Below are 72,089 nucleotides of genomic sequence, written 5' to 3' on the forward strand. Positions count from 1 at the left end.
TTTACTAGATTAGATGAAAGACACTGTGTCATAGTAGTTAAAGGCACTGGAATAGAAATCAGACTATGAGTTTTATCCTGTCTTAGGCCCAAGTCAGTCCCTCTTTTTCAGCCCTCACGTAGGGAAGAACAGACAGAAGCTGGGGAAGGGGTGGTAGAGTTAAATGCATCATCAGTTTAGAGTGCTTTCATTGCCACAAGAGATCCAAATCCAGCCCCCCTTGAATTCCATTAGCTCTTATCTGGTGTCAATTTAGTGTTGAACTTTAGTTCAGGGGTCCCCAACCACCGGTCCGCGGACCGGTACCGGTCCGCGGAACAAGTCCTACCGGGCCGCTGGTTGCTGGGCGCCGCCATCTTTTTTTGATGAAAAAGTACTCCGGTGAGCTTTTCCGGTAGAAAGCTCACCGGAAGCACTTTTCATCAAAAAAATGGCGGCGCATCGCTCGTGAGCTTTTCCGGGTAGAAAGCCATTTCTACCTGGAAAAGCTCACCGGAAGCGCTGGCGCCGCCATCTTTTTTGATGAAAAAGTGCTTCCGGTGAGGTCACCGGAAGCACTTTTTCATCAAAAAAAGATGGCGGCGCCCAGCTGATGCCGGTACCGGGCCGCGGTGCCCAGCTGATGCCGGTACCGGGCCGCGGCGCCCAGCTGATGCCGGTACCGGGCCGCGGCATAAAAAAGGTTGGGGATCACTGCTTTAGTTGACCAACTTGTGCTGAATTCATGAATTCATGACTGAATAGGCTGCAACCTTACGAATAGTCCTGATTCTTTGGGCCTGGTACATAGGAAGAAGGTGAAAATGGAAAAGCACTTCCAAAAAAGGTTGCCAAGAATACTTCAGGGACTACTCCATGCAGTTCCCACGAGTCAAGAAAACTGGAAGACTAGCTAAATAGCTAGATAGGCAGGCAGGCAGACTCTTTTCTTTTTCATCTGTCTTGACATGATAAGCAATGTTCTAATATTTGAGAGGCTGCCATAAAGAAGAGGGGGTCAACCTATTTTCCAAAGCACCTGAAGTCAGGACAAGAAGCAATGGATGGAAAATGGACAAAGAGAGAAGCAACCAAGAACTAAGGACAAATTTCCTGACAGTAAGAACAATCAACCTGCGGAACAGCTTGCCTTCAGAAGTTGTGGGTACTCCAACACTGGAAGCTTTCAAGAAGGGACTGGCCAACCATCTGTCTAAAATGGTATAGGGTCTCCTGTTTGAGCAGAGGGTTGGACTAGAAAACCTTCAAGGTCCCTTCCAACTCTGTTATTCTGTAGCTTACCCTATTTCTTGCTCCTTACCTACGTAGTCAAATGAATAGATGTTGAGTTCATATGGATGAGTGTATTGATTCATCTACCAATAAAAGATTCTAACTCTAATCCAAAGTTAGGAAAGGGGATAGCAGAACATTTTTGCAGCTCTTTCATTGCACTTGGTTAGCTTGCCTTTGGAAAATAACCACCAAATAATAATGACCTTCATCTAATGTAAACGGTTTGTTAAGATCTTAATGATCACACTTGATGCTATTTTTTAGGAAAAAAAGAGAGGGGGGGGGGGAAACCTGAACCGAAATTACAATTCAGAGTGAATGGGGGAAGAATCTCTACTTTGTTCCTTAGTCTGAAAGTTGCTTTGACTTGCGCCAATTAGATGGATATATGCACCCAAAAAGGTCACAGCTTTTTTAGATAACTAAGTTTCATGGTATCTATAGCTATAATGCAATAGACTGAGTCACTCATTATAAACAGCAGCGTTGTTAGGGTGTCTTTGTTTTTCTCAACACTTTTGCTGTGCTTTAGAAGCTTAGAGGAGAAGGCTGACAGCTGAAAAGAGATTGAAGGTGAACAGATGACTCCAATTGTTTCTAGCCAGGAATAGGAGAACTGCAGTCTTAGGCCTAACTGATGCTCCTTGCAACCCCTAGCCTCGTTTATTTTTCTTATATGTATCCATTTCATGCATTCATAACTATGTTTATACTTATATTTGTTATCTTATAACAAATAAATAAATAAATAAATAAATACCTACCCTGTTTCTCCAACAATACAGCCTCCCCCAATAGGAAGTCCCAGCATGTTTTATACGCATGAAATGAAATTAAGCCCCTCCCCCCAAATTAAGGCCTATATTAAAACATGCGAAATGGGGGGGAATGGTGGCGGGGCTTGCCGTTAGGAAGTACTTTTGTTGCACACCCGGATATGGTGCTGCCTGCGTTGACCCCGATACGAAGTGCCCCACCAACGCCGAGGTCAACATCCAAGCCGTCACCGCCTGCCTGAAGATGCAAGGGGGGGGAATTAAATCATCCCCGAAAAGACGGCCTAGCCATTTTTTCGGGGCTCAAAAAAAAATAAGACCCAGCCTTATTATATGAGAAACACGGTACATACCTACATACCTACAGACATACAGACATACATATAAATATATGTGTCAGTGAAGACTCTCTGACTTCTCCCTAATTAATTTTGCTCTGACTGATGAACTTGCTTGTTTGAGCAACAAACATTTGGTCCAGATGCCATGATTCAATCTTTAGACACCTTTGGCCTGGATAATTGTGTCTTCATTGATATATTGCAATGTATTTTGGGAAGAAAGCCCTGAAGTAGCTGTGGCATGTGTTGGTACATTCCAATGACTTTCTGACTCTCTCCCTAACTCATTTTGCTCTGACTGATGAACTTGCTTGGATGAGCAACCAAATGTCTCAGACTATCAAAAATTGGTCCAGTTGTCATGATGCATCCTTTAAACTTCTAGCTACTCATAACCAAAGAGAGCAGTCCCACCACCCTGCATCTGTTGGAAACCAACTGAACTAAATTTAATGTAGAGAAAAGTAAAGTCTTATACTTAGGCAAGAAAAAAAATCAAAAGGAAATGTACAAATTAGGTGAAATCTGGCTTAATAGCAGTAACTGGGGAGGGTCTTGGAGTCCTAGTGGACAATCAATGAAATAGGAGCCACAGCGTACAGCAGCAGCCCAAAAAGCCAATGCAATCCTAAATTGCATTAACAGAGGGATTTAATCAACCTCAAATGAGGTATTAATACCACTCTATAAAGCCTTAGTAAGGTCACCCCTAGAATACTGCATCCAGTTTTGGTCACCTCACTATAAAAAAGATATTGAGACTCTAGAAAAAGTACAGAGAAGAGCAACCAAGATGATTAGGGGGACTAGAGGCTAAAACATAATTAAGAATTCCTGAAATAAGTAGTCATGGCTAGTCTAGTGAAGAGAAGGGCCGGGGAGACACGATAATAGTGTTCCAGTTTCTGAGAGGCAGTCACAGAGAAAAGGGGGACAACATATTTTCTAAAGCACCTGAAGGCCAGACAAGGAACAATGGATAGAAACTGATCAAGGAGAGATTCAACCTAGAAATAAGGAGAAATTTTCTGACAATGAGAACAATCATACTTGCCTTCAGAAGTTGTGAGTGTTTCATTACTGGAGGCTTTCAAGAAGAGACTGGACAGCCATTTGTCACAAAGAGTATAGGGTCTCCTGCTAAGCAGGGGGTTGGACTAGATGACCTACAAGGTCCCTTCTAATTCTGTTATTCTGTATTCTTTTAGCAGGGTGCTGAGTTGTATTTGTTGCCTATAGGTGTGCCAATGTAAAGCAATCGACAGAAGTTTTATGATGTGGAAAGAGCAATCAAGGGAAGCAATGTGAAGTTTTCCCAAGATAGTCAGTGTTTGCTCTCCATTGTTTTGGCTTGCTCTACATTAATACTAAGACCCAGATGTTAAGTATTCTTCTCTAGCTAAAAGCAATTAAATGCATTTCCCTCACCCAATGCCATTTTTCAAGAAAGGCTAACTCAAAGTGTCATTGAAATATTGCTTGGAGTGTCTACCTCCTCCTAGACTTTCATAACTAATATTGGAGGACAGAGCTTTGTTTATTAAAACCAAAGATAGATGCATAGAAAAACACATATTGGAGTAGCAATCACAAGGGGCTTTGTGTATGGTCTCATTTCTTAGTTTGGGAAACAACTTGATAACATAGTAAAAAAAAAAAAAAAAAAACAGAAATCTTTATCTATTGTAGCATAAGCAAGTCAATGAAAAATGAAACAAAATAGCATTGCTTTGAAAAAGTCTTTATTACAAAGAACACATTGCTGGTCCTGAAACATCGAACTCATTCCTGAAGGAAAAAAATATAATATTAAATCAATTAAATAATCTATATATAAAAAAGCAAAATATCACACACATATCATCACAAAATCTCCAGAACCGTAAAACCTACAAACTTGAAATTTGGCACGTATGTTCCTCTTGGCTTCTAGGTGCTCACTAAGAAAAGATTTTTTGAAATGACCATCACAGCATTAGTATTTTGTATATTATTAACATGCTCTGATGCTAAGGAGTTCAACTCCCCCTTCCCACCTGAAAAGAAATTTGTTCCAAATGCAAAACACAAGCAGAGGAGAGGAGTTTCAGTTTCACAGCACCAAGCAGCTTTAGTACAGAACAGTTGAGCTAAGACATGCCCATGCTCCTTGCTGTCTCCTTCTTGCTCACACAACAAATACTGCTTCAGTTTCCAAACAGCCCTCAACTCTCTCACGCACTGACAGGACGCTAGCCAGATGAATACTGATGGATGCTGGTAGGCAGAATTTTTTCCCCTTATTTTCCTCCCAAAAAACTAAGCCCACATAATTTTGTAGCGAAGCACAGGTATCGAACTCGTGTCACATAACCATATTTTTTAATCTGGTGTCCTCCAGATATATTGGACTACAGTATCCATCATTTCCAGCATGTGTGCCTCATTATGGCTGGGGAAATGGGCACAAGGGACTAACACATTTAGTAAGTGCCAGATTGTAAAAGGTCTAAATTACTTACATATATAAATTTGAAAACAGTTTAATTTATACACAGATTTGGGGAAAGAGAAAATCAAAGGAGTGGCATCAAAGATAAATGAAATGTAAAGGTCCAGACTGCCACAATATGTCTGAAATGAAAATGGGTGCAAATTAAGTAGAGTATCCATTCAGAGCAGGAACCAGTGTGGACCAGTGGTGGGATTCAAAAAATTTTACTATTGGTTCTGTGGGCGTGGCTTGATGGGCATAGCAGGGGAAGGATACTGTAAAATTTCCATTCCCTCCCTATCCCACTAACCTGCTTTCCAGCTCTGTTCTCCTGCACAGGGCAACAAAAGAAGACCCAGCCGATCAGCTGGGATTTAGGAGGCAGAGAAATTGGCAAATACTACCTCTGACTGGCCCCGCCCCCAGTGGGGGCGGGGCCAGTCAGAGGTAGTATTTGCCAATTCTCCAAACTACTCAAAATTTCCACTACTGGTTCTCCAGAACTGGTCAGAACCTGCTGAATACCACCTCTGTGTGCTGACCCTAACCCTAAAAACCAAGTAAATAATTTCTATAGTTTATCTAAAAAGGAATGGAGTCTAATAGCCTAATATTTTAAATGTTCATGAAACTTTTCTCAGCTGGTTCAAATAATAAAAACAGTTCAAAATGCACACTCTGTTTCTTTTAAGGGTCCAGTTCTAGGATTTCTATGGTCCATTCTAATTTCCTAATACTGATGGTTAAAACCCCCTCTGAATCAGATCTGGAATATATTCACATAATACAGGCAGTCCTCGACTTACGAACACAATTGACCCCCCAAATTTCTGTTGCTAAACGAGACAGTTGTTAAGGGACCTTTTGCCCCATTTCCCAACCTTTCTTGCCACAGGTGTTGAGTGAAACACTGCAGTTGTTAAGTTATTAACACGGTCGGAAAGTGAATCTGGCTTCCCCAATCACTTTACTTGTCAAAAGGTCGCAAAAGGGGGTCACGTGACCCCGGGACACTCCTACCGTCATAAATATGAACCAGTTGCCAAGTGTCCGAATTTTGATCATGTGACCATGGGGATGCCACAATGGCCGTAAGTGTGAAAAATGTTTGTACGTTATTTTTTTCAGTCCCGTTGTAACTTCCAACGGTTACTAAATGAACTGTTGTAAGGTCGAGGACTACCTGTATAGAAGTAGAAGATGTAAACTTTGTTTTTTTCTTCGTTCCATAGTTTCTCTCAGCTTTGGAAGCCATATTAGCGCCAGACGCTTCCACACTGCCTCATTCTTGAGTCTGGGAAAATGGGAGGGGGTGGGGATTTCTTGGAGCATATGCGGTTAGACATAATAGCATTCTTCTTATAAGTCAAGGTCATGTTATTTCTGCACCTGGTTGAAAGGACGTGGTGATTGGGGCATGTGATACAATGATGGGTGCAGGGGCTGGATTTGTAATTTTTCACTTATTGCAAGGAAACCCGGAACTTTCAGATTTGGGGTTTCCCAGATGTGCCAGTTTACTACTCTAATAAAAAGAACTTTGGAGAGGATGTCTCCCTCTGAGTTATTTGTTGGAGTGGAGGTTTTCTGAAATGCTGACATTTTCTCCATAGCTACGTTGTGTCTATGGAACAAACCCTATTGTGTTGCCTGACCATTTGGTGCATCTCTTTCCCTAAGGTTGCCACCCATTACCTCCAAAGCAAAATGGTGAAGCCAGTGGGGCTGTTTCTCACCAGAAACATCTGATAAATGAGGAGGTGTAACAGAAATGATTGATTATTTAGAATAGCAATAATGAATTCAGGACAAAAGGGTTTATTACAACTACTATTGGTCCTCACAAGAAATATGAACTCGCATCTACTTCGGATCAACAATGAAGCAGCTACTTAGAAACCAGGGGTGCTGAAGCATATCCCCACACATTTGGAGAGAGTTGTCCTTTAGATTCCATGCAGAGCAGAACCCTCAAGTAAATATGGAGATCTCTACCCACATCCTTCCCAAAAATAAGGATTGACTTCCCCAACTTGCAGAATTGTGACTTGCAGCTTTGAGAATTCCCAGGCAGTAGGAAAGTCTCATCTTTATAATGTTAAGACTTTTTTTTTTCTCTAGCCATAGAACAATAGCCTCATATTTATAGTGGCTTTAATTCTGGAGGTCTTTCTAGCATTACGAAATACCTATTACTATGTCAATGGCATGAGTAAAATGGGAAGAGTTTGTGCCTTCTTGACCTGCTACTAGGATTGAGCAGTGGGAAATAGGATCGGAGTATCTTCTAAGTAGCGTAAAGTCCTTCTTTATGAGAGAAGCCACAGCTTTCTTGCCCATCTTGCAGGTTTCAAACGGCAACTGCACAAAATTCAGCACAAAGAAAGGAAAGCAAGACAGAAGAATACCTGTGGTTGCAAGAAGGTATTCCCACAGCACTGTGCTTGCCAGAGAGAGAACCAGGTTAAGAATCTGACAGAAAAACAACTTAAGCTGCTGACAAAATAATGTGATTTCTGCTTGCCATTCCCCACCCCACCCTCTCTTCCTCACTGCTAATCTGGAATCTCAAAAGGCAACTGGATTGGGGGGGGGTTTCCCCTGAGGAAGAAGAACAAAACATTTAGCTTCTCATCCAAGAAGCTTCATCAATTGTGATGGAGCGTTGGGGTGGAGAGAATATACATGTACACTGTAAACCCAAGAATACACTAAGACAGAAGCTTGTCCACCCCAAGGATAAAGCACCCAGACACAAACTGAGCAATGTGATATATGCAGTACAATCAGAGGTGATATTCAGCAGGTTCTGACCAGTTCTGGAGAACCAGTAGCTGAAATTTTGAGTAGTTTGGAGAACCGGCAAATACCACCTCTGATTGGCCCCGCCCCCATCTCTTCTCTGCCTCCCGAGTCCCAGCTGATCGGCTGGGTCTTCTTTTGTTGCCCTGCACAGGAGAACGGAGCTGGAAAGCAGGTGAGTGGGGTGGGGAGGGAATGGAGATTTTGCAGTATCCTTCCCCTGCCACACCCACCAAGCCACGCCCACCAAGCCATGCCATGCCCACCAAGCCATGCCATGCCCACCAAGCCATGCCCACAGAATTGGTAGTATTTTTTTTTTTGAATCCCACCACTGAGTACAATGTGCAGATCTGTATATTGTAGTGGTGGTATTCGAAGATTTTTATCACCGGTTCGGTGGGCATGGCTTGCTGGGCTTGCTTTGCACGCATGCACACACTTCGCATGTGTGCATCTGCGCAAGCTTAGAGGCATTCCAACTCACCTCCTGCAAGCCTGCACTCTCCCTGTCACTTCAGCAGCTGCCGCGTGACAGGGCCATGCTGTGCCATGCAAAGCAGCCGTGCTTCAAAAGCAGGGAATATAGGAGAGTATGGGAGCCTGTGCAGGCGGGTGGGCCCAAGAGCAGAGAGGGGAAGAGAATCGGTTTAGTCTCCGCTGCTCATCGGCGCTACCCGCTCAGCAGAACCGGGCTGAACCGGTAGAATACTACCCCTGGTACATTGGTGAAATAAAACAACCTCTTCACAAGCTCAGGGCACAACATGGGAGATCAAGCCCATCAGTGGTCCATCTGCATTCGAAAGACAAAGGTCACTCCTTTGAAGACAGCTAAGTTCACATTTTGGGTAGAAAGGATCATTGGTTTGAAAGAGCAGTAAAAGAGACCCTGTATGTTAACATTAAGCAGCCTTCTGTCAAGACGGATAAGACATCTATCTCCAGTCTACAATGCAGTTCTTGCAGCAGTTCAAAGAAGATTCCACAAACAACTGTATTCTGATTTAGGTGACCTTGAAGTCAAAGGTAATCCCCCCCACAAGTGACCTCAAAAGATCCCGAGAGAGAGCTAATGATCAGATGACTGCCAAGAGGTATAATCCTTCCATTTCCCCACCCCCATACCATCCGTCAGAACCTATCCTTCCATCCCTCCCGCCATCACAACTGGTGAAGCTTCATGGATGAGAAGGGAAACATTTTCTTCTTCTTCCTCCTCAAGGAAAAAACAGCTACCACTGTCCAGTTGCCTTTTGAAAAAGCACCTTTGAGACAACTATGACCTGGATGAATCTCCACAGACATTTGCTAATCTGGAAATGAATGATGCAGGAGACAGTTCGCCTAGGATTGTTTCATCCAGCCGCTGAGAAGAATGGGACAACATTGAGGGTACAAAAACTCATCCGCGTCATTGTTGGCTGCTGCTTATCACTTTGGCTTGAAGAATGTTATGGCGAGGTTGGGAAAGGATCATAAAGAAACAATAGCAGACTAATGGAAACAACAGACAATAGAGAAAATCAGAAGCTGCAATTGTATGCAGATTAGTGCCTTAAAGAGAGGTTTAAAGGAGTATGATAGAAATTGAATGCCAACAGGAGGATGTGCTCCTTTCTCTTATTGTGATATGACTTCCCCCATCAAATTATCCTGTAATATTACAGAGCTAAATGCTTTCTTTACGATGGTAATAAATTATGGCTCTAAAATATGTTTGCAGTTAGCCTCCAACTTGGTCAATTCTTCCATGGTGCCAGAGATTTTTGGTGCTTATCATCCAACATATCTAGAAGGTGCCCAGATGGGTGCCCCTGTGGAATAACTATAATTTGGTTTTAGTTTAAAGTTTCTATGGAGGAGCAACTGTGGGTCAACTTTGGGGGATGATCACTTAAAATGATGAAAATGTAACTTGCCTTTGACACTCATCCACTGGCAACCCTAAACAGTGAAAAATGTGAACATATTCAATTTTTATGAAGCTGCTATTGTAAAGGTCTGCGGGTGCTCATGCTCAAAACTTTCAGTGTGGAGCATCTATAGCAAATGTGGGGAAGAATGGCTCCTTTATGACTTGTGGACTTCAACTCCCAGAATTTCTGGGGAGTTGAAATCCATGAGTCATAAAAGGACCATTATTTCTCCATCCCTCAGTTTTGACAAACCAGGAATTTAAATTCCCATCCCTCCCTTAAACAATTAAGGATGGCAGTTCTTTCTCCCATTGTAATGTCCGAGTGAGTCATTTGATTAATTCATAACCCTCATTTTCCCTTGTTGATTAGATCTGTGCAGCAGTATGGAATTGTGAGCCCTCCGGCTGCCCTCTGCAGCTGCCACACAGGAAAAGATGGGCGTGGTTTGCTAGTTGCCAATAGGGCTGGGTGCACCCTTCCATGGGCTCCAAAGCACCTTTTCCCTTTGAATCCAAGGTGCTGCGTTGCCCTATGATTTACAGCCTGTTGTTCCCTTTAAAAGTGAGGTTATGCAAGAGGAAAGATAAGGCAAAAGAAAAATCCATTTGCTGCCTTGTGCTGCATTGCTGCCAGCTGGTCTATTTTTCACATTTGAAGAAGGAGGTTGTGAGCTGCAAAAGCCTACACTATCATTAAGCCAGTTGGAAAGTACAGAATGCTATATTGTCCTGAAATACACTGCACAAAGTTGTTCTGATTTTTTTTTTTTTCTTTAAAAAAGAGCTTGATTTGACGAAATCTTTTCAAAATTGTTGAGCTTTGTTAAACTCGATGACATTTCCAACTAATAACTCTGTAAAGCTCAGCCTCCCACTCACCCGTAATATTTTGATGCACATCCACCCTCAAGCCGTATTCTTCCATCTCTGTCATTATCTACTCTCTTCCACATCTTCTGCTCCATGAGATGGTGATGCCCATCTCTTCTGTCTCTCCTTTATACAGCAAACTCCAGCCATGAACACCCATCATTCTGTCAGGGTTCCAACAATCCACCCCCATTCAAATTATGAGTCTCTAGCCACATCTCTCAGAGTTTTAAAAAAATCATTTATTAGGAGTGAACATGCCAGCATTACCTGGGTGCAGCCAACTCTGAGACACATCATTCACCTCACCCTTGACCCTGGTCTTCCCCCACCCCCTGGATGTATATTCTCCAATGGGATACATCCATAGCCAAGAGTCATCAATCATGCTTTCCAGTAATAATCTTGTGCATCAGAAGCTTCGGCTGCCTAGCAATTATCTATGAAAATATTTAAGGTATGCATTACTTCCCCCACTCCCTTTCTGCTGACAACTCTAAAAGACCAGAGAAATATTTTTGAGTTGACATATTCAGTTGTTAAGATATTGGACTTGAGCTGAGGAAACAGAAGTCCAAATAATCATTTGAATATGGAGCTTGCTTTGGGTCGGTCACTTTGTCTTTGGACAACTTATTTTATAAGGTTATTTCCATGGAGAAAAAAAATATAGGGAGAAGAAACCCCCATAGACACCCAGTTGGGAAATATTGACATAAACTTCATGGAAATAGGGTTGTTGTTTTTTTGTCTTTCTCCTGGGCCATCTGATTTGCATCCTAAGATAGGAAATCGGGGAAAACAGCAGTGGCTTGTCTGGATTAATAGCCATTAAAACCTGAGCAATAAAGGACATGCTGGAAAATCATCTGTGGAGGCAAGATAAAGGCTCTCTCAGAGCAGCCCCAGATAATGCATCCCTATCTCTATGCTTCCCATTTCCACACGGCACCAAAGGGTGCCAGCTCATGCATGATGTCGAGTTATTAAGAGATAGCTGCCTTCAACGTCAATCATGCCTTTTTTAGCTTGTTAGTAAGAACTTGATTAAGTCTGCAGTGGCTGTCAGTCTGTTTGCAGCGGGTACAGGGGAGGGAAGAACCAGTACAAGTGATAGGAAATGAACAAACTTTTCCCTTGCCATGTATTGTTTTCTCTCTTTTTTTGCCATTGTCTTTCAAGTTACTTTTTCCCAGTCGACTCTACATTGTCTGGCTGGAGAAAGTTGAGCACCAATTTCAATGTCACCGGGAACATGCCTCACTTTGGAGCATCCTCTATTTCTTTCCCTTTCTTTAGATTCTTTATTATGGTACATACATAGCTGATCATGATATCTGGATGTGGCAAATGTTTCCCCAAACTATCTCTGAGGAACATACACAAGAGTTTGTTTCATCCTTGGGAAAACCTTGCGAGTCAAGTTAAGGTAGTGATGGTTACGAGGCTACCAAATGATTGAGCAAGGATTAGAAAATTGATCTCTCTTCTTATTTCTGTTTTTTGTTGAGTCACTATGGTGACTTTTGTTGAGTCACCAAGAGGTGCAAGGTGGCGGAGTGGTTAGAATGCAGTACTGCAGGCTACCTCTGCTGACTGCTGGCTGCCTGCAACTTGGCAGATCGAATCTCATCAGGCTCAAGGTTGACTCAGCTTTCCATCCTTCTGAGGTGGGTAAAATGAGGACCCAGATTGTTGGGGGCAATATTCTGACTCTATAAAATGCTTAGAGAGGGCTGTAAAAGCACTGTGAAGTGGTATATAAGTCTAAGTGCTATTGCTATTATCTACTTGGGATGGTCACTCTCCATCTGGAAAGTACAGTAGCTTTGGAACTTCTTCAGATGTTTCTTAGAGTCCTGAGGATGCCTACAGTATCCTTTCTGTGCTCTTCTTGACCCACACATTCCACCTCTTGCAAAGCTTTTCTCAAGCCAGATTAACTTGCTTCTATTCTTGAGTAGAGAGAGAGAAAAATGTCGGCATGAAAAGTAGTGCCTCACAAACTACATTGCACATAACTCAAGATGCCGCACTTAATCCAACACACCTTCCTCCTCCTATTTTCCCACAACAACAATCCTATGAGTTGGGCTGAAGAGTAACTGGCCAGCTGCTTTCATGGCTAAGGAGAGATTGACATTCAAACTTTACCACTTTCTAGCCTGGCACCTGGTGCCTTTACCACTAGACCAAACTGGGTTTGTTTGTATTTGTTCCTGAGATTCATAAAGCTGCCCAACTCAAACAATTGTGGATGGTATACAGCAGCATAAAAAAACAGCCAATAAACAAAAAAACCCAAACTGTATATATTAAATATATACAAAATATAAATACAAAATATAAAATGGAGGATTGAGGGATTCTAAAGGTTGTGGACTTCAGGAACCTCTGCTCCTTCATCCGTCTTCCATCTTATGATGCAACTTGCTTATTTATTTGTGGATTGGCTTAGCTTGGATTTATATGGCACAAAAATTCCTATTTCAAGCAGCACGCAGCAATAAAAGCAGAATGATGATATACATAATAAAAAAAGACCAAAATATCACATCAACAAGACGTGCAGTCAGAGCACACACCAACTTATACTATGTCATGCAGGACAATCTAACATTCTGACCCCCGCACCTGAGGGAATTTTCTCTTTTCTGATAGCTTAGGGTCAAAAGTCCTTTCTATTTATGAACTGCCATTGGAATACCAATCTCTTGGTCTTCAGGAAGATTGAGAGGCTGATATTCCCCTGAGAGGCCGATTCTGTATTTTTAAAACCTTCTGCCTGAAAGGCTATTACCAAGCTGCTCCGGGGCTTCACTCTTTCTGCTCGTCACTGCTTTGGTGCTCAGCTGTCTATCTCGAAAAATGTTCAGCTGGCTTACTTGACCTTCAGCCCACCTCTTTGGCATGTCTTTATTTATTTATTTATTTATCACATTTCTATGCCTCCCATCTCACTTATGTGATTCTTCCTGCAGTTGATTAAATTCTCCACTGCAGATCCGACAGCTTCCTATTGGATGGCCACACCTGTACTGGTTTTGGATACACTTGACATTTTCATACCATCTAGCTAGAAGCTGTGGTCGTGCAGTAGTTAGAATGCAGTATTGCAGGATAATTCTGCCAACTAGCAGCAGTTCAATTCTCACCAGCTCAAGGTTGGCTCAGCCTCCCATCCTTCCAAGGTCAATCAAATGAGGACCCAGATTGTTTAGAGACAGCTGTAAAGTACTGTGAAGTGGTATATGAGTCTAAGTGCTCTTGCTAGTGCTAGCTTCCACCCCCTTTGTAACACTACCAATGAGAGCCTACTCTACATGTCTATTCACACAGCATGTAGTTACCTACCTGCCCTTCCCTAAACATGGCTTCCTGAGAACAAGCCTCATGCTCAGCCCTATTGCTGGCAGATGATAACATATATCACATTGGAAGAAGAATATCTAAAGGCAGCACTTCTAATCTTATTGGTGATAGTGCTGTTGATGTAGATATGGGGACAAACTAGGATTTGTTGCAGTTCTGGTGCCTATGTTGGCATTGTTATACTGTTCCTTGTGAAGATCTGCTTTGAGTTAGGAGGCTGCCTGTATTCTACATAGATCCAGTTCTGTAAAAAGTACCTGTAAAAAAAAAGTACCTGTAAAAAATACTGTAAAAAGTATGGACTGTAGTTCATTGTAGTTCATTCAACAGTTCATTCCTCCATTGTAGGTATAACAGAATCTTTCCATTTGGGAGCATACAATAGACTCACAGCAGGGATCATATGTAAAAATGATCTTCCATGGCTTTTTTTCTAGTTGCCTTAATATTCTTTGTATCAGTGTGTATGTATTTGAACCCAAAATTTTCTGGCTTCTTTTTACAAGTCCCCCAGGCATGATAAAATGACTTTTGTGTTGTTCTCATTTCCAACATAATTTTGAAGTACCCCTACCTTTTAAGAATGCTCTTGTGGATATAAGGGTGGTTCAACAATGGAGATCACAGAGCGGGAAGCCAAAACCCACTTGAACCATATGTACCTTTTAAGAATGCTACCGACTTCCTTCAATTTTGCATCCTTTCCTTGCCACTCACTAAATTTTGTATTTTTTAAGCATGCTGTCTTTAACAACCGTGTCAGCTGTGAGGAGAAAAAGAATGTACAGTGTGACCTGGTTTACCCTGTTGAAGATATAGGACATTTTTTCCACATGATGAGACCATGAGTAGTTGGGGAAAGAAAGAAGATTGGTTGATTGAAATAAGAAAATGCTTCTGCAATAAGTATGTGGGTGATCAGTACTGCAAGGATACACTTAATAGGATTTCTTTCAAAAATGTTCTTTTGAGAGTAGTGGAAATATAATTCCAGGTACTTTACAATAAATTTAGAATAGCTGGCAAATAAAGTAATGATTAATCCAATGTCTTGCTTCTGATTCCTATTATTAGGTTATTCCTAATTGCTAGAATTTGATTTGGGAAGTCTGGGCATTGCTTTCAAGAAGATAAATTGTTCAAGAAGACAAAGTGCTATGACTTTAGAGTTGGGTATATGTTATGATTCTAAAGGAATGATAGTTGTTTTTATTATCATTACTAATGCAGAATGTAGATTGATCAAGCAATTCATTTCTAGGAAAAATAAGTTTCTGGTTTTTTTTGGAGTTGTTAATCTGATTAATCTGATACTAATGTCTCACAAAGAGACAGAAAGACAGAGATGCTTTCTTGCTTTGGCATATAGGTAGAATGAAAGCATAAACTTGCTTTCCCTGGGGTACAAACACAGCAATTCTCAACACATGTAGGCTAATCAAAGTTGCTAAAAGATCAGAAACTTGAGACAATGCTGCAGAACTGGTCTGCTCCCAAATAAACAAGGCAAAATGGTCAAAATAAGCCAAGAGAAGAGAAAGAGAAGACATGCAGATGCCCTCCAGATGAATCATTTTAGGTGGGCTGTTGGATTCTACAGCAGTGTCTATATTCTGTTATAGAGAGCTGGACCATAATGAAAAATTGTAAAGTTTTCCTGTCCAGTCATGTCCAATTCTAGAGCATGACGCTCATCTCCCTTTCTTGGCCAAGGGAGCCAGAGTTGTCCAAAGAGATTTTATGTGGTCATGTGGCCAGCATGTCTATATGCCAAAGATGCATGGAATGTGTTTCCTTTCCACCAAATTGGTACCCATTTATCTATTTGCATTTGCATGCTTTTGAACTGCTAGGTGGGCAGGAGCTAGAACAAGGAACTGGAGCTCACCCCATCTCGTGGCACTCTCAAACTTGGGCTGCTGGCTTTCCAGCTGACAAGCTCAGCATCTTTAACTACTGCTGTTTTTACCTGGATGTGTATCAAACATGTGTTTTCTTCTCCCTCTATGAAGGGCTGCCATTTATCTAGAAGATAAAGTGATGCATGTCAAAAAAAAGGATCTCATACTCTGGACATTGGTGGCGTAGCTTTCTGCTGGTGATTAAAGGGGGAAGGAATTCCCCACACAGTCAGTATAACAATAAACAATTTGTTCAGATGAACATCACACAGACAACATGGTGGGTTGGTCATTTAACCTCAATATTAGCTTCTTACCTACAACAGGAACAAGAGGAGTGATTTTCATTGTAACTACAGCACAGGCAGGGAATGATAAATGCTTCCTCTAATTGTACTGCAATCTGTCTGGATTGAATATTTCTGGGGAGCCCACAAAAGCAAAAACACATTTAATACCATTTTCCTTTTCAACTGGGCAGCCAAGAGTTGGCTGCAGGAAGTCTTGAAGCACCAGAGATCGCTCTGCTGGAAATAGGCTGCAAATCATCAACCAAAGGCACAATTCTGCCCCCCACCCTCCCTCAACTTTTAGCAAGAATCGAAATAAATTACAATTAATCCAACTGGGAAATGCTGCCTCCACCCCAACTCACATGACATCATTAGGCCATTGCCCTGTGTGTAGTCATTCTTAGCCACTATTTAAAAAAAAAAGTGTGTTCCCTCCCCAGCTACAAAAAAGGTACTGCTGTACACGTGTACTCAAAACTAACATCTATAAATTCAGTGAGACTGACTTCCATTAGTGCAGATTAGCTTTTTCCTTTCAAAGAAATTAACAAGAGGAACAGTGACTGTCTTCCAATATAAAATGACAGAATTCTGTCTTATATAAAAAGACAGAATTTCATTTCTTGTAAATAAAGGTGATGAAACTGCGGAAGTTGCACAAGCAGGTGATCAGGTTATATTGGTTCTCCTTTTAAAGCTGTGCCATTTTCAACTCAACTCTAGTGTTAAATTGATTCTCTTCACTCTTGCTCTTCTTCTTCTTTTTTCATTGTAGGGAAGCCAGTTGTTCAAGGCACCACTGGCTTTTCTACGTACAAAGCTAGTTGCTCAGTGCCAAACATTTGAATTTTAAAAATAATGAAGCTTTTGTGATCCTCATGTCTTTGTCTTGGCAAATGATCTTTGTTTTGTATAGGAAAGTGAGAAATATGAGTAGAAAGAAATCAATCAAGGAACAGACTCATGCGCCCAAAATTCATTATTCAACTTCATTGACTAAAATGTCCAGATTTTGTAACAGAAGCCATTTCTTGACAGAGAGGCCATTCTCATCAGGGATATCATCTGATCGTGAGATGTTGACTTTCACCCATGCATGAGCACCTCCTGGCTAGACTGCTACAGAATGCTTTAACTGGAGCCACTCTTGAAGACTAATTCTGCTTCAGAATGCCACTGGAAGTGTCTACTGCAACAACATTGTTATACCACCTGCTGGGATATCTATGGAGATCCTCAGTCATCCAGGACATGGTTGTCCCAAAGGTGCTTTTTCAAAAGGCAACTGGACTTCCTTTGTTTTTTCTTGAAGAGATTTCGCTTTTCATCCAAGGAGCTTCTTTAGTTCTGACTGAATGATGGACAATGGAGTGATTTATATTCCTTGCAATCATCTGGTCATTAGCACTCTTTCTAAGAGTTGTTGAGGGCACTTGGAAGTTTATCTGTGCTCTCAGGTTAGTGCAAATAGTGCAAATTCTAGGAACTGCTGAGAGGACTGTGTTGTAAATAGGAGATAAATGATGACGTATCCCTCACCCTCTATTGAGAGTGGGCTGTTCAGTCTAAATTTAGGTGGCATCTTTGACCCCTCTTTCAAATCAGTGGTCCTCTCTGTTCAGAATATGGACTTTGCTATCTTTGGTATCATCTGCTGGGATCACTTAGGTTCCAGATCTAATTCAAGATGCTGGTAACTCCCCTTAAAGTCCAAAAAGGCCTACTCGGATAATACTGAACTACAATTTGAAGCATTCCTATCACTGCTGTGCTTGCTAGGTTTGCTGGGAGTGGTAGTTCAGCAATACCTAGAGTGCCATGGGTTGCTTGAACATGGCCTAGTTCAGTGATGGGATTCAAAAAAAATTGCTACCAGTTCTGTGGGCATGGCTTGGTGAGCATGGTGGGGCTTTGTGGGGCATGGCTGGGGAAAGATACTGCAAAATCTCATTCCTTCCCCACCCCATTAACCTGCTTTCCAGCTCCATTCTCCTGTGCAGGGCAACAAAAAAGAGACCCAGCTAATCAGCTGGGACTCAGCAGGCAAATAATAGGTGGGGCGGGGTCAGTAAGAGGTGGTATTTGCTGGTTCTCCGAACTACTCAAAATTTCTGCTACTGGTTCTCCAGAACAGGTCAGAACCTGCTGAATACCACCTCTGGCCTAGTTCTTATCAATCAAACTCAGCAAGACTACTGTTTCTTTAGATCAGCAACTGACAGCTTACTCCAATTCCACATGATCTTGCTACTTTCATCAGAATGACAATATCATTCTGCAACATCACACCAATGTTCAACTTCTAATGCAATGAAATCCACCCATCTTTGCTCACAGTTCTCAAAGGTCTTTTTACACACCATGCATGTTCTGTTCGGGGGGGAAAAACTTTCTGAGACTGTACTGTTGACTGGCTGGTGAGAACTGAGTTTCAGCTTCAAATTCAATTTTTCATTGCTGCAGGTCTCCCTTGTGGTTTTGCTTTGAACAGATACGTTTTCATACTTTCGTGTTATTGTACCCTTCTTTGAGCGCTTTATTGAAAAATGACTCATTGGCTGTGTAAATGAGCAAACAAATTAAATGCAGATCTCATCAGAGGCAAATCCATGTCAACTTGCATTGTTCTGGGGAGGATTAAGAAATTACACCCGTGCCAAAACTTGGAGGTGGGGGGAGGAGAGTGCAGCCAAAGAATTTTATGTAGTGCATTTAGAAAAAAAAAGAGGAAATTGTGCAGCAAATTCTACCTCCCAGAACAGAGAAAGACAATCTGCAGTTTTTATACCTCCCTCTGGCCATGAGCGATCCTGTCATTTTAAGGTGGACAATGGATGAAAATTATAGCGTGAGCCCTAAAAAATACATGGATCACAATCTACACACACCGCCAAACCATTCACTTGGTGAACCTCTACATGCGCTGCCACCAACATTAAATATCTGCCTGCCATGACTCTGCCAATGTAGGTAGAGCGCAACCCTTTCTGGATGTCCAGCTCAGCAACCATACTTTCCGAGCTGGTCCTTCCATTCAACAGAGAGAATGTTAGAGCAACGTGCACCACATACCTATCGTTGCCTTTGTGACATTATGCAAAATTCAGAAAAGGAATACAAAATAGTAAGCCAGAGAAATTAAACAGATGAGAAATGGAAAAGAAATACAATCAAATCTAGTCTGAGATCCAATCTGGGTTGGTCACCTGGACCAGAGGTTTAGTCGTCTGAGCTTTCAGACTCTTGCTGGAGCCCATCCTTAGGGAACTTTTCTCTACTGGAATGTGTGCTTTGTGCTATTCTATTTGTCATATTTATGTAATGCTGTGATATGTAAAATTATACCTGTGAAAATATAAAGCAATGGTAATGCCATTTTTAACCTCTGTGTTAACCTGAAATAATTTACTGGAATATTATGTAAGAATTCTCTATTGTTTTGTATGAAGGTTATATATTTGGCAGGTCATGCTGTCCAGTGACATGTTAATGATGGAGATTACTGGAAATGGAAACAGGTAAACAGGACGAGGAAACAGATGGTATGATACAATAATAGGGATATTTCATAGGGAGATACATCGCTGGATAGATTGTGAACCTGGAAAGGGGCAGAGACTGTATATTTGAAACTGTATATAAACCCCAGCCCTCCTGGGGAAAATGTCTTCTGTGGCCATGAGCGCAGAATTCCCTTTTCCAAAAGCTCCACAATAATGCTCTTATATATTGTTCAAGAGTCTCCAGTTGTCTGACTACCTAAATGGTTAATGTTTATCACAAATGCCTTCTTGATTGATGGGTTGATGGCTGGGATAGGCTGTTGTTTCCCTGTACTGCCAAGTCCCCAGCTCCTAAGTACCTGATCAACTGGTGATAAATCAGCATTCCCGTTGACTGACAAAGAGCCCATTTCCCAGGCTTCAATCATTTCCCTGGCCTTCATTTGTGAAATCTAGTTTACACTAATATCATTCATTATATTCCTGCATGTCTTTGTATTTTTTTGCAAATCATCCCTGTTTCCACCACATTCATGCATTGCCCCATAAACTCTTTTTAAAACTTTCATTTTTAAAAAACTTCTTGCCTCTTTCTTTCACAGAATCTCATCAAATCTAACTATATCAGTTTTTCCTTCCTTTTCAACCTGTTCACTCTCTCTTCATTAATTTATTTTGCAATTTGATTCTCAATTCATTTTTCTTATGTGACTAAACCACCTTAATATATTATTGTTGTGCTTGTCACTCACTTTTGTATTCAGCTCACAAAAAATCAGCATAAAATACACACTGGATCCAACTTCTTTTTGTTTTATTGTACATATTAAAGTATCTCACTCTAATTACATAAAAACTTATTTTTATACTTCTTTCTGACATGCCTCAAACTCACTTCCAAATAATCAAATAGGCATGAATGTGTTCTTATACGGACCATTTTTGCTTCTTGCAATAGTCATGCGCTCCTCACAATATTACTCATGCTACCTTCCTAATGTAATTTTTATGCCTTTTATCCCCTATTGCTGTAATTTTATAGGGATCCTATGGTTTCAAATAAGTGTTTCAAATAAAATCCACTTGTGGCACTCTGTAATATACTTCTTTTCCCTACTCTGTTCCAAGCAAATTGCATAGCCTTTTTCTTTCAACTTCTATTTATTCTGTTGGGAGATTATTCTAACTTCTAGCTTTCCATTCAGGACTCATACTTTCTCTTTCTTAAACTTTCATTCTAATTTCTTTTCACTTCTTTTCTTTTATTCTATATCCATTATTTTCAAAGCCCAATCTTCACAATACCAAAAAAATAGACCTCATATTCAGAAGCCCTCATTAGCTTTATAAACGTAAACATTTCCCCTACTAGTCATGTCCAGGTTTACAGGCTGGTGCTCATCTCTGTTTCCTAGCTGAGAGAGCCAGCATTGTCTGAAGAGACTTCCATGGTCATGTGGCCAACATGACTGTACGCCAAGGTGATGGAACCAGGGGTGGGATTCAAATTTTTTAACAACCGGTTCTGTGGGCATGGCTTAGGTGGTGGGCGTGGCTTGGTGGTCATGTTATTGGCTGGGTGTGGTCAACTCGAGGCACGCATCTCCTCGCCTGGCCTCTCATGACTGTGGGGATTCTTCAACAGTCGTAAGTGTGAAAAATGGTCATAAGTCACTTTTTTCAGTGCCATTGTAACTTTGAATGGTCACTCCACACAAGCAAAGTACCAGCAAAGGAAGAAAAAAAAACTCCAGAGATGTTCCTGAGACAGGAAGTCTAGTCCTGCCAAGAATGTAACAAAGGTCAACGGAGAGGCAGTTTCTGTAAGCAACACCAGAATGTTTCCTTCCTGCCTTCCTTACAGGATTAGGCCAGTAATTTCTTCTAACAACCGGTTCTCCGAACTGCTTAGAATGTTAACAACCGGTTCTAGCGAATAGGTGCAAACTGGTAGAATCCCACCCCTGGATGGAACGCTGTTACTTTCCCACTGAAGTGGTACCTATTTATCTAGATTCAGTTTGCATGATTTTGAACTGCTAGGTTGACAGAAGCTGGGGCAAGAATGGGAGTCAACCTGTCATGTGGTGTTTGGGTCTCGAACTGCCAACTTTCTGATTGATAAACCCATTGCCTTAGCCACTAGGCCACCTCGCCTCCCATTAATCTTATATCCATCAGTAATTTAGCTTATTCTTTAATAATAAAAAGCAAATCAGTTACAATTCTAGAAGTGTATTCAATCCTTTGCTATCTATTTGCTTAAATAGATATACTATATGTTTAGCTTACATACTCAAAAGAAAAAAAAAAACCTTTGCTAAACAGATACTCATATTCTCATTCATTCTTAGGTTTCCAGGTGACCCAATCAAATTTCTTTGATTCTGTCCTTTTTCCCCTGATCCATTCATGTCACATAATGAAATAATTTCCTGTTGTGGATTGTATTCATTTGGAATTGCTGCATATTTTCCCCCAGAATTCATTTCTGAGTGTCCCATTATCACCAATCCCTGGAGTGATACCTACAACTATCACCAATTTCTACTTTTCTACATATGCACAACGAGCTAGATGGCATGAAATATATGTTTTCTGACATGTATTTTAGCTTAGTTACTGGTAATTCACATTTCTACTTTCCTGCATATATTAATCAACTTCACCATATATTCATCCAGAAGATTGGATCACCTCCTTTCCCTTTCTCTTATTTTCACAGAGCAGCAACATGTCTATTTTATATCTTTAATTGATTTCATTTGCTCTTCTTAAAATCCAAGTCACAATCTCCCATGTGCCATCCTCATCATCACTAAATAGACCTTCTGCTACATAATGAGGGACCACCTCTTTCAGATTACATCTGCCCTCCCATAGTCTGACAGGAGATATAAGTTTGCAGGTCCCATCTGTTAAGAAGTTACATCTGGTGGGACCCAAGAGACAGGCCTTGGAGATCTCAAGGAAATGGTGAACTGGTGGGATGGCTCTGTTGCTTGTAACATCAAATATAACCCACCCCCCTAGTTTTATAATAATAAGGATTTTTTTAAATTATGAATGTTTTTAACTTTGGGGGGATTGGTATTATTATAGGCTGCCCAGAGTCATGTTTGTGACATTAATAAATAAAAATGCACTGACTAATAAATAAAATACATATATAAAATCATGATCTTGTCCAGTCAAGGCTTTCATAACATATTTTTCTGTATTTAAAGCATGATAAAAGTAAACTTTTTATACTAATATAAAATATATATTTTATATTCTGTATGAAAAACATGATAAAAGTATACTTCTTGTACTAATATAAAATATATTAGTTATAATATTTAACTAATTAATATTAATTATAAGGAGATATAGAGTTAGATTGTCCCTGTTAGTTATACTTGCATCCCCTTCTAATAATAAAGATCAAACTTGTTACTTTGGACCTATTTTGGCCTACATATACCAAGCGCAACCAAAGCCCAGTTTTATGATAAACACACCAAAAACATTCAATGCAAGTGAGGATCTCTATTAGAGACTACTGCATCATTGCCTTATTCGTTTTTTGAAAGAATTGTTCACAAACATTTTGGATTCATACAGAAATAATGACTACCATTTCTACCAATCTCTTTCTCTCCCCTGCCCCTTCATAATTGAGCATCCTTTCTCTGCTTGTATGAATTTGCCTTCAAGGCAATTTCCTCCTCAAGTACAAATAAGGAAGTAAAAACAAGGGTGCACATTTCATTCCAGTGCTAAGGAACAAAAATGCCACAGATGAAAGCAAGCCTATCTGGTAAAAATAATGCATTTTCCCCAAACGCCAATTCCACTCTCTGCTTCCATTTACTTCCAATCTTGATCTATTAGGCAACCTCGAAAAAGAAGATCCTGCTCGTTTTCTTGCCACTAAAATGGGTTCTTTACTCATCTTTATTTTCCCTCCTCCCCTTCAAAGAAACAGACAACACAATTCTTTGGGGAAGAAAACTGTTTACCCTGTTGGATTCTTCCCAAATTTCTGTGTCACTTTAAAAAGCAGACAGCCTGGCTTTATAGCGGAAAGATGAAAAAAGTGATACTTTCGCCTGTCAGGAGTTGGATAACATCTAATAGGATCACAGCAGGGTCAGCCCCACCACCGTAATTAGAAGCTTCATTGAGTAATAAATCAAAGCTGAAGCTTCCAGTCCACTGTGGACTTGCCTTCTACCGACAACTGAGGGTAAAACTCTACCCCAAGCACACTTTTCATTCCAATAGAAGAGAATTATTTGTAGCTCAGGGTTGAAATGAACTTGAATGTTTCCTTGCAGACATTTTTATTATTAGGTAACATCATCCGTGATGTCTGTGAAGATTCTTAGTCATCCAGGCCACAGTTGTCTCAAAGGTATTTTTTTCTTCAAAAGGCAACTGGACTGTTCTTTTCCCCCTTGAGGAAGAAGAAAAAAACATGTTGCTTCTCATCCAAGAAGCTTCATCAGTTCTGATGGCGAGGGGGATAGAAGGATAGGTACTGACAGTTGAGACTGGATGGTGGGGAGAAGGAAAGATAGGTTCTGATAGGATGGTGGTGGGGACTGTGTTGTGAATCAATAAAAGTTACTAGCATAAATGCAAATCAGGGTTTGGAAACCTGCACACCTGATTGGCCCTTATACAACAACGAAGTCACTGGTCAGATGTCTGGTCTCCATTATTCCCCAAACTAACAGACTGTATTTCTTTGCAGTTGGTCATCTAGTCACTAACACTTTCTGAGAGCTGTTGAGGCCACTTGGGGGTTTATCTGTGCTCAGGGCAAAGGTGGTATTCAGCAGGTTCTGACCAGTTCTGGAGAACCAGTAGCACAAAATTTTGAGTAGTTCAGAGAACTGGTAGTGGAAATTTTGAGTAGTTCAGAATACCACCTCTGACTGGCCCCGCCCCCATCTATTCTCTGCCTCCTGAGTCCCAGCTGATTGGCTGGGTCTTCTTTTGTTGCCCTGCACAGGAGAATAGAGCTGGAAAGCAGGTTAGTGGGGTGGGGAGGGAATGGGATTTTGCAGTAACCTTCCCCCAGGAGTGGGGTGGGAATGGAGATTTTGCAGTATCTGTCTCCTGCCTCACCCACCAAGCCAAGCTACGCTCACCAAGCCACACCACAGAACCGGTAGTAAAAAAATTTGAATCTCACCACTGGCTCAGGGTCACCTGAATCAGAGTGCACTTGGTTGTGGAGTCTTCTTGGAACTGCTATCTTCTTGGAACATCAACGTTAGTATCATCCCTGATACTGACACAGATGTTACCTATTTTGGGTAATGAAACATCTGCAAGAAAACAACCAAGCTAAGGGAGCACCAAGGACTCATCGTATTTTCATTATCTAAAAGTAACTCTATAGACCAGGCCTCTTTTAGGACATGGCCTCCTGCACAATACACTACTAAATATAAGAGCACAGGTCCTTATTATTCATGGTTTTCTCTTACTAACAAAAAAAAAAAAATGCCTGGCTTTGACAATAATGACACATTCCCAACTGAATTTAACATTTGGTCTCTTTTTCATCTGACTAACAGTCCTTCTGGGAAGGGACAAATTAAATATTCAGATGTTCTTTTCTGACTGAGTTAATGCAGCATACTTAATCTGGTTACTGAATTAACCTACTTTTGGGGCTTACACAATATGCTGAACTATCAGTTTGCTCAGCACAGTAAGCCCCAAGAAACAACCCTGGGTTGAAGTCACCATCCCAAGCATGTTATGCTTTTCTTCAAGCTGTCAAATCTTTGACGGACTTAATTAAGCACATTGTACAAATATAGGTTTTAAAAGTGGGGGGGGATCTGGGTTCAAGGATTATCTCAAGGCAGTTGCTGATTTTTAGTATCCAAGTGCTTTTTAAATCAGGCAGGGGTAGCACTGGAGCTCTCCAGAGCACTTCAAAACCAAAATTTATCCTATAGATCAGGTGTCTCCAACCTTGGCAACTTTAAGACTTGTGGACTTCAACTCCCAGAGTTCCTCAGCCAGCTTTGCTGGCTGAGGAACTCTGGGAGAAGTCCACAATCTTAAAGTTGCCAAGGTTGAAGACCCTGCTATAGATAGTAAAGTGTCCTTTCCCCATAATTATTCAGTTTGAATAATTATGAGTTGGTTTGGTGTGCACTGTATGAATCCTGAAAAATCTTGGAATTTGGTATGGACAATCAAAACGCCCACCTTGGTTTGCAGGTCCCATCTGTTAAGAAGTTACATCTGGTGGGACCCAAGAGACAGGCCTTGGAGATCTCAAGGAAATGGTGAACTGGTGGGATGGCTATGTTGCTTGTAACATCAAATATAATCCCGCCTAGTTTTATAATAATAAGGATTTTTTTTTAAAATTATGAATGTTTTTAACTTGGGGGGATTGGTATTATTATAGGCTGCCCAGAGTCATGTTTGTGACATTAATAAATAAAAATGCACTGACTAATAAATAAAATACATATATAAAATCATGATCTTGTCCAGTCAAAGCTTTCATAACATATTTTTCTGTATGAAAAGCATGATAAAAGTAAACTTTTTATACTAATATAAATATATATATATTACATTCTGTATGAAAAACATGATAAAAGTATACTTCTTGTACTAATATAAAATATATTAGTTATAATATATAACTAATTAATATTAATTATAAGGAGATATAGAGTTAGATTGTCCCTGTTAGTTATACTTGCATCCCCTTCTAATGATAAATATCAAACTTGTTACTTTGGACCTATTTTGGCCTACATATACCAAGCGCAACCAAAGCCCAGTTTTATGATAAACACACCAAAAACATTCAATGCAAGTGAGGATCTCTATTAGAGACTACTGCATCATTGCCTTTTTCGTTTTTCGAAAGAATTGTTCACAAACATTTTGGATTCATACAGAAATAATGACTACCATTCCTACCAATCTCTTTCTCTCCCCTGCCCCTTCATAATTGAGCATCCTTTCTCTGCTTGTATGAATTTGCCTTCAAGGCAATTTCCTCCTCAAGTACAAATAAGGAAGTAAAAACAAGGGTGCACATTTCATTCAGTGCTAAGGAACAAAAATGCCACAGATGAAAGCAAGCCTATCTGGTAAAAATAATGCATTTTCCCCAAACGCCAATTCCACTCTCTGCTTCCATTTACTTCCAATCTTGATCTATTAGGCAACCTCGAAAAAGAAGATCCTGCTCGTTTTCTTGCCACTAAAATGGGTTCTTTACTCATCTTTATTTTCCCTCCTCCCCTTCAAAGAAACAGACAACACAATTCTTTGGGAAGAAAACTGTTTACCCTGTTGGATTCTTCCCAAATTTCTGTGTCACTTTAAAAAGCAGACAGCCTGGCTTTATAGCGGAAAGATGAAAAAAGTGATACTTTCGCCTGTCAGGAGTTGGATAACATCTAATAGGATCACAGCAGGGTCAGCCCCACCACCGTAATTAGAAGCTTCATTGAGTAATAAATCAAAGCTGAAGCTTCCAGTCCACTGTGGACTTGCCTTCTACCGACAACTGAGGGTAAAACTCTACCCGAGCACACTTTTCATTCCAATAGAAGAGAATTATGTGTAGCTCAGGGTTGAAATGAACTGAATGTTTCCTTGCAGACATTTTTATTATTAGGTAACATTATCCGTGATATCTGTGAAGTTTCTTAGTCATCCAGGCCACAGTTGTCTCAAAGGTATTTTTTTTCTTCAAAGGCAACTGGACTGTTCTTTTCCCCCTTGAGGAAGAAGAAAAAACATGTTGCTTCTCATCCAAGAAGCTTCATCAGTTCTGATGGCGAGGAGGATAGAAGGATAGGTACTGACAGTTGAGACTGGATGGTGGGGAGAAGGAAAGATAGGTTCTGAGAGGATGGTGGTGGGGACTGTATTTCTTTGCAGTTGGTCATCTAGTCACTAACACTTTCTGAGAGCTGTTGAGGCCACTTGGGGGTTTATCTGTGCTCAGGGCAAAGGTGGTATTCAGCAGGTTCTGACCAGTTCTGGAGAACCAGTAGCACAAAATTTTGAGTAGTTCAGAGAACTGGTAGTGGAAATTTTGAGTAGTTCAGAATACCACCTCTGACTGGCCCCGCCCCATCTATTCTCTGCCTCCAGAGTCCCAGCTGATTGGCTGGGTCTTCTTTTGTTGCCCTGCACAGGAGAATAGAGCTGGAAAGCAGGTTAGTGGGGTGGGGAGGGAATGGGATTTTGCAGTAACCTTCCCCCAGGAGTGGGGTGGGAATGGAGATTTTGCAGTATCTGTCTCCTGCCTCACCCACCAAGCCAAGCTACGCTCACCAAGCCACACCACAGAACCGGTAGTAAAAAAAATTTGAATCTCACCACTGGCTCAGGGTCACCTGAATCAGAGTGCACTTGGTTGTGGAGTCTTCTTGGAACTGCTATCTTCTTGGAACATCAACGTTAGTATCATCCCTGATACTGACACAAGATGTTACCTATTTTGGGTAATGAAACATCTGCAAGAAAACAACCAAGCTTAGGGAGCACCAAGGACTCATCATATTTTCATTATCTAAAAGTAACTCTATAGACCAGGCCTCTTTTAGGACATGGCCTCCTGCACAATACACTACTAAATATAAGAGCACAGGTCCTTATTATTCATGGTTTTCTCTTACTAACAAAAAAAAAAAAAATGCCTGGCTTTGACAATAATGACACATTCCCAACTGAATTTAACATTTGGTCTCTTTTTCATCTGACTAACAGTCCTTCTGGGAAGGGACAAATTAAATATTCAGATGTTCTTTTCTGACTGAGTTAATGCAGCATACTTAATCTGGTTACTGAATTAACCTACTTTTGGGGCTTACACAATATGCTGAACTATCAGTTTGCTCAGCACAGTAAGCCCCAAGAAACAACCCTGGGTTGAAGTCACCATCCCAAGCATGTTATGCTTTTCTTCAAGCTGTCAAATCTTTGACGGACTTAATTAAGCACATTGTACAAATATAGGTTTTAAAAGTGGGGGATCTGGGTTCAAGGATTATCTCAAGGCAGTTGCTGATTTTTAGTATCCAAGTGCTTTTAAATCAGGCAGGGGTAGCACTGGAGCTCTCCAGAGCACTTCAAAACCAAAATTTATCCTATAGATCAGGTGTCTCCAACCTTGGCAGCTTTAAGACTTGTGGACTTCAACTCCCAGAGTTCCTCAGCCAGCTTTGCTGGCTGAGGAACTCTGGGGAGTTAGTCCACAAGTCTTAAAGATGCCAAGGTTGGAGACCCCTCTATAGATAGTAAAGTGTCCTTTCCCCATAATTATTCAGTTTGAATAATTATGAGTTGGTTTAGTGTGCACTGTATGAATCCTGAAAAATCTTGGAATTTGGTATGGACAATCAAAACGCCCACCTAAGCTGGCAAAACTACTAAACTACTAAACTACTAAACTACTAAACTAAACTACTAAACTACTAAACTACTAAACTACTAAACTACTAAACTACTAAACTACTGCCGGCCTTAAATGCAAACTACTCAATGCAAGAAGCCTCGTGAATAAAATACCTGAATTTCTCTTCCTCCTAAATATGGCTAACTTCGACATTATATTTGTCTGTGAAACATGGCTCAATGCATCTCTCCCGACTCCATTACCACAGTAAGAGACTATCATGTTTACAGATCAGATCGTGAAAATCGTCGAGGAGGTGGAGTTGCTATATTCTATAAAAATCCTTACATCTAAAAAATATCCAAGTTACCCAGGAGTTTGCCCTTCCTGAAACCATCATCTGTGAACTATCCTCAAATATCACAATTCGATTCTTACTATGTTACAGAGCACCTGATTATGACATCGAACATGTAAACAAGCTAAATACATTACTAACATGGGCTGCATCCTGCCCATACCCTTTTATCCTTCTTGGTGATTTCAATCTACCTCATATTAACTGGACCCTAAATGATTGTACAACTGAAATCATACACACAACCTTCTACAATGCTATTACAAATCTGGGACTGGAACAACTAGTAACCAACAACACTAGACTAAACAACTGCCTCGATCTCATCTTCTGCAACAGTTTGAACCTAATCTACGGAATACAATCTAAAGAACCCTTTTCCAGTAGTGACCACAATATGATCGACTTTTGTCTCAACATACATCCACACAAAAATCACCACAATGATGTAATCCCCTATTGTAACTTCAAAAAGGCAACTATGATCTTATAGACAACGATCTCTCATCCCTTGATTGGCAATCTCTATTCACTGGATGCAATACTGTTGAAGACCATTATAACATATTTTTACTTGAAGTCAAAAGAGTCATCAAACTATATGTACCAACAACAACTCCCAAAACAAAACAAAAAGCAGATTACCCATATCAATAAGGAAACTTCAATCCAAAAGAGATCACTCTGGCGGAAAAACAAATCTGGTCACGTTGCCAATTTCAAAAACCGATACAAAAATCTATGCCACCAGATAAAGACCGAATGCACCAATTATCACATTAAACAAGAGGAAAACCTTCTAAGCACCAATTCCACCCGCGCTTTTTACAATTTTGTAAACAACAAACTAAAAGACTCAAGGTCCATCCCTCCCTTGATAGGACCTGATGGTAAAGACTGCAATGACGACACCATTAAAGCCAACATCTTTAACACATTCTTGGCTCAGTATTTGCAAACAGCAATGGATCATGCCCAATATTTCCTAGCCGTACCACAGATAACAACAATGATCTAATACATATCGATTTCACAGAAGACAATGTTGAAAAAGCAATACGCAACCTAAAACCATCTCTATCTATTGGACCGGAGGAATATGTGCCTACTTCTTAAGAAAGCTATCCTCTGCCATAGCCAAACCTCTAAGCATAATCTTTGAAAAATCTTTCAGAACCAGCTCCTTGCCTAACCTATGGTCACAAGCCACAGTCATCCCCATCTTCAAAAAGGGAGACCCAAGCCTAGTTGAAAACTACAGGCCAATCTCCTTATGCTGCGTCACCTGTAAAGTCATGGAATCAATTATTAACCAATCCATCATCCTTCACTTAGAGACAAATAACCTACTCTCCAATAAACAATTTGGTTTCAGGAAAAAACTATCCTGTAATCTGCAACTCTTACACTGCAAAAACATATGGACGACACAACTCGACCAGGGCAAAACAATAGACGCAATCTACATAGACTTCTGTAAAGCCTTTGATTCAGTGGTACACGACAAACTACTCCTAAAAATAAAATCCTATGGTATCTCTGGACAACTGAATAACTGGATAGAAGCATTCCTGTCAAACAGACAACAAATGGTCAAAATTGGGAGCGTCCTATCAAATCCAGTACCTGTCAATAGTGGTGTTCCCCAAGGCAGTGTTCTAGGACCAACTCTCTTCATAATCTACATAAACGACCTCTGTGATCATATTAAGAGCAATTGCGTTCTCTTCGCTGATGATGTAAAGCTGTTCAATACCACAGACAATACTGCTACCCTTCAAAAAGATCTTGACTATGTATCCGAATGGTCAAACAAATGGCAACTTCAAATCTCAACAAATAAATGCTCTGTCTTACATATTGGCAAAAAAATCAGAAAATAAAATACAAGCTGAATAGTCAAGATCTTGTTGATGACCCAAGCTCTGTAAAGGACCTTGGAATACTCACCTCTAATGATCTAAGTGCTAGAGCACACTGCAACTACATAGCCAAAAAGGCATTAAGAGTTGTTAACCTAATCCTACGTAGCTTTTTCTCTGGTAATATCACACTACTAACCAGAGCATACAAAACATTTGCTAGACCAATACTCGAATACAGTTCATCAGTCTGGAATCCACACTACGTATCTGATATTAGCACAATTGAGAAAGTCCAGAAATATTTCACAAGAAGAGTTCTCCACTCCTCTACTCGCTGTAGAATACCTTATGCCACCAGACTTGAAATTCTAGAACTAGAAAACCTTGAATTACGCCGTCTTCGGTCTGACTTAAGCATGGTATACAAAATCATACATTGCAATGTCCTACCTGTCAATGAATACTTCAGCTTCAACCATAACAACACAAGAGCACACAATAGATACAAACTCAAAGTAAACCGCACCAAACTTGATTGCAGGAAATACGACTTCAGCAATAGAGTGGTCAATGTCTGGAATACTCTACCCGACTCTGTAGTTTCTTCCCCAAACCCCAAAAACTTTAACCTTAGACTGTCTACTATTGACCTCACCCCTTTCCTAAGAGGTCTGTAGGGCGTGCATAAAGCGCACCAACGTGCCTACCGTCCCTGTCCTATTGTTTCTCCTATTCTTTTATTTTTCTTGTATGTAACCATTTCATGTATTCACAACTATGTATACATTTATACTTATTATCTTGTAAACAATTGGCAAATCAAATAAATAAATAAATAAATAAAAATAAATTTTGCAAAATGGAAAAAAAAAAAAAATGTGTCAGTTTGTTCCTATTGCCCTATTTGTCCCTATTGAAAGATATAAAAAAGTTACTTCTCTATTGAAGAAAAAAAACCTTCTTGCCCAACTCAAAATCAAGTGCTGAGTATCACAGAGCAGTATTTCTCAGCCTCAGCAATTTTAAGGTACATGGACTTCAACTCCCAGAATTCCCCAGCCACCATGGCTGGCTGGAGAATTCTAGGCATTAAAGTTTACTCATGTTAAAAGTTGCTGAGGTTGAGAAAAACACTCCCAGAAAGAGCAATGCAATTGGTATACATAGGATTTTTTTTTTAACTTCAAGGGATTGGTTTGTTTACAGTATTTATATCCTGCTCCTAAAAGCAAAAATATAGAACAAAAGAATAAGAGAACAAAGCAACTGTACATGGAAAACAGTGATAGAATGTTCAACATTTATCGATATAATTAGCCTTTATAAGGCTGCCCAACTCACTGCAGAAGTATTGTTATTATTAAACACCTGGAAATAAAATAAAGATGAGTTTGCCTTGTATCATATGGCAATACAATCAGTGCTGCGAAATCTCACTGGATATAGCATTCTAGAGTTGGAAGGGGCTACCATTGATAAGACCAAGTCTCAAATGGCTACTCTTTATGCCAGGTCAAACACTGCTAAGATGAATTCAGGGTATGAATAAGAACACGGAGAAAGAGGTGCCCAGATATTAGGTAACAAAGCTAATACTTGACTTACAATCATCCACTTAGCTCCATGTCTTATCTTGTTGTTGATATGCTGGGATGGGTTGTCCTCAGGGGTGGGATCCAACAAGGTTTGGTCATTTACGACAGTGATCCCCAACCTTTTTTGTACCAGGGACCAGTTTACCAGTCAAGGACCGGGTAGGGGTGGAAGGTTCGGTGATTTACGAGTTTGCCTTATGTTGTTTCCCTGCTCAAAGACACAGAAGCCGGAGCAAAAACATATTTTTATATATATATTAATCACGTTCCTGTATAAATAAACGGTCCAGGGCCCGTGGTTGGGACCCTGATTTCATCAGCATGCTGTGTGCAGAGAAGCAGCCTTTCAAAAGCCCCTTTTTTCCTGCTTTTTAACTGCAGCTGTGCCTCCCATGGCAGCTGAAGTTGAAAAAATCAGGAAATAAAGGTCAGGTAAGAGCCCAGGTGGGTGGGTGGGCACAAACATCAGCAGACATAGAACCAGTTCTATGTATGCTGCTCTTCAGAGCTACCGGTTCTACAGAGGTGGACAGAACCATAGAAACCCACCCCTGGTTGTCCTCTGAAACTGCTTTCAGACTTTGCTTTCAGGCTACTTCTGCTGACTGACAATGTGATGGGGCGTGGCACAAAGGCAACACAGTCACATAAGTAAGAAAAGTCCCTTTAATACCTCTAACTTTGCCCCCAAAGTCCAATTACCTTCAGCTGGAGAAAAAGCTGCCCCAAAAACAGTCTTTAAGTGGAGGAAATTCCATCCGAAAACAAAGTACATACAAACTGTAAATAAAAATCCACACAAACCACTCTGCAGCAATTAACTGGACAGGGCAGGAGAAGGAATTGCAGACTTCAAAGGCCAACAAAACACACACAGTTGGGAAGTTGCCAGGAACCCAGATAAGCCTTGACAATAAAAGATAACTCACAATTTGCTTCCAACAAGTTGTTGTGCGCAATCTCCCTTTTTAAACACTGTGTTCCCAGCTGCAGCTAATGAAGGGAATCGGGGCCCTTTCCTCCCCCATAGGCCATGCAACTCACATTGCTCTTTTCTCTGTTCCTCCCTGCGTGCCCTAGGATGAAGAGGGGATGGGCCTGGATCTTTCTCTGAATTCCCTCTTCTTGCTCTATCTCTCCCCTGCTCTGCCCCCATCCAGATTTTGCCCTTCCCCAGTTTCTTCCACAGCCACTGGAACCACACTCCCACTTCCTGTCAGCTGCTCGGCCTCCCCCCTCTGAATCACATTCCGACAGGGGCATGACAGCCAGCTGCTGCAATTTGGCAGTTTGAGTCTCACTGGCTCTAGGTTGACTCAGCCTTCTATCTTTCTGAGGTCTGTAAAATGAGGACTCAGATTGTCCGGGGCAATATGCTGGCTTTGTAAAACCACTTAGAGAGGGCCATAAAGCACTGTGAATCAGTATATCTTACTATTAAGTATATATCACTATTGTTCTTTCCTAAAATCATGGCTACTGTGGAAAAAAATGGTTGGAAAATATATTTGATTCTATTGGTAAAATCCAGGTTGTTCAGCACATCATCAAAGATTTCTGTAATGATTAAGGTGTTAAAACTGGAAAATTCCATCTGTAGTCTTGAAAACCAGATGAGTCACTACCTTTTAGCTTTCTTTCCTAACTTCTTGTTTCCTAATAACTTTCCTAACTTATTAAGCCAACTTTCCAACACAGGCTCCCACACAGCAATCCTATAAAACCTTTTTTCCCTTTTGGAATGAGACCCACTACTTAATTACTTAATCTTCTTTTTAATCATTCTGCACGCTTGTTAAAAGAATGCCCTCTAATCAGAATACTATTGAACTCAAATTTCCGACACTACTGCCTTCTCCAAATGTCTGCAGGAAAATTACCCAGAAGTGGAAGCAGGGAAATATAATCAAATGGTTGCAAATGCCATGAATTTCAGATTATTGTTTCCAAATAGCACCAACAGCAATGTGGCAGGATGTGTGTGTGTGTGTGTGTGTGTGTGTCTTAATGCTGGGTACTTTTATGAGCAGATGATTGATTAAGAAAGACTTGGCTGCAAACCTGAATCCTACCATAAATTTCTGGAGTCCTAGGAAGACCATATTCCATAAAATTAATAGCTGTCATTTACATATCACAAGCTCAGCCAGAGATCTAAATCATTCTGTTTTCCCCAACACTAATTTTTAGTGTGTTGTTCAAACCCATGTGCGGTTTTTATTAATGTTTCCTCATTTTATCAACTGTTTCTTCAGAGGTGTTCTTCGTGGCAGAGGTGTTCCTCCTATTCCTGCTGGGCTTCTTTTGATATTTTTTTCTCCTCCTCTCTCTCACTCTCTGTCTTTTATGAAGCTTGCAAGATTTACCATGCCCCTGAGCCATCTTCTGACGCTGCGTTGTCTTTTTTATACGGTTTGATTTGCATCCATGTTTACAACGCTTGTCTGAAAATTACTTGGAGTAGCAAATTGCAGTGATCCTGCCTTGAGGAACCCCTCCTTCAAAGATTGTTACTCGGGCCTTATGAGCAGCCTTGCTGCCTTCGATTAGATCTCTGCCTGATTCACAAGCCGGCTTCAAATGGCCAACAGCTAGATGTCCATATGAGTCATGAACTCTAGACAGTGACTGGCATTAAGAAGGGCGGAGCCACTGTCCTGAAGGAATAACCTGACTGGTAGCCATTATCATTCTGTCCCCTGAATTCACCTTACCCTGTTTCAAAGGAATTGAGAGATAGTATTATACCATGTGGTAGAATAGAATGGGATGGGATGGGATGGGATGGGATGGGATGGGATGGAATGGAATGGAATAGAATGGAATAGAATAGAATAGAATAGAATAGAATAGAATAGAATAGAATAGAATAGAATAGAATAGAATAGAATAGAATAAACAGAGTTGGAAGGAACCTTGGAGGTCTTCTAGTCCAACCCCCTGCTTAGGCAGGAAACCCTATACCATTTCAGACAAATGGTTGTTCAATGTCTTCTTAAAATCTTCCAGTGTTGGAGAATTCACAACTTCTAGAAGCAAGTTGTTCCACTGGTTAATTGTTCTAACTGACAGGAAATTTCTCCTTAGCTCTAGGTCACTTCTCTCCTTGATTAGTTTTCATCCATTGCTTCTTGTCCTGCCCTCAGGTGCGTTGGTGAATAGCTTGACTTCCTCTTCTTTATGGTAGTTAGTGCCACAATTCAGTCATGTGAGAAAGGACTTCATTTTTGTCCATTCGGAATTCTTCATCATTCCAGATTTTTTTTATTATGAGAGAGGGAGGGGGAAAAAAATCTTCCCACCTAATTAATCGGCATCATTCCCAGGGCTACCATCTTCATCTGACTGGCGACCCTGAGGTAAAATTGTAGCATCACTGTTCCTCAAATACCGGTTGATACAGCTTTGCAAATCATTCCAGACTATGGAAACTCCATACTGCCTTTGATTGACTACTCCACATTCCCACCCCCAACCCTCAAAGACAGATTTTCATACTTTGAAAACTTTCATTCGCAAACATCCAGCCATGGCACAAACCAGGGGTCTCCAACCTTAGCAACTTTCAGACGTGTGGACTTCAACTCCCAGAATTCCTCAGCCAGCATAGCTGAAGTCCACACATCTTAAAGTTCCCAAGGTTGGAGACCACCACACACACACCCCGGCACAAACCATTACTGTGAAACCCTAGTGAATCTAGTTTCCCCATCAACTTTGCTTGTCAAAAGGTTGCAAAACATGATCACGTGGCCTGGAAGACTGCAACCGTCATAAATATGAGTCAGTTGCCAAGTGTCTGAATTTTGATCACATGACCGTGGTCGTAAGTGTGGAAAACGGTCATAAGTCACCTTTTCGATGCCATTGTAACTTTGAACGGTCACTAAATGAACTGCTGTAGGTCGAGGACTCCCTGTACTGGTGAGTGGTTTCATTTTCCCCATCACTGCCAATTTTATTTTGCTTATCCTTTACTGATCTTTTCCCCTTTATTCTTAGATCACCTCCACATAAGGATTCTGTTTGAAAGCAGCCTTGATCCCAAGGTCTCATTAAGCGCTACCAGTTGAATCGGTTTATTTCTCACAGCCACGTGTGGCAGAAACACCACAATTCTTTGAAAACACTGGATGGTTTTGGATTGTGCATCTCCCCAAACAGAATCCTCCCTTTCATTGCAAAACTCTAAAATAAATTAGATCAGACTCATAGAGTAGTTGAACTTTTGCTTTGCTTGTTTGTTTCGTGCAACTTTTCTTTCTGAGCTCCAACTACAAGGATCTCTCTCTCTCTTTCTCCCTCTCTGAACTCCTCCCCCACTCCCAACTCTCCTGCTTTATTCCATTCTTGATATCCAAATGAGTTCTCTTGCTTTTCTTCTTTTTCTCCTTTGAAGTCTGAGAGTCCAATCTACAGTTTGATCAAGGAGAGTCTTGGGAAGCTGCAGGATTGCTTTTATGTGCTTCACAGTGAAGCACTCAACATTGGGCTGCATGTCAAACACTCTAGTTTGAATAAAATTCTTCGCCCGTGATGTAATAAAGGAACTCTTTCTTCTCATCAGTAAAACACTATTTATTTTGCCAATAAAAAGAATATTTGTAGCTCAAAAAAATACCCTACCTATGAGAGCCATTAGCGCTAGCACTGAGGATGTTTCCTAATTTGGTTTATCTATATATATAAAAGCAAAACACCACTCACGCATCATCACAAAATCTCCAGAACCGTAAAGCCTACAAACTTGAAATTTGGCACGTATGTTCCTCTTGGCTTCTAGGTGCTCACTAAGAAAGGGTTTTTCAAAATGACCATTGGAGTATTAGTATTTTGGTATATTATTATTAACACGCTCTGATGCTAAGGAGTTCGACTACCCCCCTGCCACCTGAAAATAAATCTGTGCCAAATGTAAAACACAAGCAGAGGAGTTTCAGATTTAGTTTCACAGCGCCAAGCAGCTTTAGTACAGAACAATTGAGCTAAGCCACACCCGGGTCCTTGCTGTCTTGCTGTCCTTCTTGCTCAAACAGCAAATACTGTTTCAGTTTCCATGTTTCAGTTTCCATGTTTCAGTTTCCATGTTTCAGTTTCCATGTTTCAGTTTCCATGTTTCAGTTTCCATGTTTCAGTTTCCAGACAGCCCTCAACTCTCTCACACACTGACAGGATGCTAGCCAGATAAATACCAATGGATGCTGGTAGGCTGAAGCAGAATTTTTTCCCCTTATTTTCCTCCCCAAAAACTAAGCCTGATCACATAGTTTCATAGCAAAGCACGGGTATAGAGCTAGTTCAACATATGCAAGAAATTAACCAAGCTCAGAGAGCACCAAGAACCCATCAATCTTATTTTAGCTGACATTTCCCACAACATATGAGTGTCTTTCATCCTCATAGTCCTTCTTTATTCCATTTTGTTTCCTGAACGCAGATTCTGAAGGAACTCTCATCATGATTCCCCTTACTTTTTCCCTACATTATTTATGTTTCAATTAGTATGGTAGGTACCTTTAATTTTTTCAGAGCCTTCCACCAGCTTCGTCAACATTGCTTCCTTACTGTTCCATGTAAAGATAGATAAAATATCTCCTGCTGGAGCTTCTGTTTCCCTTATGGCCAAGTCACAATTGTGTGGCATATGTGTAATATTGGAACAAGTTGTTGTTTTTTTGGTGTTTTTTTTTTCAAAAAAAAGGCAAATATTCTTGTATTCCTTCCCTCTGAGTTAAAGACCAGCGATGGTTTAAGTATAAGTCTGGTTTTTCCAAATGGACATAAAAGGTCTCATAAGAAGCAAGGATGAAAGAGGATAAGGACTAAGTTACAGAAGTATACAACTGGAAGAAACTATTTAGGCCATCAAGCCCATATCAAAGCATCATTGCCAAATCATCCTGTTCTAGAGAAATCATCCTTTCTTCTAGAGAACTCACCTCTAGCCCTAATATAATCCTAGCAATGAAGGTTTTACCTATGTAACTATCTAAAAATGACCTCACCTTCAAATGGCTTTCAGAACTAGGATGTTGTACAAGATGGCCAGGCTAACTCTGAGGGAGGGGTCAAACATGTCATCAGTCTCAAGTCCCTTCACCCCCACAAGAGATCTAAGCCCAGCCCACCTTGAATTCTTACCGCCAATTTACTTTGACCATTAGTAGTTCAGATTCTTATAGACAGCATTAGCTTACAATAAACCTAGAGAGCAGTTGTCCTCAACTTACACCAGTTCCTTTAGCAACCATTCGAAGTTAAAATGTCGCTGAAAAAGTTACTTATGACTATTTTGCACACTTATAATCTGTTGCACTGTGGTCAGGTGATCAAAATTTGGATGCTTGGCAACTGGTTCGTATTTGTGACGGTTGCAGTGTCCTGGGGTCATGTGATCCCCTTTGGCAACCTTCTGACAAGCAAAGTCAATGGGGAACCTGGATTCACTTTAACAACCGTGTTATGAACTTAACAATTGAACTTAACAATTCACTTAACAACTGTGGCAAGAAAGGTTATTAAATATTGCAAAGTTCTCTTTACAACTCTCTTTTCACGTAGCAACAGAAATTTTGGGCATAATTGTGGTCATAAGTCAAGGACTATGTACTTTCACTTGAGTTGCCTGGATTCCCGATTTCCTGCACTTGACAGATGTTTTTTCCCCCTGGAAATTCCATGTTTTTCTTAATATTTCAATCACCAAATATGCTTTATAATTTAACTATTCTTCCTGCACATCTCTCCTCTCCTCTCCTCTCCTTTCCTCTCCTCTCCACTCCTGTCGCTTCAAACTGTTGATTCAATGCAACCCATATAACAATTCAGAGTCATTATGCCTTGCATTGGACCATCGGAAACAACAGTGGAAGCAAGAAAGCAGGAAACAATTGGAACGCCTCTAGAACATCCTACGGCCCCAATAGGAAAGTGGCAACTTGGAGGTATTTAATGGATTAGTCACACCCCACCTCCTCCCCATGCATACTATGTTCCCTTCCTTTTCATCCTGGTTAATTGAATTTCAACTGAATTTTAAATGTATGGTTCTTATGTTGTTTTAATGTTTTATATGGTATTTAATTTCATGACTGTAAGCTGCCTAGCGCTCCTTCTGCAAGATGAGCAGCACAGAAGTTTAATAATAAATAAAAATCAAGGATTGGAATGCAACCATGGAACTAGCAGGAATTAACAAAATTAGCAAACTTCCCATAAAAGTCTGTAGAGATTCTCAGTCATCCAGGTCATGGTTGTCCCAAAGGTGCATTTTCAGGAGGCAACTGGACTTTCTGTTTTTTTTCTTTTGAAGAGGTTTTGCTTCTCATCCAAGAAGCTTCTTTAGCTCTGACAGGATAGTGGGGAATGGAAGGATTTATATTCCTTACAGATGTTAATTTACATCCTTTTAGAGCAGGGGCAAACTCAATTTCATTGAGGGCCACATCAGGGTTGTATTTGACCTGGGAGGGGGGCCAGGGGGTATGGTCTGCTCAACATCACTTGTGTCAGGGGCGCCTATGGTGGCCTGGGTGCTCTGCAGGTGAAAACGGGCTCCTAAGCTCTGTTTTCAGCTGCGATGGCTTCCTGCAAGCCTCTGCCAGCAAAAACGGAGCTCAGTAGGGCCACCCGCAGCGCTCCCAAGCTCTGTTTTCACTGACAGAGGCACCGTGGGCTGGTCCTTTGCTGTTTCCAGGGCAACCCCAGTGGTGGGATTCAAATTTTTTTACTACTGGTTCTGTGGACTTGGCTTGCTGGGCATGGCAGGGGAAGAATATTGTAAAATCTCCAGTCAGAGGTGGGATTTTCCAGTTCTCCGAACTACTTAAAAATTCCACTACCAGTTCTCCAGAACTGGTCAGAACCCGCTGAACACCACCTCTGGGAAGCCCCATGTGCCAGATCTAGGCCCCAGGCCTTGAGTTTGACACCCCTGTTTTAGAGGGTCGTTGAAACACTTGCAGGGTTATCTGCGTCTTCTTTCCATACTTTTTTATTTGTTGATTTATTTATTTGTCAAGCGATTATAAGATAACAGGTATAAGTATAAACATAGTTATGAATACATGAAATGGATACATATAAGAAAAATAAAAAGAAACAATAGGACAGGGATGGTAGGCACGTTGGTGCACTTATGCACGCCCCCTACACACCTTTTAAGAAAGGGGTGAGGTCAATAGTAGACAGTCTAAGGTTAAAGTTTTTGGAATTTGGGGAAGAAAGCACAGAGTCAGGTAGAGTATTCCAGACATTGACCACTCTGTTGCTGAAGTTGTATTTCCTGCAATCAAGTTTGGTGCAGTTTACCTTGAGTTTGTAGCCTTACTTCCTTGTACTCACCTTTTAAAAACACTGATGTTGAACATGGACAAACTATGAATCCACCTTTTTTTAAAAAAAATGTTCTCCTGGACTCCATATATAGTAAAAATGAATCAGGCCCCATGACTTGTAATAACAAGCATTTCCACATTTTTCTTTTTATTAGTTCATGATGCACGTGATGCACGTATTCTTAGGATTAAAAAGATACAATTATATATGGTTTACCACCAATAATCGGGTCACACCAAGAAAGTTCTGGGGAAAAGTGTTTCAGAGGATCTTTTGCCTTAGATTTCTGAAATGCAAAGAAGGGAAAGCAGGGCAACAGGTCTGCTGTAGTTAAAAAAAAAAAAACAGTCCCTACTGTGTATCACAATGGAATATCTCTTATAAATCTTGGAGACTTTGGATGATAGGGGTGGGAATGAGTCAATCACAAACCAGAGAAAGAGTTTCGGAAGGAGAAATGCAAGTGGTAGGTTGAAAGCACAAATGTTCACCGATCAGATCATGAAATCCGTAGAGGAGGTGGTGTTGCTATCTTCTATAAAAAGTCCCTACATCTAAAAAACATCCAAGTTACCCAGGAGCTTGCTATTCCTGAGACCATCGTCTGTGAACTGTCCTTAAATATCACATTTCAGTTCTTACTATGTTACAGAGCCCCTGATTATGACATTGAACATGCAAACACGCTTTTATCTTTCTTGGTGACTTCAATCTATCTCATATTAACTGGACCCTTAACGAATATACAACTGAACCCACACATGCAACCTTCTACAACAGGGGTCCCCAACCACCGGGCCGCGGACCGGTACCAGGCCGTGGAGCACTCTTTACCGGGCCGCAAAAAGAAAAAAATAAAAAAAATGGCGGCTTTCTTCGCCTTCGGTGAATGCTGCTGGGATCGGGGATCAAGGACACAAATGAAAGAAGGGGAGGGAGGAAGCAACGAAGCCTGTCCTGCTCTCTGGCTCAGCGGCCGGTTTCCTCCGCCTCGTTCCTCTCTCAGTCGCTCTCTCGCTCCTCCACCAGCCCAGGAAGAAACTGCTTCAAAGAAGCGGGGGTGGTGGCTTTCCTGTCGCCACAGCCGAAGCGCCCGTTTCACCCCCACCCCGCCCGCCCGCTCGCTCGCAGTTCAATCCTGTGCTCCGTTCTGCCTGCCTGCCTGTCTGGTTGTTTGGGAGCAGCTTCGGCTGAGAATAATAACTATTCGCCTCTTTTTATCAGCCGAAGCTGCTCGAACGAAGAAGGCAGGCAGGCAGGCAGGTAGAACGGAGCACTGTGGATTGAACCGCGAGCGGGCGGGCGGGCGGGCGGGGTGGGGTGAAGCGGGCGCTCGGGAAGCTGTGGCGACAGGAAGCCACCCCACCCCGGCTTCTTGGGCTGCTGGAGGAGCGATAGAGTGACTGAGAGAGGAACGAGGCAGACACCTGAGGAGGGAGGGAGACACCTGAGGGATGGGGCTGAGGAGGCAGGGACGAGGCGCTCCCTGAACTTGGTGGTTTGCTGGCAGACGTTTTATTACCCGACTAGGTAACATCAGATGTTACCTAGTCAGATAATGAAACGTCTGCAAGCAAACACCAAACTCGGATTCTCTCCCCGTCCTTGAAAAAATGTTTCTGCTTGAAACCGGTCCCTGGTACAAAAAGGTTGGGGACCACTGTTCTACAATGCTGTTACAAATCTGGGACTAGAACAACTAGTAACCAACAACACTAGACTTAACAACTGCCTCGATCTCATCTTCTGCAATAGTTTGAATTCAATTACAGAATACAAATTAAAGAACCCTTTTCCAACAGTGACCACAATATGATTGACTTTTGTCTCAACATACGTCCACACAAAAATCATCACAATGGCGTAATCCCCAATTATAACTTCAAAAAAGGCAACTATGATCATATAAACAACGATCTCTCATCCCTTGATTGGCAATTTCTATTCACTGGATGCAATACTGTAGAAGACCATTACAACATATTTTTACTTGAAGTCAAAAGAGTCATCAAACTATATGTACCATTAAAAGCTCCCCCCCCCCAAAAAAAAAAAAAAAACAAATTACCCATATCAATAAGGAAGCTTCAATCCAAAAAGAAGTCACTTTGGCGGAAAAACAAATCTGGTCACGTTGCTAACTTCAAAAGCCGATACAAAAATTTATGCCACCAGATAAAAACTGAATGCACCAATTATCACATTAAACAAGAAGAAAACCTTCTACGCACCAATTTCACCCGCACTTTCTACAATTTTGTAAACAACAAACTAAAAGACTCAAGGTCCATCCCACCCCTGAAAGGACCTAATGGTAAAGACTGCAACAACAACACTATTAAAGCCAACTTCTTTAACTCATTCTTTGGCTCAGTATTTGTAAACAGCAATGGATCATGCCCAGTATTTCCTAGCTGAACCACAAAAAACTACAATGATCTAATACATATCAATTTTACAGAAGACAATGTTGAAAAAGCACTACGTCATCTAAAACCATCTCTATCTATTGGACCGGACAGAATATGTGCCTACTTCTTAAAAAAGCTATCCACTGCCATAGCCGAACCTCTAAGCATAATCTTTGAAAAATCTTTCAGGAGCAGCTCCTTGCCAAAACTATGGTCATAAGCCATGGTCATCCACATCTTCAAAAAGCGAGACCCCAGCCTACTTGAAAATTACAGACCAATCTCTTTATGCTGCATCACCTGTAAAGTCATGGAATCAATTATTAACCAATCCATCATCCTCCACTTAGAAACAAACAACCTACTCCCTAATAAACAATTTGGTTTCAGGAAAAAACTATCATGTAATCTGTAACTCTTACACTGCAAAAACATATGGACTACACAACTCAATCAGGGCAAAACAACAGACACAATCTACATAGACTTCTGTAAAGACTTTGATTCAGTGGTACATGACAAACTACTCCTAAAACTAAAATCTTACGGTATCTCTGGACACCTGCATAACTGGATAGAAGCATTCCTGTCAAACAGACAACAAATGGTCAAAATTGGGAGTGTCCTGTCAAATTCTGTACCTGTCAACAGTGGTGTCCCCCAAGGCAGTGTTCTAGGACCAACTCTTTTCATACTCTACATAAATGACCCCATGATCATATCAAGAGCAACTGTGTTCTCTTTGCTGATGATGTAAAGCTATTCAACACCACAGACAATACTGCTACCCTTCAAAACGATCTTGACTATGTATCAGAATGGTGAAACAAATGGCAACTTCAAATCTCAACAAAAAAATGCTCTGTCCTACATATTGGCAAAAAAAATCAGAAAATAAAATACAAGCTGAGTAGTCAAGACCTTATTGATGATCCAAACTCTGTCAAGGATCTTGGAGTACTCATCTCTAATGATCTGTAATGATCTTACAGCCCACTGTAACTACATAGCTAAAAAGGCCTTAAGAGTTGTTAACCTAATCTTACGTAGCTTTTTCTCTGGTAATATTACACTAATAACTAGAGCATACAAAACATTTGCTAGACCAATACTCGAATACAGCTCATCAGTCTGGAACCCACATTACATATCTGACATTAACACAGTTGAGAAAGTCCAGAAATATTTCACAAGAAGAGTTCTCCACTCCTCTTCTCGTTGCAGAATACCTTATGCCACCAGACTCGAAATTCCACACCTAGAAAACCTAGAACTACACGGCCTTCAGTCCAATCTAAGTATAGTATATAAAATCGTATGTTGCAATGTCCTACCTGTCAATGAATACTTCAGCTTCAACCATAACAACACAAGAGCAAACAACAGATACAAACTGAAGGTTAATTGCACCAAACTTGATTGCAGGAAATACGACTTCAGCAACAGAGTGATCAATGTCTGGAATACTCCACCTGACTCTGTGGTTTCTTCCCCAAACCCCAAAAACTTTAACCTTAGACTGTCTACTATTGACCTTACCCCTTTCCTAAGAGGTGTGTAGGGGGCGTGCATGTCCCTGTCCTATTGTTTCTTTTTTCTCTCTTTCTTATATGTATCCATGTATTCATAACTATGTTTTTACTTATACCTATTATCTTGTAAGCAATTGACAAAAATAAATAAATAAACAAATAAACAAACAAACAAACAAATAAATAAATAAATGCCTGAGGTAATTCTGTGTTAGTCATCCCAAGCCATGAACTGATTATTTTCCTTAATATGCTAAACTTTTTGACATCTCTCTCCCTCTCCCTCCCTCCCTCTCTCTCTCTCTCTCTCTCTCTCTCTCTCTCTCTCTCTCTCTCACACACACACACCAAGGATGATGCCTTTATCTGCGATAGAGAAGATGTGTACACAGGAGTTAGTGTAAAATATTTAATGCCTATTTTTAATATACATTTTTCTCTGAGATCTTCCTTTCAACTACTCACGTGTACTATTTGGAATGCAAATGTCCATACTACTGAGTGTTTTATATATACCTATTTTTAGTTCATTTTGGAAACCTAATTGTGTGTGCTAGTGGATTTACCCTTTGGTAAAGACTATAATCTGAAATGTCCTTGTGGTCACTGAGCTTGGTTGTTTTCTTGCAGACACTTCATTATCAAACTAGGTAACATCATCAGTGCTAGTAGAAATGGGGTTTGCTCTCATTTAATGACTTGCCCTGTCAGTGCATAAGCTGTTTTGAATAGGGCTTTGTGTCTGCTGTCAAGAAGCAGAAAGAAAAATGGTAAGGACAATCATAGGAACCATGAAGCAAGACTAAAATGCAATAAAGCCCTACAATTTGAGAACTTCCCAATGACCAGCAGTGATTTCAGTGAAAATCTTCTTGAGGAATGCTTTCCTTTGAAAATTATTCTTCATATATCTTGCTCCGGACCTTTGTAACTTCTTTTCCTTTCCTTCTTCTCTCTCTTCATCTCTCTCCCCTTTTTACCCCTTTGTCTCTCTACCTCTATTTCCCTCTTCTGTATTCCGCTTTTCTGTTGCTTTCCAGTATTATACTTATTTTTTGAATTATTTTTCTTTTCTTTGGTTGTTTTTTTAAGTCTTAAATTCTCCATCCTCTTTCCCCCCTTTCCTATTTCTTCCCCACATAGAGTTACTTGTTCATTAAAGATGGCTTCTTCTTTGTCCCAGTCTTCTTGTTGTTTCTTGTTGTTTCTCATAGTTCCAAATCTCCATTTCTAGAAATTGAAATATGAAGCCAAAGGAACCCTTCCCTTCTTGTGCATCTTCCAAAAGTAATGCCATTGTAGAAATGTTTAAACAACCACCCTATTGATTTTAGTCATTCAAATATAATAGCCAAAAATCCAAAAGTCACCAAGTAATCCAAATACACACAAGCTGTTTCTTTTTGCTCTTTCTTTTTTTTCCACTTTCTCTTCCTGGGATTACTATTTAGTTGCAAAGTTTCGTTAAAATGTATCTTTTAGAAGTCTTATTGAAATTTTACTTTAGATTCTTTTAAAGTCCAGGCAGTCTCCTCCCTCTTCCAGATCCTGCCCTTATTCTTTTTCTCTCCCTTCCTGCTTATAGAAGAAAAAGTTTTTAATGTCCAGAAATCTTTATTGTCCCTTTGGCATTTAGTTATATTTTCAGCTTAATTGCCTATTGATGCCAAAGCAGATTTTTCCAATTTCTTATTCTTAATTGTCAATATAAGGAAGGAGAGAGAAGAAAAAAAAAGTCAAACCTTTCCCTTTTCACTTTCTTTCGCTGCTTCCGACTCTTCTTTGGGAGCGATGTTATTTCTTGTAAAATTTAAATTCCAGGGTACCTTAGTTATTGCTTTTTCAACTTAGCCTGGTCAGCCAAAACTTTCACTTATCTTCCTCCTGCACATTATTTTCCGGTTGAGATCTTCTTTGAGGTGGCCATTTCTGACCGCTGCTCCTACCGCCTTCGGGAAAGGGAGTAATGGCCAGCTGAGGAGGAGAGATGCGGCTCTCCTTGACCCTGCTGGCAGTCTCCCCCTTCTTCACCACCTCTACGGGGTGGCTTAGCTCAAGCCAGCCGGCTCGGGCGCTCCAGCAGCGAGCCCAGGCAGAAACCGCGCACAATCGCGGATTCCTGTCTGTCGCCGAAGCCCTTCAAACCGGAAGACCTATTTAGAGATAATGGGTGAAAATCTAACTGAAAGGGGGATTCTGTAAAGGTACATGAGATTGTGTTGTTATATTTGAAATAGAAATAACTTTAGAAAATTGGAAAAAAACATATGATTAGAATGAGGGATAGAATGGTTAGTGTAACTTAGTGAAATGTTTGTGAATAAAGTAAATGAAATAAAATAAATGAGAAAATTGAATTAGGGAGGAATGGGAACACTTTAATTAGTCAATGTTTTATAAAATATAAGTGAAGAGGGGGGGAATTGATTATGGAAAGTTTATAATTGCTCCCACAGAAGTATGATATTTAATTGAAAAGTAACGTAAAAAATGTTAAGACTGTAATGAATATTAATATTAATGATAGAATTGAATTGGAATGGAATGTTGTTTTAATTATATACATTTATAATTTTTTTTAAGAATACTGTGTGTAGTTTAAGAATGTACCAAGCAGAATCCGAATGGAAGTTATGTATTATATTGTTATAACTTTAGGGGAAAGATATAAAGGCGTCATACTCCAATCAGTAACTACAGGAGAAATTTTGTTTAATGAGAAAAGATAATAGACAATTGAAACAGGACAGATAAAAAAATATAAATATAATGATTTGAATTGAGATGAAATAAATACAATAAAATTGAGGAAATTAAAAGAGGGGAGAAGCCATGTAGAAAATGTAAAATTGTAATAAGATATGGAATAGAATATAAAAATGAGCATGAACCTGAATTTGTGTCTGTACGAAGAAATGTAACCCGGGATTATGCTGCTTTCAAAAAAGATCTTTTAATTGTATTTCTTTTCTTTTTGTGAAAACTCAAATAAAATTTACAAAAAAGAAAGAAAGAAAGAAAGAAAATTATTCTTCAGAGAAACCTTGGGACAAATGCAACTTTTTCAACATGTCAGTGTAATCCCCACTAGTGTAAAGGTAGTGAAAAATGCATCTAGATCCTCATTTCATATTATTGCAGGCACCTATTAAAATAAATATTTAATTTCTTTCTTCAGATGGATTTTATTTATTTATTTGCAAAGGTAGGTATTAATGTGCCAACAAAACAGCACTGACTTTCAGATCAGAATGAGTAAAATGATGTGTGAAATTGTTTTAACCTTCTGATAAATGAATGTTTTGTGACTGATCAGGACTACTGGAAGACTTTGTGAGAATATATAGAATAGAATAACAGAGTTGGAAGGAACATTGGACTTTTTGAACTCAAGCAGGAAGCCCTATGACATTGCAAATAAATCATTGTCCAATATCTTCTTTAAAACCTCCAGTTCTGAAGGAAAGCTGTTCCATTGATTAATTGTTCTCAGTGTCAGAAAATTCTTCCTTAGTTTTAGGTTGGTTCTCTCCTTAACTAGTTTCTATTCATTGCTTCTTGTTCTGCCTTCAGGTGCTTTGGAGAATACCACATGCTTTCAGACTTTGATCAAATTGCCTTTTATCAAAGCACAAGATGTATCATTTCAGGATAGCCTGATAGCTGGTTCTAGTTACTCAAATCATAAAAAAAGAAAAACTGCAGAATGCACTTCTAAAGCCATAATAATATTGAGGTGCATATAGCAGATGTTTTAAACACTGGCACCCACATGTAGGGTCAAGAGGAAGCAAATGATGAAAGTCTCACATCCTAAGCCTCACATCCTAAGCCGCATCCCTTTTCTATATACATTGTGACATAATGAGCTGTGATAGTACAGTGGTCAGGATGCAGTAGTGCAAGCTACTTCTGCTGACGGCTGACTGCTGGCTACAATTTGACAGTTCAAATCCCATCAGGCTCAAGGTTGACTCAGCCTTCCATCCTTCCAAGGTGGGTTAAATGAGGACCTAGATTTTGTAAACTGCTTAGAGAAGGCTGAAAAGCATTGTAAAGCAGTATATAAGTCTAAGTGCTATTGCTATTGCACACATGTACGTAAGAGTTGGAGCTCATGGTGGGATACTTCTGTGGGTGCCTATGTTTGCACTATGTGCAAAGCATTTGTCTTCTCCAGAAAATGTAACTCAAAAATAACAACTAATCAAATGAAGAACAAGAGAGGGATAGTAATTTATTCAGTCAGCCAAAAATATGTACCCTATGTGCAATCGATCAGCCAAGTTATATGAACAGCTCTCTATATAACACAACAGTATCCTATCCTATAGCCACCCCGTAGAGGTGGTGAAGAGGGGGGAGACTGCCAGCAGGGTTGAGGAGAGCTGCATCTCTCCTCCCCAGCTGGCCATTACTCCCTCTCCCGAAGGTGGTTGCAGCAGTGGTCAGAAATGGCCGCCTCAAAGAAGAACTTGACCAGAAAAGAATGTGCAGGAGGAAGATAAGAAGAGAAAGTTTTGGTTGACCCGGTTAAACGGAAAAAACAACAACGTAAGGTACCCTGGAATTTAAACTATAAAAAATAACATTGTTCCCAAAGAACTTTTTCAAGTAGCGAAGGAGAGAGAGAAGGGAAAGGATTTGGGTTTTTTTTCTTCCCTTTCTTATACTGACAGCTAAGAGACTTAAGCAAGAAATTGAAAAAAATATCCACTATGACATTAATAGGCATTTAAGCTGAAAATAAAATGTCAAAGGGATAATAAAGACTTCTGGATACTTAAAAGCTTTTAAAAACAGGAAAGGAGAGAAAAAGAATAAAAGGGCAGGACCTGGAAAAATGGAGGAGACTGCCTGGAATTAAAAGGAATTTACAGTGAAACCTTAACAAGATTCCTAAAAGATACATTTTAACTGAAACTTGGCAACAAAATAATAGAACCCCAGGAAGAGAAAGTGGGAAAAAGAAGCAAGAAGAAACAGCTTTGGAGTATTTGGATTATTTGGTGATTTTTGGATTTTTGGCTATTGCATTTAAATGACTAAAATCAATCAGGTGGTTGTTTAAAAGTGTTTAAAATGGCACCACTCTTAGAAGAATTGAAAATGGAAAGAAGATGCGCAAGAAGGGAGAGGTTCTTTTGGCTTCGTATTTCAACTCTTAGAAATGGAGACCTGGAACTATGAGAAACAACAAGAAATGCTTGCAGAACAAGAAGATCGGGACAAAGAAGAAGCCATCTTTAATGATCAAGTAATTTTACATGGGAGAAAAAAAGGAAAGGGGGAAAGAGAGTGAAAAGTTTAAGATTTGAAAAAACAATAAAAAAAGAAGAATAGTTTGAAAAATAAGTCATATTAGAAAGCAACAGGAGAGGGGATTACAGAAGAGAGAATTAGAAGTAGAGAGACAAGGGGGTAAAAAGGGGAGGGAGAAGAAGCGGGGGAAGAAGGAAAGGAAAATAAGTTATAAAAGACAGAAACAAGATATAGCGAAACAGGGAAAAGGTATAAGAATTGAAAGTATAAGCCTGTTTAGAGATAATGGGTGAAAATTTAATTGTAAAACGGATTCTGCAAAGGTACATAAGATAGTATTGTTATATTACAAATAGAAATAATTTTTAAAAATTTGACTTAAATGATGGATAAAATATTTATTGTAATGTAGTGGAATGTTTGTTAATAAATAAAGTGAATGAGAGAATTAAATTAGGAAAGGATGGGAACATTTTACTTATTATTAATGATTTATAAAAATATAAGTGAAGAGAAATATGGAAAAAAATTAAGTATGGAAAGTTTATAAGTGTTCACAAGGAAGTATGATATTTAATTGAAAAGAAATGTTTTTTTTTTAGAACAAATTTTATTAATTTTTAAAGACAAACAAAACATCATTAAACATTGAAGACATTAAACCTCTTTCCATTATAAATTTTTACAAGGCAGATAAAACATTATTTTATACAATATAGTTCTAATATATCCCATTTCCACTTAAATATCTTTTAGCAGATTTCTCATTGTTTCTCTTTGCTCTTATTCAATTACATTTCTTCTATATTTATCCATTTTATAATCATCATATTCATATTTCCCTCTGTCTTGTTTGCAATTATTCTCCTCTAGCTTTCCTCCAAGCTTTTATTAAATCTCAAACAAACATAAACACACAAAACACAAAAACATAAAACTTCTTTTTTTAAAAGTAGCTTGGCCCCGGATTACCTCTCTTTATATGGACTTCAATTAAATTTATGCTCATCATATATACCATTACCTATCTTATTTACCATTCTATATCTTCATTATAACTTCTCCCCGCTTTCCACTCTTCTTAATTCTATTTTATTTATTTCATCTTAATTTAAATCATTATACTTGTATCTTTTGTCCATTCTTTTCCAATTATCCATTTATCTCATTCCCTATAGTAGAAAAAAAAAGATTTCTCCTGAAATCACTAATCGAAGTATGATGCCTTTCCATCGCTCCCCTAAATTAACATTTAAGGTAACACCTAGTTCCCTATCTGATTCTGCTTAGTACATTCTACCTACTAATTTTTAAGATAGAAAGAAAATAGTAAATCTATAAAGTAATTAAATATATAATTGAACATTAAATCTCATAACATTCCAATTATCTATTTCAAAAACAAATGCTACAATAGTAAGTTTATACTAACATCCACACAATAGTCAATTAAACTCTATACTTAAACTAAATATTTTAAACATTCCTTTTAATATTTTATTAAATCTTAAAATCTATCATTATTAAACCTTTAATGTTTTAATCTTTACTTAAGTCTTATAAAATTCTAATTTTCTATTTCTAATACAAATACTACAATACTATCTTATGTACCTTGCAGAATCCTTTTGAAAAATACATTACCCTTTATCCCTAAAAAAAAAATTTCTTTTTCCCATCTTGTTTCATACCTTTGTGCTTTTTCCCCCTTCTCCTTCCTATCTTATCCCATCTGGTCTTTTTAACCCCCCACTCCTAACCTCCTCCTTTTAGCTTCCCCTCTCTGTTGTATTTCTCTTTTCTTTTGCTTTCTAACATTGTATTGATTTTGCATCTTATTTTTCTCTTTCTTGGATGTTTTTTAAGTCTTATGTCCTTTTTCCTTCCCTCTTTCTCTTCCTTTCTTAATCAACTTTGTAGATTCGTTAAAGATGTCTTCTTCTTCTTCTTCTTCTTCTTCTTCTTCTTCTTCTTCTTCTTCTTCTTCTTCTTCTTCTTCTTCTTCTTCTTCTTCTTCTTCTTCTTCTTCTTCTTCTTCTTCTTCTTCTTCTTCTTCTTCTTCTTCTTCTTCTTCCATCAATTGTTGTGTTTGCTGATAGGTAGCAAGCACCATTTCTAAAAAGCGAAAAATTTCTCTCAAAGCGTCCTTGCCTTCTTTCTTTATTTTTCCATATTCCTCTCTCAGTTCATCAACAGATAAAGCCATTATAAACCTTTTCTTCTTTTTTTTCCCTCTTCTTCTTCTTAAAACAACCAAGATAATTCAAAGCTTAGAACAATTCCCCAAAATTCCAAAGTCATCAAACAATCCAAACAGAGCACAAAGTTCTTCCCTTCACACTTTTTCTTCCGGGGGTAATATCAATTGGAAAGGGGAAAAAAAACCCAATCTGTATTTTAAAGTCTTATTGCAATCAACTTCCAATCTCAAAATCTTCCAGGCATCTCCTCCAACAAGATCTTAATATAAATTTCTCTTTTGTCCTCTCCCTTCCCACTTGTAACAAAAAGCTTTAAATTTTTACCTTCTATAAAATAGCAGGCTTTTCAATATCCATTTGTTAGTTCCATAGGGAAGGAGAGTAAACTTTCTCTTTCAGCACTTTCACTCGCCGCTTATAAATCTTTTCTGGAAACAAAGTATCGCTCAGAAAATCAAGATTTTCAGGATATTAAATGCATCTTATAGTCCCAGTTCAGCCAAAAAACTTTCGCTTCAAAACTTTCTCCTTCTTCCTCCAGCACAATCTTGTCCAGCTGCCGGCTTCTTTGTGGCGGCCATTACTGACCACCGCTCCACCGCCTTGAGAAAAGGGGGTTATGCCGGGTGGGGAGGGGGTCTGCGAAAACCCCAAACCCCTGTCCGGATCCCCCCTATCTTTGGCTGCCTCTACGGGGCAGCCTTATCCTCCAGACCCATCAGGATCAGAGGCACCAAGACGGCTAGCGCAACAGGGATCGCACAAGATCGCGAAACCCCGCCGCCGCCGAAGCCTGGCAAACCGGAAGAGCGAAAAGAAATGTTAAAGATGTTAAGATTTTAATGAATATTAATGATAGAATTGAATTGGAATGGAATGAGTGTTTTAGTTACATATATATATATATATATATATATATATATATATATATATATATATATATATATATATATATATATATATATATATATATAATAATCTTTTAAGAATATAGTGTTATTTTAAGAATGTACCAAGCAGAATTCGATTGGAAGTTATGTATTATATTGAATGTTATAATCTTAAAGGTATAAATTGAAGCCTAAATAAGAGTTGAATGGATAAAATTAAAAGATATAAAGGTGTCACACTCCAATTAGTAACTACAGGGGAAAGTTTGTTTAATGAGAAAAGATATGAAATTGAAACAGGACAGACAAAAGTACAAATACAATGATTTGAATTGTGAAAAATAAAGTTGAGAAAATCAAAGGAGGGGAAAAACTATGTAGAAAATGTAAAACAGTAATAAGATATGGAATAGAACATAAAGATGAGCATGAAATGGAGTTTGTGTCTGTATGAAGAAGAGGGATAGTAGTTTATTCAGTCAGCCAAAAATATGTACCCTATGTGCAATCGATCAGCCAAGTTATATGAACAGCTCTCTATATAACACAACAGTATCCTATGTCCTTGTTTTTGAAAAACCAGACAAAGAAAATCTCATTCCCAACTAAGTACCAATGTCTTTTGGTGAGATTTCATGAAGAGTTTATTAAGTATCCCACTGCAGCTTTCCATCTGACTTAAGTCTCGAGCATCAACACTTCTCCCGCATGCTTCACTTCTGTCGCCACTTCTTGGGCATTTAATGAAATGCCCATCTCTGAAATGGCTTGTCTTCCTTCTCTAACCCCTCCCCCCTCTCTTGAAGAGTATAAAGAAGAATCTTTGATACCCAGCTGGTGGAGCCTACGGCATTCAGCAACAATCTGATTTGAGAACATTTATTTTTCCAATCCCATTCCAATTATCTTCCACATCATGGCCATTTCAGTGCTTTGATGAATTCCCTGAAACACTCTTGCTCATTCTTTAAGTCACAAAAGGGAATCATGGCAGGAAGGTCTCTGTTTGGGACTAATCACAAAGAGAAGCAATGTGCCTCTTCCTTGTCAACTTCCTCAAAGCTTGTGAAAATGAGAAAGATTTCATGGCAATCTCCCAACATCTCTCTAAATATCTTACAAATCATAGAACATAGAACAACAGAGTTGGAAGGTACTTTGGAGGTCATCTAGTCCAACCTCCCTGCTCCAGCAGAAGAGTCTATTCCAAATATTAGCCTCTACCTAGGATCGAACTCACAGCCTTCTGACTGTGAGGCGAGAGCTCCACTTCTAGGCCACCACACTGGACATGCATCAAAACACTCTGGATGGGTTACAGCCCATTCAAATGAATAAAGCAACAACAGAAGTAAATAAAAATTTACAAAAAGCAAGTAAAATAATAAAGCAACCCTCCCTTAAGATGACTGCTGCAATCCCAACGAAATAAACGTTTTTAAAAAGTTCTTCTGAAAACCATTCCTCTTCTCCCAGTACACATTTTGCAGGGACGCAATCTACAGATGGTCCTTGACTCACAAACATTTGTTTAATGACAGTTCAGAGTTTCAACGGCCCTGGAAAAAAAAACCTGACTTAAGACTTCACACTTACAACCATTGTAGCAGCGCTGTGGTCACATGATCAATATTCAGGTGCTTGGCAACGGGCATGTATTTATGATGATTGAAGTGTCCCAGGTCAGGTCAACTTCTGAGATGCAACGCCAATGGGGAAGCCAGATTTAGTTAGCAACCATGTTACTGACTTCTTAACTGTGGCATTTTATTTATTTTATTGAATTTATATTGATGCCTATTCACCCATGGCAACTCAAGGAGTCTTACAGAATATAAAGCCTCATTTAAAACAATAAAACTGATAAAAAGAATCAAATAAATTAATATAGTATAACACAAGGGTCTTCAGGTTTAAGACTTGTGGACTTCAACTCCCAGAATTCGTGAGCAAACATGACTGGAGGAGGAATTCTGGGAGTTGAAGTCCACAAGTCTTAAAGCTACCAACTTTAAAGACCCCTGGTATAATATAATAAAATCATCCCCCACCCCCCACCTCCCACCCAGGTGACAGCAGATCACACGAGCCATTTAATGGACTCCATCCCGCTCTGGGTTCCCCAGGCCTGCTGGCAGAACCCGGTCTTCAGCATCTTCTGGAAAAGCATCTTTGGAGGAATGATGTTCCAGAGAGAGGGAGCCACCACAGAGAAGGTCCTTCTTCTGGGTCCCACCAGGTGTATCTCCCTCAGGGATGGGACTCGCAGCATTCCCTGCCTCCCCACTCTGATGGGTCAGGTAGATGTGACCAGCAAGAGATGGTCCCTCAGATAACCTGGTCCCAAGCCATGAAGGCAGAGGTGTATTCAGCAGGTTCTGACCAGTTCTGCAGAACCGGTAGTGGAAATTTTGAGTAGTTTGGAGAACCAGCAAATAATGCTTCTGGCTGGCCCCGCCCCCATCTCTTCTCTGCCTCCAAAGTCCCAGCTGATTGGCTGGGTCTTCTTTTGTTGCCCTGCACAGGAGAACGGAGCTGGAAAGCAGGTTAGTGGGGTGGGGAGGGAATGGGGATTTTGCAGTAATTTTCTCCTGCCATGCCCACCAAGCCACACCATGCCCACAATCCACACCCACAGAACCGGTAGTAAAAAATTTTGAATCCCATCACTGCATGAAGGGCTTTAAAGGTGACAACCAGCACCTTGAATTGTACCCAGAAGCAAGTTGGCAGCCAATGCAGCTCCTGCAGGAGAGGTGATACATGTGCACACCGGAGTCTGCACACAACATGCGGGTGGCTGCATTTTGCACCAACTGGAGCTTCCAGATTCTCTTCAAGGGCAGTCTCATGTAGAGCATGTTGCAATAGTCAAGACAGGAAGTGACTAGGGCATGAGTGACTGTGAGTAGGGATTGTTGGTCCAGGAAAGGGCCTAACTGGCACACAACTTGCAGTTGCACAAAGGCCCCCCTGGCCACGACCACCACCTCCATTTTAATGAAAAGAATGAAATGTTAAAAAATTATGATATATATGTAGTTACTTACCAAGCACATCTAAATTATATTAAAGTAACCAAAATATCTTTATAATCCCCAAGGCATGTCACAATGCTTGAACACCGCTAATGTTTGGAAATTGAAAGTTGAAAAAATTGACACATGCACGCCCTACGTGGCAAAAAAGATTGTAAAATGGGACAGAACTCACTTAACCGCTGCCTTGCTTAGCCACAGAAATGTGGGGCTCAGCTGTGGTCATAAGTCAAGGACAACCTGTACAATGTTATTGAAGATGAAGTCTGTGCCCTGCACTTGACCAACTCCGATTGGCCACTTCAGGCTGATGTTGCATACCGTCTTCCATTAGATCCCCAGGACTTTTGGGGGGGAGCCATTTTGATTCCTACTTCAGAGGTCTGCAAACTCAGCCATTAGCTAGCTGCTCCTCATGTTCTTGATTAATGAACGTGTGCAAGTAGCCATCTAAAATTATCACCCTTGATCACTGTCATCCCCATCATCATCTGTAATAAATATCTGCGTATAGTGACTCCTGACTATGCCCAGCAACATTTGGGTGAATTCCTATAAAAACCTGAAAGGGTGGAGAATAGGATCACCTACATACAAAGAGACAATGAAGGCAACCACAACTATTGAAAAAAAAAAAAACCCTGCTTGCCAGTCACAAGAAAATAAGATAACATTATGCAAGGCAAGCTTAAAGCATACACAGCCACTGCGTTTCATTCAGCATTTCCTGTGTTATTTGTCCTTCTGATTTGGAACTTAGAAACTCAGTCTCTTAACATCCATGTTTTTGTGGGAAAATTTCTGCAAGGCACGTTTTTAAAAAACTGAGGTCTCGCCTCTCCCTTTCCATGTTTCTCTTGCCTGCAGTGTTCTTATTGCTAAAGTTTACATGCATGCACACACATGCCTGGGTTTCATGATCCCACATTTTCCTTTTTCATTAGCAGGCACCCCCCACAGCCATACTTAGCAAGCCATGATTTTGTGCTATGGCTGTGCTGCAAATCCAGGGAACAAAGGATTAACTCCTCCCTTCTAACGAGTGAATAGTTTTAGGCAAACTCTCAAAACAAAATTAGAAAGGGTGAAATGCTCAAACCTGTCAGAAGTCATGGATATGATTAGCTTCAACAGCAGCCTCAACATCAGATTGATATTCATCCCAGAATCATGATTTGAGACCAATTTATTCTGTCTAATTATTCACAACAGATTTGCAATTGCATTGCAATAAAACCTACAGTGGGATTTTACTGCTGGAAAAATAAGCTTTGGATTGCAACATACATGAACACTCTTTCAAAAAAGCACTACATTCATGTCTGAAAGGTGCTCCCCAAACACCTGACAGGGGTGGCAAGAGTTGGGTTCATAGAGCATAGATCCTGCCCAGTTCACAGTAATATTCCAACAAAACCCATCAACTGTTTTTGGGTGGCTGACTCTCTATTCTTCCTGTTATCCCTCACAGCTCCGACAACCCATCAGAGGATGTTAGTAAGAAGAAAGCAGGAGGAAGCTCTTTGCTCCCCAAACCTTTCCCAACACCTGATCTTCAGGGTGGGAAGAGCTGTCCAGTGAAGGTCCTGTCTCACCCAAGTCTACTGGATGGTGAAGATTGTCTGATAAAGCAAGAAAAGCTTTATCATTGGGCACTGGGCATCTTCTATATCAGTGATGGCTAACCTATGACACGCGTGTCACTCGTGACACACCGAGGCACTTTGACTGACACGCCTGTTGGTGTGGGGAAAACCTGCACATTTAGAGGCTGCCTGTGCTCTGCTCCAATCCCTGCTCCCTGCTTGTTGCGTGGAGGCGTGGTGTCACCGCCGCCACAAGATCTTTGCAGCAGAGAACCAGTTTTAACTGCCATAAACTGAGGTTTGTCAGTTTCATTACCTCAGGAACGCTACAGGAGGAAAGGAGATCCATGAGATTCACAGCCCTGTAAGGTGGCCTTCCGATCCCCACATCCTGCACCTGCAGCCCTGAGACCAGGGAGACGAGTTTCACAGCCCTGTGTGATCACCTCAGCCCAGTCTGTCATAAACCAAATTATTGATATTTCTTGAAGTGACACACGACCCGAGGAAGGCTACACTTTTTCCCGATTTTTGACACACCAAGCTGAAAAGGTTAGCCATCACTGTTCTATATCCTAACTCTAACATGACAAAATAACTATTTATATTGGGTTGAAAGAGGGTTATTAATGCCGAACATGACTGATTTCAATCAGGTCAGTAAAAAAAGAAGAGAAGATTACTACCCATCTTACGAAGAGAGATTAGCTGTCTTACTACAGGTAGTCCTCAAAGTATGACCACAATTGAGCCCAAAATTTATGTTGCTAAATGAGACATTTGTTCAGTGAGTTTTGCCCCATTTTGCAACTTTTCTCACCACATTTCTCAAGTGAATCACTTACATGAGTAACATGTTTCCTAAGTGAATCTTGGTTTCCCTTTTGGCTTTGCTTGTCAGAAGCTTGACAAAGGGAATCACAAATTTTCATAAATGTGAGACAGTTTGTGAAGCAGCTGAATGTAAATCACATGACCATGGGGAAGCTGCAATCCACGATTGTAACTGTGAAAAAATGGTCATAAGTCACTTTTTTCAGTGCCGTTGTAACTTTGAACGATCACTAAGCAAGCTTGTAAGGACTTGCCTCTCCTCTCTGATCAAGAAAGTAAATCTCTTGAAGCACTTAGCATTTCAAAAGGAAGCTTTTATTGAGAGGAAAGGGATAGCAAGACAAGGGAAGCAGGATCTGGGGATTCCCACGTGATTCCATTAGATTAAAACTCTTAGAGACCTCTCCCCTAAGTCCAGTGCTGAATAAGCCAATCCACAGGTACGAAGATGTTGAAGGCTGAGAAGGTGGTAAGAAGTTGTTCTCGGATGTTGCTTGCTGGAGGCTCCGAAGCTGAGACAAAACAGATGGTCCTCCCACCTTATATTCCCAGGAAGGCCAATCAAAGCATGGGATAGGCAGGAACCAGGAATAAGGTTATAAACTGAGGAGTGCTTTCAGGCCTCTTCCCCACCAGAATGGGATAGGGATCTATGGGACCTGACAGAACTGTTGTAAGTTGAGGACTGCCTGTACCAGGTTTTGCTAGATAGCTGATCACAAATCTAGTTATTGGTTAAACTCACCTCCTGCCTCTATCTCACCCCCATCCCGTATTTTTCCATTATTGGTGGGAAAGGAAATAGAGCCAGGGAATGTCCTGATTGCTTTGCTTAGCCTGCCCTGCCTTGAATCTCTAAACAGAATACCCGTCACTGGTCGCTTCACTGAAGCAGAATAGTGTTCGGCCAACAGGCAGAGCCATTTTTGCTGGTAATCTTTTCTGCCAGTCCAAGCACTAGAGGAATATATATTAACATATATATTGAAGAAAATCCCCCTGCAGGTAAATAGGAATTTTGAAGCCTGATTATGAAACTCTTGAACTCCATTTAAAAAAAAAAAAATCCTAGAGCTTCTTCTAACTGAGTTGGCAGAAAATTAATGAGGTTTTGAGGTTGGACACTTCCAAAAGCAGAGCTGGGTTCTTTAAACATCAAGGAAAAACGTTTACATTCTGCATTTTCTAATATAGGAAAACCTGAGGAAAGCCTGGCCTTGTATTAGACAACTTCCAGTATTAGATAGTTCAATATTTTTTAAAAATAAAGTTTTATTGAGTTTTAACAAAACAAATAAAACATCTTATTTGAGTACAGCATGATTCCGGGTTATCACATTTCCATACAGAAACAATTTCATATGCATATTCATCTTATATATTCAACTTCATATCTTATTACTCTTTTTCCACTATTTCACTATTTCTCCCTTTACTTCTCTTAATTTTCTTTTATGATTATCTCATTTTCTTCTTATTTAATTATATTTCTTTTACCTAAATTTCTAAATCTTTTTTTTTTCATTATACTTATACTTTCATCTGTCTTGTTTACAATTTCATTATGTTCTCTTCCAACATTCTTAAAAAGCAAAAATCCCTCTATGATTGCCAATCGGAGTGCAACACCTTTAAGTCTTATTATTATTATCATATGAAATCTCATTAAACATTAAATTTTTGCATTCTAAAATTATAACATTCAAATTTCTAATATCTATTTCATCATTCAGACTTGCTTGGTACTTCCCTTAAAATGTAAAAGAAAAATCTCATCATTCAGACTCTGCTTGGTACTTTGGGCGGCGGGCCCGGTGTGACCTTCAGGGTCACGCAGGCAGAAAATGCAACAAAGTAAAAAGAAAAATTTGGGGTAGGGGCTTAAAAATTCTAAAAAAATTAGAATCCTAAAAATTCTAAAAACATAGCATATATATAAATATATATATATATATATATATATATATATATATATATATATATATATATATATATATATATATATACACACACACATTAGTAAACAAAATAGTTATTCAAATTCATTCTAGTACTACTATGAGCCTTGTAAATCTTTCATGTTTCTTTTCAATATTTATCAATCTTTGAGAACAGTTGAAATGTTTCCCTCCCTTCTTCATTATTACTTAACTGTTAATAAGTCATACAGTTTTATCTTATAAGTTATTTACTATTAATAAGCAAAATAATTATTCAAATTCATTCTAATAACTGGTATAAATTTCCTTATAAATCTTTCACATTTCTTTTCAATATTTTATCAATCTTTAGAAGCAATTACAATGTTTCCCTCTATTCTTTATTATTACATTAATTATAAATAAACATATCACATAACAATACAGTTTTATCTCATAGATTATTTACTTATTTCATTTCTAACTCATTACAATATTCTACTATCACAACACTATCTTTTGTACCTTTGCAGAATCCTCACTGTTAACTTAATTTAGCCATTGTCTCTGTTTTCTGAGCAAATACCTTTTATCCTAGTACGTTTCCCCTTTTTCTTTATCTCCTGTTTTTGTTCCTCATAAGTTCTTTCCCTTTCTACCTTCCCCCCTTTTTCTCATCCCTTTTTTATACCTTCTCTCTCTAATTTTCTCTTCTGTGGTTCTCTTTTATGCTTCTCCTTGCTGTTATACTTCCTTTTCAAACTATTTTTCTTTTTGGCTGTTCCCTTTGATCTCAAACTTTTAACTCTTTTTCCCCTTATTACCACACTTTGCATTATTTGATCATTGAAAATGGCTTCTTCTTTGTCCTGCCCTTCTTCTTGCTCTTTAAGCTTTTCCTTTTGCTTTTCATAGTTCAGGATCTCCATTTCAAAAAGTTCAAATACGAAGCCAAAGGATCTTCCTCCCCTTTCTGCATCTTCTTTCTGTTTTTAAAGACTCATCTTCAATTCCTCCAGGAGTGATGCCATTTTAAACACTTTTGAACAACCACCCGATTGACTTTAAGTGAAAACAGAAAAAGAAAGAAAAAACCAATGCCAAAAACTTTTTTTTATATCACCAAATGATCCCAGACTGTTCCTTCTTGTTTCTTTCCTTTACTTTTCCTTTCTGTGGGTTACTGTATCCTTTAATAAAGTTTCAGTTACAATGTATCCTCAGGAGTCTTTTCAAAGTTTCACTGTTAATCCTCTTTATTTTTCCAGGTGGCACTCCATTTTTCCATTATTCCAAGTCCCACCCTTTTGCCTCCACTCTTCTCCTTTTTAGGGCTTTAAAATGACCAGAAAAAAAATCTTTTATTCTCCTTTTGACACTTAAATTTCAGCTTAAAGTTGCCTATTAGTGTCAAAATAGATTAACATAAATTTCTTTCCATACCATTTGTAATTGTCAATATAAAGGTTAAAAAGGGGGTTTTAACCTCCTTTTCTCTCTCCTTCACTGCTTAAAGATCTTCTTTCAGAAGTATCCCTCGAAGTACTTTTAGATTCAGGTACCTTGCTTAGATGTTCTCTGTTGTTTAGCCCCGTCTGTCCTGCTTTCCTCTTTGTCTTACTCCTGCACAATCTTATCCAGTCAGGTTCTTCTTTGAGGTGGCCATTTCTGACCACCGCTGCAACCGCCTTCGGGGAAGCGAGTTTAGACCAGCCAAGGAGGAGAGATGCGGCTCCCCTCCACTCAGCTAGCAACCTCCCCCCTCTTCACCACCTGGGTTTGGGTTTCAGCCCCGAATCCAAAGAATCGGGGTGCTCCAGCGGCGAGCACAGATTGAAACCGCGCACAATCACAGATTTCAGTCTGTCGCTGAAGAAACCCAAACTGGAAGTTCCTAGATAGTTCAATATTTTTTATTCCATATTCAATGGCCTTTGTCCATCCATACAACAGCCTCCCAGAAAGGTTTCCCCATCCCTTGCTTAATATCTACTTATGGAAATCTTTGGCATGACATCTCATAATGTTCTGATTTGATTATTTTATCTATGTAGAAGAAGAGCAAGCAGAGTTGAGGGTGGAGTTAAACACGTCATGAGTTTAGAGTCCTTGTGTTGTCACAAACAATCCAAGTCCAGCCCTTCGTGAATTCCTGTTATCATTATCTGGGGCCCATTTAGTGCTGATCATTAGTTGATTAGTTTCTTGTGTATAGGCTTGAATAAATCTGTGCTGCAACTTAATATATGGTCCTGATTGTTTGCACTCTTTGTTTCTTCCTCATCCAATGGCAGTGATTCCATCAAGCTCTCCAGACTGTTTCTCCTAATTGGACATTATAAGGAATTGAATTTTAAGGACAAATGTCTAAGCGTACTTCCTTTCCCCATCCCCCGTTTCACTCCCTCTCTCATTTTCCTTATCAGCCATTTATTTTAAAATATTTGTTTAATGGCAGGAGTTCTAAAGTTGCAGACTTAGAGGGGATTTTTTTTAGCTCAAGCACATAGGGATAACAAGATTTACCATAGAAAAATAAATCACATAAACAACAGTGGGTACAGGGAACTGTTGGTCTAGATAGAATATTTAATTGACTGTCAAGCCATTCCCATTATTATTGTGGTACATCCACAATCTACGCAGTGTTTTTCTTTCCTTTTAAAAAGCCATTTCAACCAGGTAAATTGCTCATATCAGACATTAAGTTTTGCCCAGCTAAATTACCTGTGGCCCTGGGACAATTTTCTTGTTGATTCTTACTTGAAACTGTCAATGTGAAAGTATTTGGAATGCTGCCAACCACAATGAAGGTTTGGAAAAAAGATGTACTCAAGAAACTAAACAAGAAGGATTTCCTCCTTTCCCCATATATTGTAACCCAGGGATGTCCAATGGAATTGATTAAGAATGGCATAATAAAATAGAGCGTCTAATTAACATATGAAATTAATTGCTGCAAGATATAGCTTTCCACATTAGCTTGAAAGAGTTTACAAAATATTGTGTTCATTAACATTTTATTAGCCTCCTGTCACTGATCCACTTAAGTCTGCCTATTTCCCCATCCAGACTTGGGCGGTGGCCTGGTAAATTACACAATCTTCTCAGCCCAGGTCTGGACACTCCTTCCGTAAGTGCAGCCTTAACAGCTCCAGGTTTCTTGGAATGGAGGGGGAAAGGACATAAATTCAGCAACTCCACGTGATTTACTTGACATGAAGGAAATCCAACTATGTGGTCTCTAGAAGTTGAAACAATTTGATGGCATATGTCTATCAATTGTCATAACCTACTGACCACACCAGTAGGATGTACCTAGAGAATTAAGAATTCCTCTGCATCCTATTGTCTATTATTCTGCTTGCTCTTCATCTAAGACAGGGGTATCAAACTGGTGGCTCATGGGCCAGATGCATCACACACTGGCCATACTCACCCCAGCTCCATGAAGGCAAAAAAATCACGATATGTCACGTGACATCAATGTGACGCAGTGAGTTTGACACCCGTGATCTAAGAGATTGCTAATCTTTTTTTAAAAAAAAAATTATTGGTTTTTAAGACAAACATAGACAAACAAAACATAAAAACATCAAGCCATCTTCCATCTATATATACATACAGTGTGTTGGTTGGTTTACCAATTGTTTTGTGCTTCCATTTCGTAGTTTTCAGTTACGATTACATTGTATATATTCTCATATTTTCAATCAAATATTAAGTACATTAATATCATTGTTAATTAATCATTTGACTATACTTTTATTCATTCATGTTTTATGAAATAATCCATATTTTAATGAATTTGTTTTATGACAGTTCATATTATCAAATCAAATCTATCCTACAATCATTTTGTAGATATAATAAGAAAAGAATACATCTTTATATATTTATTATTTTCTAAGAATCTATATATTTCATTACCATGTTTTATTGTCTAACCATTGATAGAATAGATCCCAAATTTTATAAAATTGTTTATCCTCTTGTTCTCTAATTTCAAATGTCAATCTACTCATTTCAGCACATTCCGATATTTTCTTAATAATTTCCTCCTGTGATGGTATTTTCTCATTTTTCCAGTTTTTGGCAAATACAATCCTAGCCGCTGTTAATACATTTACAATCAGGTATTTCAATTCTTTACTATATATTTCAGGTAAAATTCCCAATAAAAATATCTCTGGTTTCAAGTCTATATGCTTTTTTGTCATTTTTTCCAACCACGTGTGGATTTTAGTCCAATATTTTTTGGCATCCGCACAAGTCCACCACATATGGTAATATGAGCCAGGTATCTGATGACATTTCCAACATTTTTCAGATTTGTTCTTGAACATTCTTGCTATTCTTGCTGGGGGGAAATGCCACCTGTAAAACATCTTATACAAATTTTCTTTATATGCTGTTGACATTGTCATTTTATAATTTTGAGACCACAATTTTTGCCATTTCTCTAGATCAATCCCATATCCAAAATTCTTTCCCCAAGCAATCATAGTTTCTTTAACTTGTTCTTCTTCTAGTTTAATTTCTAATAAATATCCATACAATTTTTTAATCACCTTTTCATCAGTACCTGTCAAAATCTTATCTAAATCAGTCAGTTTATCATAGAAACCTTCTGTTTTAGAATCTTTGTCATACTTTGAATGTATTTGTGCATATGAAAACCAATTCATCTTTATACCTTGTTTCTCTAATTTTTGCATAGATTTAAGTTCACCCTTTTCATTCAATATTTCACCATATCTAACTGTTTGTTCCTTTTTATATATTATAGGATAAGAAAATGCTTCAATAGTCGATAGCCAGACTGGAATTAGGTAAACCAAATCCTTCTCTTATTCTGGCATCTTGCAAAAGTTTTAACTTTATTCTCGCTTTCTTACCTTGCCATATATATTTGAACACAATTTTATTTAAATCTTCAAAATAATCTTTTCCAAGCCTAACTGGAATTGTTTGGAACAAATATAAAATTCTGGGTAGTATATTCATCTTGATTGTTGATATTCTCCCTATTAATGACAGTTGTAAATTTTCCCATTTCGCCAAATCTAGCGCTATCTGCTGCTTAAGTTTGATATAATTATTTTCTTTTAGTGTACTACATCTTGCTGTCAAATGTATCCCCAAGTACTTGATCTTATTCGTGACCTGAATTTTCAATACATCCGCCAGTTCTTCCTTTTGTCTTGATAGCATATTCTTTGTCAAGGTCATTGTTTTATCTTTATTTATTTTCAAACCAGCCACCTTTCCACATACCTCTACCTTTAATATCAATTTTGATGTTGTTTCTAGTGGGTCTTCTAAAATGAAAACCAGATCATCTGCGAATGCTTGCAACTTAAATTCTTCCTTTTTAATTTTCATAACTTTTATATCCTTTTCTTCTCTAATATTTCTGTTTAACACTTCCAAGATTAACACAAACAACAAAGGTGATAGTGGGCACCCTTGTCTTGTTCCTTTTCTTATATCAATAGAGTCTGTCAGTTCTCCCTCTGTCATTACCTTTGCCGTTTGCTTATGATATATAGCTTCTATTGCTTGAATAAATTTTTTAGGAAAGCCCATCTGTTCCAGCTGTAATAACATGAATTGCCAATTCACATTATCAAATGCCTTCTGTGCATCTAAAAATATCAAAGCCATTTGTTTTTCAGAGTGTGCCTCTAGTACCGTGTTTCTCACATAATAAGGCCGGGCCTTTTTTTTGAGCCCAAAAACGGCTAGGCCGTCTTTTCAGGGGGTAACTAATTTCCCCCTTTCATCCTCATCTAGAGCGCCGCTGCAGCCTCGCCACCAGCCGCTCTAAGGGCGATCATGGCGGCGCAGAGAGCTCCCTACTCCCACCAAACACCTTTGCTGCAGACCCAAGACCTTTGGCACCTGCCTCTGTTGCTTTCCCTTCTTCCCATTCCGCTGCCGTTTGGAGTGCCGTTGGAGTGCTGCCGCCGTTTGGAGCTGCCTCTGCCGTTTGGAGCTGCCTCTGCCGTTTGGAGCCGCCGCCGCTTGAAACTGCCGCTTCCGCGTTTGGAGCACTCACCGCTGTTTGAAGCACCACCGCCCTCCAAACATGGGCGGCAGCTCCAACGTGACGGGCACCCAAGCGGCGCGCGCTCCAACGGCAGAGCAGCTCCAACACGGAAGCGGAGCCACCGCGTCGTTGGAGCTGCGCCGCCGTTGGAGTGCCGCCGTCACGTTGGAGCTGCCGCCGCATTTGGAGCACTACCGCTGTTTGAAGCACCACCGCCCCCACAGCCCAACGCCGAGCGGCACTCAAAGGACCCAACCGCGGCGCCCAACGCAGCGGGGCCGCTCGTCGCATCCACCCCTTTGCCGCCGCCACCGTGAGCGCCGCCGCTTGAGCTGGCCTGAGCCCGCCCGTGTTTGGGGCGGTGGTGCCCAACACGGTGCTCCAACGCAAGCGCGCTTCAAGGGCTAAAAGCGCAGCAAAGGCGAGCGCTCCAAGCGGGGGCGGCCCAAGGCAGAGGCGCTCAAAGCGGCGGCTCCAACGGCAGAGGCGCTCAAGCGGGCAGCGCTCCAAGGGCCTCAAAGGCGGTGGTAGCCACCCTCAAGGCGTCCCCACCCTTCCCCCTATTTTGCAGTTTTAAACTAGGCCTAAATTTGGGGAGGGGCTTTTTAGCCTAGAAACAGCCCAGGTGGCTTCGGTATTCCAAAGTGCCCAAGATTACTCTCATATTGTCTTTAATTTGTCTCTTTGTCAGAAATCCATTTTGATCAGGATGGATAAAATTGTTTAAGTATTTTTTAAGTCTTTCTGGCAATATTGAAGCAAAAATTTTATAATCTGCGTTTAGTAAGGAAATAGGTCTATAGTTCTTGATTTGTAATGGACCCTCCTCTTTTGGGACAAGTGTAATATAAGCTTCTGACCATGATTTGGGTATCTTCTTCTTTAACATAACTTCATTCATAACTTCTAGCAATGGAAGGTTCAACAATTCTTGTAGTGTTTTATAAAATTCTGCTGGAAGTCCATCTGGGCCTGGTGCCTTTCCATTGTTTTGCTTCTTAAGTGCTTCAGTTAACTCCATCATCGTTTTATTGCTTTCTAACATTGTTTCAATCTCTTTAGGTATTGGGGTAGATTAGCATTCTGTAAGTACTGTTTAACTCTTTCCTCATCAATATTCTCTTGCATATATAATTTCCCATACAAGTCTCGTATCATTTCCTTCTTCTCTTTACTACCATAGCAAACTTGGCCTTGGTCATCTATTAATTGCAATATTTTCCTTGATTCTTTCTCCTTTCTCAATTTATATGCTAACCATCTACCTGGTTTATTTGCATTTTCAAAATAGTTCTGTTTCACACTTCTGATTTTCTGTGCTAGTTCTTCTTTTTCCATTAGTCCCATTTTATGTTTAATTATATCCATTTTTAACTTAATGTCCTTTTTCTGTGGCATTTTCTGTAGCTCTTTTTCAAGTCCTTTATACTCATCCTCTAATGCCTTAGAGGCTAGTCTTTTCATGGTATTTTTTTTTCCTTGTATAGTCTATTATCAAGCCTCTGGCATATGCCTTCATTGTATCCCATACGTTCAGCATTGATGTGTCTTCTTTTTTGTTTTCTCTAAAGAAGAAAGACAGTTCTTTCTCCATCCACTGTGTGAAGACTTTTTCCTTTAATATAGCATTATTTAACGTCCATCTAGATCTTCGTTGTCCTTTCCATTTAATTGTCATTGGATTGTGATCTGCCCAAGTACTTGTTTCAATATTTATTTCTTGAATATTAGTTATTAATTCTGTTGACATCCATATCATATCTATTCTGGACCATGATAGATGTCTATTTGAATAGAAGATGTATTGTTTAGTTTTAGCATTTCTTTCTCTCCATGTATCTTTTAAGTTTATTTCATCTATGATTTAAAAAAAAGATTTAGGGAGGGTCTTTCTGTTTTGCTTTGTTGTTTTCTGTGCTGTATAGTCCAATTTATTATCTACAATTCCATTAAAGTCTCCCATCATAATTATATTAGCATAGTCCAGTTCAATTATTTTCATATGTAATTTTTTATAAAATTCTTCTTGATTGTCATTCAGGGCATAGATTACAATCAGGAGTGTTTTCATATTATTGTCCATTATTTCCACCATTAGTAATCTTCCATCGTCATTGGTATAGATCAATTTCGCTGGGATAATATCTTTAATATATAAAACCACTCCTCTTTTCTTGCATTGTGTCAAAGAAGTAAATATTTTCCCTAATTTTGGCTGTATCAGCAATTGTTCATGTTGCTTTTTAATATGTACTTCTTGTAAGCAGATTATATCAAATTTTAATTTCTCTAATTTATGGAAAGTTTTCCTTCTTTTGACAGCTGAGTTAAGTCCATTTATGTTAATTGTAATCAGTTTTTTCTCTTCCATGGTTATATTTTGTAGTTAGGTTTAGCAGCTCTCCTAGATCGTAGTTCACGTTGTTCTTTGGCTTCCACCTTTCCGCCTACTGCACCTTCTTCTTTTTCAGTCGCTATTTGGCAGTCCTCTTGGAATTAAATTAGTGACATTTCTTTTTCTGCCTCCTCCTCTTTCCCTCCAAAATATTCTGTGTAAAATAATTCAGCTTTCTCAACTGAGTCAATTCTATGTCTCTGTTCTTGCCATGTGAACATTAAACCTTCTGGAATCAGCCGTCTATAATTCATCTCTTTTTAAAGTAGCATTTTAGTCAGGAATTGGTATTCTCTTCTCATCTCTCTCACTCTTCTGGGTACTTGTTTCAGGACCACAATCTTCAATGTTCAAATTTCAATGTTTTCCCTCTTGCCACTTGCAATATTTGTGTTTTAATGGCTTTCTTTGTAAATCTGATGTGAACTTCTCTTGGTAAGCTATTTCTCATTGCATATCTTGTGAAGACTCGATAAACCTCATCTATTCCATCCATCCTCTTCCCTTTAGTTATTTCCAAAGCTTCAGCCAAAATTTCTATCATTGTCTCAGCTAGGTTTTGTCCCTTTTCTTCCTCTATGTTTTGGAATCTGAGATAAAATTTTGATCTGTCCATCTCCCATCTCAACATACCACTTTTATCTTGTTCAACCACAGTTAATCTGCTATCAATATCTCCAATCTTCTTATCTCTTTGTTTATCTTCTTCTTCAATTTTTTGGAATCTCTCATCATACTTCGTCATCATTTGTTGAATGTTCTCCACCTTTTCATCAGTTTTTCCTGTTCTTTGTTTTTTCAATATTCTCTGTTCTTATTTGTATATTTTGGATTCCTTGCACAATCATCTGCAGCATCACTTTTTCCTGTTCTTTTTCTTGTTGTAACATCGTCTGTATTGAGCGTTGTCCTCCAGATGGTGAAGAGGAAGAAGTAGAAGTTGAGGAACCAGGGGCTGTTAGTTTCCTACTCATTTCGGACCATTCAAAATCTTCAGGTTCTTCTAGACCTTAATCCACTTGTGAAATAACCAATTGTAATTCTAAGTAAAAATAGTGGGGAAAAAGAAGCCAAATAATAACAACAATAATAATAATTTTTAAAAAAATTCCTTCAGGTTCTTATATCCCTTAATCCAATCGATTGGTTAGGTAGCAGTAAAAACTCAAAAATGGAAGAAAAGACCATAAACACACACAAAAAGAAGAAAAAAATGTTAAATCCTGGAAAAGGTGGGAAAATAGAAAATAAAAAACTAAAGAAGAGAAAAGAAAAGTTCTTCAGGTACTTCAATACTTTAATCCAATTAAAAAGTCTCAGGTATAAAAGGATGCACAAGAAAAAAAAGAAAGCCACAAAAAAAAAAAACACAATATGGAAGGTAAATAGAAAAAAAAATACAAGGCAGGGGGAGAGAAAAAAGAAAAGAGACTACTCCCTTAAAAAGGGGGGGGAAGGAAATCATTAATTCTAAACCTTTTCCTTTAAAATAAAATGCAAACATAAAAATTAGACTTCAAAAATAAAAAGAAAGACAAAAACAAGTTCCAAAAGGCCAAAAATCCAAATAGCTATTTCAAAAAGTAAGCTAGTAAGGAGTGGTTTTGTTAAAGTAAGAAATAGCCCAGCTTAAAAAAAGTAAAAAGAGCACACTGCACCTTGTTTGATTATCCAAGGCTTTTGTTAAAATTTATAACTCTCTTCTCCAGAGTCTTATCACCTTTTTTTTCTATAAACTTCAACACCAGACTCCAACTATTGATAGAAACCCAGAAGAGCACCTGCAATAATACTCTCCCATGCTCTTCCCTCTATCTTATCAAACAGGCAGTGTCCTTGAAAAGGAGTCTCAGTTCTTTCTCAGCTTTGTCTGGTCAAGAAAACAAAGAGATATAATATTTCCAAGCCTCTAGTTGGCAGTGTTACAAAGTTTCTTCTGCTTTCACTTTCCCCCTCCTTTTCCAAACAAGATATAATAAAAATTAATTAAAAGGGGGGAAAGATATTAAAAAAGATGACTAGAAGGGAGTCTCTAGCCTAAAATATTATAAAGTCAAAAAGGAGAGAAAGGATAGGTGGAGGAAAATAAAAAAACCAGTCCAGTTTCAAAATATAAAATCATGTGTAGAAAATCCAGCAATGAGAAAAAAAATAAAAAAAAATATTACTTTGACTTCCTGTTTAAAATCGCCGCTTAATCACTTCTGTCAAAACTTTTACAGATTCTTTCTTTTCCTTAGGGTGTCCTTTCAGATCTTAGAATAAAGAAAAAATTCTCACCAAACCGGCACACTTTCTCTTTCCGTTCTCTTTCGTTTCGGAGCTGTCCCAACTTCAGCAGCTTTAATGGCTGCCTCTTTGCCGCTGGCAAGAAGAGCTTCTCCTAGATCTACCAGGGACTTTGCAGTGTCCCTGGGATCGACAGGATGCGCTCTTTACATTCACCATCTCTTCGAGATGGTTTAGATCCGTTTGGACTGTCCAGAAGCAAAGATATCGGCAGCGATCTCAGACCTCCCAGATCACATGCCGTATCATCGCAACGCCAGCGACGCCCCCCAATCTAAGAGATTGCTAATCTGAGGGTCCTTCTTTTGCATCTCTCCCCAAGAACAGACAAACAGAACATACATTCTTTTAAGTTTCCTTCTGATAGGATGTAGCTTACTGGGTGCTAGACTTTGCCTACCCCATAATTGCATTCCCTTAAGTAAACCTGTGTGTCCCCTTATTGCTATAAAGTCTACTTCACCCATTCTTCCTCAGAGCAGCTTCTATTCTGAGGAAAGCTGGTGCACACAGAGAAAACCCTTCAACACCTGACAATCTTTAAAGCCTTTGTAAGATGTCCTTATTTGGTTATGTTCTTAATGTTAATTGCTTTAATAAAATGATTGCATTT

The sequence above is a fragment of the Notechis scutatus genome, chromosome 2, assembly GCF_049901735.1.
Source record: "Notechis scutatus isolate UNSWTSFEM ecotype Mainland chromosome 2, rNotScu1.2, whole genome shotgun sequence".
Lineage (NCBI taxonomy): Eukaryota > Metazoa > Chordata > Lepidosauria > Squamata > Elapidae > Notechis > Notechis scutatus.